The sequence below is a fragment of the Zea mays genome, chromosome 2 (assembly GCF_902167145.1).
Source record: "Zea mays cultivar B73 chromosome 2, Zm-B73-REFERENCE-NAM-5.0, whole genome shotgun sequence".
NCBI classification, from domain to species: domain Eukaryota; kingdom Viridiplantae; phylum Streptophyta; class Magnoliopsida; order Poales; family Poaceae; genus Zea; species Zea mays.
This window is the reverse complement of record NC_050097.1, coordinates 237,332,677-237,404,765: the sequence shown is the minus strand read 5'-3', so window position 1 is coordinate 237,404,765 and position 72,089 is coordinate 237,332,677. Positions and strand designations below refer to the sequence as shown.

Below are 72,089 nucleotides of genomic sequence, written 5' to 3'. Positions count from 1 at the left end.
CAGAAGGGTTTCCGGGGGAAGGCAGGTTTCGACCCCGTAGACCGGGGAGCACGGGGTTCCTCTAGGGGCCCGTCTAGTTGTCCCCACCGGAGTAGGAGCCTCCGGCGAAGACATCCTTCAGGTCCCCCTCGGGTGACTGATACCCGAGGCCCCGTTCAGTTGCGGCCACCTCGTCGTCGTCGACCTTTTCTTTGCCAGGTCGGCGACGAGGTGGGGAGCCGTCCTTGGAGGACTGCTCGCGTCGTTCGCTGACACGTTTCGCGAGATCAATGATCTCACGACACTCCACGGCGCTGTGGCGACCGTTGGGGTGCATAGGGCATGAGCCGCTGTTACCCCTCTGCAGTCGTGGGCGTTTGTTGCGGTCGCCCTGGCCCCCGGTGGCGGCTGCAACGACTAGAGCGGTGGACCGCGATCTCTGGAAGTCGCAGTCTTTCTTCTTTTTCTTCTTACCATCCCGGGGGACGGCACCCGAGCCTCCTGACTGGGCAGCCCCGGTTTGTGGAGCCGAGTGCCATGCACGGCCCTCAGCGGCCCTGGCGCATTTGTCGACCAGAGCAAAGAGCGTGTGGACAGTCTCCACATCATGTGTGGCCAACTTCTCCAACATTTTCTCATCACGTACTCCCTGACGGAAGGCCGTGATGATGGAAGCATCGGAAATGCGAGGTATAGTACCTCGCACCTTGGTGAAGCGGGAGATGAACGTCCGGAGGGTCTCTCCGGGCTCCTACCTCACCGCATGGAGGTGGGCCTCCACACCGTGCTGCTGGTAAGCACTAGCGAAGTTCGCAACGAACTGTGCGCAGAGCTCTTCCCAGGAGTAGATTGACCCTGGGGCGAGGTTCATGAGCCAGGTCCGGGCAGGACCAGACAAGGTGACATGGAAATATGTCGCCATCACAGCGGTGTTTCCACCTGCTGCTGTGATGGCGATGACGTACACCTGCAGGAACTCCGACGGGTTTGATGTTCTGTCGTACTTTTCCGGCAGGTGCGGCCGGAACTTGGGTGGCCATGATGCCGCGTGGAGATGATCCGCGAGAGCGGCGCAGCCCACGCCGGCCAAGGGGACACCCACTTGGGACCGGGTGCCCATTGGTGTCTGCGGTGCTACCGCAGCAAAGTCTCGATCGAGGTTGCGGCCCTCGATGTTTTGGCGGCGCTCGCACGCCCTTTCTAAAGAGATCCGGGTGTCCTCTCCCGCGCGCCTGCGGTTGAGTTCGGCCCGGAGGTCGTTGGTCTGTGCGCCCCTTACTGAGGGTGAGCGCACAGACGCCGACGCCGACGCCTCATGTTGGCGCCGAGATGGTCGTGACCTCGACCTGGTCGAGGTAGAATGCGCCATGCCGAGAAGTCGGTCGACGTCATCCCGCCACTGCTTCATGGCCCCTGGTGTGGCCGTGGAACTTGGAGGGTGACGCAGCAACTCCCTTGCTGCTGACAATGCTCCCGGGGCCGTTCTTGACGGAGTCCGGGATGTCTGCGCTGTTGTATGCTGTCGTGCAGCGTGCACAACAGCAATGCTCGACACTGGGTGGTCAGAGACCTGTGGCGTGGAAGAAACAACTTCTTCCTCCACCAGGAAGTTTGTCGATGTCTCGGCGCGGTGCTCAACGATTTGCACCATCATGCTGAGCAAGGATGCAAGCAAAAACCTAATGCCTAGCCCCCCTACCTGGCGCGCCAAATGTCGGAGAGGGAATTCTCCGGCCGGGTGGCGGAGTGCACCCGCCCTAAATCCTAAGATGAGGAAGGGGCTTAAGCGTTTTGCCTGTCCTGCTATGCAAACATGAGACACATGAACACGCGAGAGTTTAGAGTGGTTCGGGCCGCCGGAGCGTAATACCCTACTCCACTGTGTGTTGGATTGCTGTGGAAACTTGAGAGTCTAAGCCTCCCGATTGAGCTTGTCTTGTAACGTCGCATGCCTCCCCTTTTATAGCTGAAGGGGGGCATGCACAAAGGTACTGAGCCCCAACATGTGGGCCCAGGGACACAATGGATATAGCACTTGGAGCTACAAATGTTCGTCGCTGGAGCAATCTTCTCGCGCCCTGACATCTGAAATCTGCGTATCCTTGGCGTGCAAGGGAAGCTTCTTGTATAAGGGATGGTGAGTACAGTGCGCCGCATGGCACGGGCGCACTGTTTGACAACAGACTGGACAGGCGCGCCGTCTGCAGGATGACCCCTGACGCCGTCTGCCAGCGGAATGGACAGGACGCATTAAATGCTGAGAGGGCACATCGTCTGTCAGCATGGTGGCAGGCGACGCGTCCTCTCCGCAATAAATGCAGAGACCGCGCGGCTTTAGAGGCCTCACGTCAGGCCCCGCCCGTTGGCTTATGTCACGGGCCACAAGCCACGTGGCAGCAGCAGGTCTCCGCCTGCGCGGGGAGCGCAGGACAAGGCCTGGACATGTGCCAGCACCGGACCTTCACTCATGCCGGGGTTCCCCCCGTCCCGGGACCTTGTTGTGGTCCGGACCTTACTCGGAGGGACCTGAGGCCCATCCGAGGGACCCAGCATGCCTTCTTGGGAGTTCCGGACTGTATTCTAGGGTCCGGGTTGTGCGTACAGGGGTCCAGTGTTCCTCTGTGGAGGTCCGGACCCAATGATGCATCCTAGGGTGTATTATCTTTGCTTGCCACGTGGTGCCCCTAGATCTGCCCATGTGGTGGGGTCGGGTACCGTTCTCCGTGTGGCCAGGAGACGTCGTACGTGTTCAGCGTCTTTATACTGTAGTAGAGGGTACCCCTGATTTAGGGTACCGACAATATTCGATTAATTACTAGAGTAGTGTATTGATAGGTAGATTATTTCTTATGGTTATGTATAAATTATGATTATTATCTACAGATTTAGGCATAAGATTAGGATTTGTGATTGTTGACTAGGTTCACAGTTTTCACGTACAGATTAGGGTTTATAATTTAAATAGGTATATTAGAGTTTTAATGCATAGATTACGGCATAAGTCTGATAGATCGTTTTGCACGACCAGTTGAATTCAAGGTTCCTAACTAGATAGTCGCAGTGACCTATCGCTTGAGAGAGCCTGTGGTAATCACTATTTGATAATCGCAAGAGCATTTCAGTCCGACGCTTTATTAGCAACTAACCAACTGGTCCCTTCAAGCAAGTGGTGGCTCCCGCCCGAGGTTGGCCTCGAGCAACTGGTGATTGCGTGTCCCATCCGATGTTGGCTCGTACGAGTTGTGACTGCGTCTCCCGGCCTTAGGTGACTCGTGACTGTGTCTCCCGCCTGGGTTGGCATCGGGCGAGTCGTGATTGCGTCTCCCGGCCTCAGGCGAGTCGTGACTGCGTCTCCCGACCGTGTTTGGCCTCAAGCGAGTACTGACTATGTCTTTCGCCCGAGGTTGGCCTCGGGCGAGTCGTGACTGTGTCTCCTGCTCGGGGTTTGCCTCGGGCAAGTGGTGACTACGTCTCCCGCCCAGTGGCGGAGCCAGGATTTCTATAAGTGTAGGGCCAGATATTACACTAAAAAAGATTTATACCAGCTAAAAAATTTAAATCACATAAATGCATAGATAAATATCACATATAAACTTTGGTTGGACATAATAATTGTAATTTAACACAAAATTGACTTAAAAGCAGTAAAAAAGAGAGTAAGCTGGAAAGAGCCACTTGTTCATAGAGTATATTGACAAGAACTTCTCCAGCTCCAAATACTGAGGCCTGACCACCTGCACACTTGACTGGTTACCTAGTTGATACAGCTCGAAGCTGCGCCTGGCCTGCTGCCACTAGCCGCCTACATGCCGCGTTTGTATGGCTGCTTTGTCGCTTGCCCGCCTGCATGTCGTGCCGCCGCTCGTGCTTTGTCTTGTCTAAGCCTAGTTGGCAGGTCCAAGAGTAGGGCCTAGGCCCTAGTGGCCATAGGCCCGCCTCCGCCACTGCTCCCGCCCAAGGTTGGCCTCGGGCAAGTTGTGACTACGTCTCCCGCTCTCGGGTGAGTCATGAATGCGTTTTCCGGTCGAGGTAAGTCGCGGTATTTTTCGTGCAAAATTCGCATGCTACGCAGCTAGTGGGAATCAAACCCGCAACATAGCCCTCATGCGAAGCCTTCTCTACCACTCCACCTATGTTGTGCCTTCTATCTAGATTACAGTTGTGTTGTCCATATATTATAACCAACTTAGTTTAAATTGACTATTTTATGCCGTAAATGAATTCAAACTCCAAAGTTGAATAACTTTTGAAGTTCTACAACTTATATTTTGATACCTTTTTCCTCCAAGGCCATTTGCAAAATTTGCATTTAACAACTGAGTGTAAATAGGAGTTCTACAACTTCTATTTTGTATGAATTGGAGGCATTGGGGGTTGACAGCCAGGTACCATGGGTGCCAAGTTTATATAGCCTCAGGTGGGCGAATCCCACGCCGCGAGAGGCGGAGCGACCGGCGCGCGATTCTGCTCCGAGCGCGAGACTTGGTTCCACAGGCATGTGGGCCTCGCCCATCATCCAGCGATCGCGCGTGCGGTGATGCAGCGGGGCCGGGCAGCGCGCGAGCGGCATTGGCCCGGTTGACCAAGTCGGACCGCAGGCAAAGCAGACTGGTAAGGTGGGTCAGCTATAGGATTGGGCCCAAGGTGATGTTTTCTATCCTTTCTGTGTTTTTCTTTTCCTTTCTTAATCCAAAGTTTAGATTCCTATTTCAAATTTAAATTCAAATTTGGATTTAGAGTTTAACCTCAAAAATGCCCAACTCAAGATTCTAGAATGAATGCAAAAAAAATGTATTTTATTTATTTGTCTTTATTTTAGTTCTTTTATATATGCTTCCAATCATATAATAGAGAATAGTTCGCATCTTATTAATTTTAGAGAAGTATAATCTCTATTGTAGAAAAAAGTTTAATCATAATTTTTCTGTATATAATCCAATCCAAGGATAATTTAGTTTCTAAGTATCTTTTATTTTAGTCTTTTATTTAGAAAATATATTCACTTTGGGACATTTTTAATTATTGATGTTATAAATTCTAAAGTAGAATTTTGGGTGTTACAAACCGCCACGTATTGCTCTCCCGTTAAGTAGTCATTGGTGTTCGGAGCTAGCCGTTACTGTGCGGTCTAGTGCACCACCAGGCCGTGCATAGTACTGGCTTGGAGAATTATTAAAAGTAATTCCGGGACCATAAAGTTCGCCATACAAGTGGTTCAGGGCACACAGACCCGGTCCAGTTCGCCAGGGCGCCGACCGACCCAAATATGGGCTATTTGGTAAACAAGTCTCTAGTGAGATTTAGACCAACACACTTATTTGACTTGAACTTTTTTGTGAGCTATCATATGACTTAGACAAACATGGTTAGCACGTTATCAAATTAACTAAGTCTAGTAAACTCACCTTTTTTCGCATCATTTCTTCAGGATTTGAGTTATGGCCCAAAGTAAGTCCAAAAAGCACACACAAGTGCTTGAAACACTGTAATGGGCATATGCAACATATCTAAGAGTTCAAACCTCATAGTTTTACCATTTTACACATTATTGCATTTCTAGGCCCGTTTTAGCTCATTTGGACTTGGATTCTTTAAATTGCATTCTAGTGAACCTGCACTCATACGCTTAGCAAATAAGTTAGCCCAAGGCATTATGTTGGACATCCAATCACCAAAATAGGTAGAAATGGCTAACTTGCCCATTTCCCTTTCACATTTTATTTGTGGTATTGACTTTATGATTATTTATTTAATTGGGATGGTATATACTAATTGCTAAAATTTTGTGAACATTAAAATTAAAGTTAAATGCTGAACCTCTAGCATATACCTTGGTAAGTATTACACTACACTTTTTCCTACATATTTGTTGAGTACCCATCATAAGTCTCCTCACCCTTGCATGATTTGTTGCTCAGAATCAGGTTAACAGGAGGAAGACTACTATGATGAGTTCGAGAAGTTCTTGGCTTGTCGTCACTCCGATAAACCTGCATATGTGAAAGTCGCCTAGAGGGGGGGTGAATAGGCAAATCTGAAATTTATAAACTCAATGCACACTACAAGCCGGGGTTAGCGTTAGAAATATAAACGAGTCCGAAAGAGAGGGCGAAAACAAATCACAAGCGAATAAGAGCGAATGACACGATGATTTGTTTTACCGAGGTTCGGTTCTTGCAAACCTACTCCCCGTTGAGGTGGTCACAAAGACCGGGTCTCTTTCAACCCTTTCCCTCTCTCAAACGATTACCTAGACCGAGTGAGCCTTTCTCTTCAATCAAATGGGACACTAAGTCCACTACAAGGACCACCACAACTTGGTGTCTCTTGTTTTGATTACAAGCGAGTTGAACACAAGAATAGAGGAAGAAGAAAAGCAATCCAAGCGCAAGAGCTCAAATGAACACAAGTCTCTCTCTCACTAGTCACTATTTGATTGAAATGATCTTTGGACTTGGGAGAGGATTTGATCTCTTTGTATGTGTCTTGAAATGAAGTCTATAGCTCTTGTATGAGGTGTGAAGGTTGAAAACTTGGATGCAATGAATGGTGGGTGGTTGGGGGTATTTATAGCCCCAACCACCAAAGGAGCCATCGGTGGAGGCTGCTGTTGCATGGTGCACCGGACAGTCCGGTGTGCCACCGGACACTGTCCGGTGCGCCAGCCACGTCACCCGGCCGTTGCGTTTTGACCGTTGGACCTTCTGACAGCTGGGCCACCGGACAGTCCGGTGGTGCACCGGACAGTCCCTGTTCACTGTCCGGTGCGCCTTCTGGCGCTGCTCTGACTTCTGCGCGTGCAGGCACGCACTGTAGCGCATTAACTGCTCGTTGCAGACGGCCGTTGGCGCTGTGTAGCCGTTACTCCGCTGGCGCACCGGACAGTCCGGTGAATTATAGCGGAGCGGCTCCCAGAATTCCCGAAGGTGGCAAGTTCAGACTGGAATTCCCTGGTGCACCGGGCACTGTCCGGTGGTGCACCAAACACTGTCCGGTGGCACACCGGACAGTCCGGTGTGCCAGACGAGGGCACACTTCGGTTTGTCTTTTGCTCTCTTTGTTTGAACCCTTTCTTGGTATTTTTATTGGTTTATTGTGAACCTTTTGGCACCTGTAAAACTTATAGTCTAGAGCAAACTAGTTAGTCCAATTATTTGTGTTGGGCAATTCAACCACCAAAATCAATTAGGAAAAGGTGTGAGCTTATTTCCCTTTCAATATGGCATGTGATCGGGATCATCGTCATCGTCGTTTAGTTTCTATTCTTTTAGTTTTTTTTGTAGAGACCTTATATGTATGTAATAAAGTTTGTGACACTGGTTTATATTGAGAGCACCTAGAGGGGGTGAATAGGTGATCCTGTAAAAACCAAATACTTGTAGCCACAAAACTTGGTTAAGAGTTAGTGCAATAGGACCAAGTGGCTAAGGACCGAGCTTTTGTGAAACACAATAATCACAGAGAAAAACAACACAAAAGACACGGATGTTTATCCCGTGGTCCGGCCAAGTATAACACTTGCCTACTCCACGTTGTGGCGTCCCAATGGACGAGGGTTGCACTCAACCCCTTTCAAGTGATCCAATGATCAGCTTGAATACCACGATATTTTCCTTTCTTATACTTTCTCCCGTTTGCGAGGAATCTCCACAGCTTGGAGCCTCTCGCCCTTACAATTGATGATCACAAAGAAGCACAGAAGTAAGGGAGGGGAGAGCAACACACACAAGACTCAAAACAAGAGCGCAATCACGCACACAAAGCCACAACTTGAGCTCACAACACAACTCGAGGAGTTCTCTACTCAAATGGGGCTCAAGTCACTATCTCAAAGAATCAAATGCGCGAGAATGGAGTCTTGGTGCTTAGGAATGATCAAGGAATGCTTGGGTGTCTCCTCCATGCGCCTAGGGGCCTCTTTTATAGCCCCAAGGCAGCTAGGAGTCGTTGGAGGCAATCTGGGAAGGCAATTCTTGCCTTCTGTCGGATGGCGCACCGGACATGCAATGTTCATGGTCCGGTGCAGATCGCCTTCCTAAAATGGCACAGCCGACCGTTGCAGAGTTGTAGTCGTTGGCGCACCGGACACTGTCTGGTGCACACCGGACAGTCCGGTGCCTCCTACCGACTGTTGGAGCGAGCCACGCGTCGCCTGCGGATTTGGCGGCCGACCGTTGCGCTGGCGGCCGTTGGCTCACCGGATAGTCCGGTGTGCCAGACTGCGCTAAGTCTTGGCTGCTCCAGCCAAGTCTTTTCCTTTTTCTCTTTTCTCTGATTCTAGCACTTAGACAAATATATTAGTACACAAAAACCAATGTACTAAGTCTAGAATCATACATTCCTGTTGATTTGCACTTCATTCATCATTTGGCACATAATTACTCACTCAATTTGTGTTGAGCTCTTAATCACCAAAATATACTAGATATGGCCCAAGGGCACATTTCCCTTTCAATCTCCCCCTTTTTGGTGATTTATGGCAACACATCAAAAAGCAACCAATAGAAGTGCAACATCCATATACTTGAGAACAAAAATTGTTTTTGATTCAAATTTGGCATATTTGGATCATTCTTTGCCACCACTTGGTTTGTTTTTGCAAATTAAATTCAATTTCCTATCTCTAAGTCAAACACACTTGTTGAGGCATAAAGAGAGGTATTCCAAGAGAAATTGATCAAAGATGCAAAAACTCCCCCTTTTTCCATAATCAAACATTCTCCCCACAAGAGACCAACTTTTGACAATGAGAGACAATAAGAGTATTTTGACAAATCAAAAGTTCTAACTCTACTATTTTCAAAATTCTCAAGTGGTAGCTGATCCATTTGCTTGCTTTGGCCTTAATTTCTCCCCCTTTGGCATCAAACACCAAAACGGGATCATTTTTGGCCCTTTAACCCCATTGCCTCACCAAGTTGTCAATTAAGAGCAAAAAGGCAATAAGAGCATAGAGATGAACTTGGAGTTAGTTACCCTCACATCGGAGTGCAGTTGAAGTCTTTCATGGTCCAAGTCCACCTTTCCCTTTCAATCCACTTTTGAGACTAAATCAAGAAAACTCAAACACACGGTTAGTCTCAAAGGGTCAAGTTGTAGCATGCCTCCCCCTAAATATGTGCATCACTCACACATTGACTTGTGAGGTCCGGGGATCATGTGTACAACTTGATCACCACAAATGAACAAAATAGATTGAAATGCATAAATTACATGATCAAAGGCATAAAACACATGTATGCTATAGATCAATCCAAGTTACGTGAATCTAAGACATTTAGCTCACTACGCAGCCTGCAAAAGGTCTTCTCATCTAAAGGCTTGGTAAATATATCGGCTAGCTGGTTCTCGGTGCTAACATAAAACACTTCAATATCTCCCTTCTGTTGGTGGTCTCTCAAAAAGTGATGCCGGATGTCTACGTGCTTTGTGCGGCTGTGTTCAACAGGATTGTCCGCCATGCGGATTGCACTCTCAATATCACATAGGAGTGGGACTTTGCTCAGATTGTAGCCAAAGTCCCGGAGGGTTTGCCTCATCCAAAGTAGTTGCACGCAACACTGTCCTGCAACAACATACTCGGCCTCGACGGTGGATAGGGCAACAGAAGTTTGTTTCTTAGAACTCCAAGACATCAGGGACCTTCCTAGCAATTGGCACGTCCCTGATGTACTCTTCCTATCAACCTTGCATCCAGCATAATCGGAGTCTGAGTATCCAATCAAGTCAAAGGTTGACCCCTTTGGATACCAGATCCCGAAGCAAGGCGTAGCAACTAAATATCTAAGAATTCGCTTAACGGCCACTAGGTGGCACTCCCTTGGATTGGATTGAAATCTAGCACAAATGCATACGCTAAGCATGATATCCGGTCTACTAGCACATAAGTAAAGCAAGGAACCTATCATAGACCGGTATGCCTTTTGATCAACGGACTTACCTCCTTTGTTGAGGTCGACGTGTCCGTCAGTTCCCATTGGTGTCTTTGCGGGCTTGGCGTCCTTCATCCCAAACCGCTTGGGCAAGTCTTGTGTGTACTTTGTTTGGGATATAAAGGTGTCGTCCTTGAGTTGCTTCACTTGGAACCCAAGGAAGTAGTTCAACTCGCCCATCATCGACATCTCAAATTTCTGAGTCATCACCCTGCTAAACTCCTCACACGACTTTTGGTTAGTAGAACCAAATATTATGTCATCGACATAAATTTGGCACACAAATAAGTCACGATCACAAGTCTTAGTGAATAGAGTTGGATCGGCTTTCCCAACCTTGAAAGCATTAGCAATAAGAAAATCTCTAAGGAATTCATACCATGCTCTTGGGGCTTGCTTAAGTCCATAGAGCGCCTTAGAGAGCTTACACACATGGCCGGGGTACCGTTCATCCTCAAATCCAGGGGGTTGCTCTACATACACCTCCTCCTTGATTGGCCCGTTGAGGAAAGCACTCTTCATATCCATTTGGAACAACCTGAAGGAATGGTGAGCGGCATAGGCTAATAGAATGCGAATAGACTCTAGCCTAGCCACAGGAGCAAAAGTCTCATCGAAATCCAAACTTGCGACTTGGGCATAACCTTTTGCCACAAGTCGAGCCTTGTTCCTTGTCACCACTCCGTGCTCGTCTTGCTTGTTGCGGAACACCCACTTGGTTCCCACAACGTTTTGCTTTGGACGTGGCACCAGGGTCCAAACTTCATTTCGCTTGAAGTTATTGAGCTCTTCCTGCATGGCCAACACCTAGTCCGGATCTAGCAAGGCCTCTTCTACCCTGAAAGGCTCAATAGAAGAGACAAATGAGTAATGCTCACAAAAATTAGCTAATCTAGAGCGAGTAGTTACCCCCTTGATTATATCACCCAAAATCTGGTCGACGGGATGATTCCTTTGAATCGTCGCTCGAACTTGAGTGGGAGGGGCCCGTGGTGCTTCTTCTTCCACAACTTGGTCTTCGTGTGCTCCCCCTTGATCACACGTCTCATCTTGAGGAACCTGTTCATCATCTTGAGTTGGGGGTGCACCGTTGTTGAGGAAGAAGGTTGATCTTGCTCTTTGTGTTCCTGTGGTCGCACATTTCCAATCACCATGGTGCGAATTGTGTCCGTTGGAACATCATCTTCATCTACATCATCAAGATCAACTTGCTCTCTTGGAGAGCCATTAGTTTCATCAAATACAACGTCGCTAGAGACTTCAACCAAACCCGATGATTTGTTGAAGACTCTATACGCCTTTGTATTTGAGTCATAACCTAACAAAAACCCTTCTACAGCTTTGGGAGCAAATTTGGAATTCCTACCTTTCTTCACAAGAATGTAACATTTGCTCCCAAATACACGAAAATATAAAACGTTGGGTTTGTTACCGGTTAGAAGTTCATACGACGTCTTCTTGAGGAGGCGATGAAGGTAGATCTGATTTATGGCGTGGCAAGCTGTGTTCACAGCTTCCGACCAATACTGCTCGGGTGTCTTGAATTCTCCAAGCATCGTCCTTGCCATGTCTATAAGCGTCATGTTCTTCCTCTCTACCACACCGTTTTGTTGTGGTGTGTAGGGAGCGGAGAACTCGTGCTTGATTCCTTCCTCCTCAAGGTACTTCTCCACTTGAAGGTTCTTGAACTCGGACCCGTTGTCGCTCCTTATCTTTTTCACCTTGAGCTCAAATTCATTTTGAGCTCTCCTTAAAAAGCGCTTTAGGGTCCCTTGGGTTTTTGTTTTATCCTGTAAAAAGAATACCCAAGTGAAGCGGGAAAAATCATCAACAATAACAAGACCATACTTACTTCCCCCGATGCTAAGGTAGGCGACGGGTCCGAAGAGGTCCATATGAAGTAGCTCTAGAGGTCTTGTCGTGGTCATCACGTTCTTGCTGTGATGAGTACTTCCCACCTGTTTACCTGCTTGACAAGCTGCACAAGGTCTATCTTTTTCGAAAGATACATTGGTTAGACCTAATACGTGCTCTCCCTTTAGAAGTTTTTGAAGGTTCTTCATCCCAACATGTGCTAAACGGCGATGCCACAGACAGCCCATGCTAGTCTTAGCAATTAAGCATGCATCTAGATCGGCCTCCTCCTTCGAAAAATCAACTAAATAGAGTTTGTCGTCTAGTACACCCTTAAAAGCTAGTGAACCATCACTCCTTCTAAAGACAGACACATCTATATTGGTAAACAGACAATTATATCCCATATTACATAGTTGACTAACAGACAATAAGTTGTATCCTAGTGATTCAACTAAGAACACGTTAGATATGGAATGCTCAGATGAAATAGCTATCTTTCCTAGACCTTTAACCTTGCCTTGGTTCCCATCTCCAAAGATGATCGAATCTTGGGAATCTTTGCTCTTGACGTAGGAGGAGAACATCTTCTTCTCCCCCGTCATGTGGTTTGTGCATCCGTTGTCGATAATCCAGCTTGAGCCCCCGGATGCATAAACCTGCAAGGCAAATTAGGCTTGGGTCTTAGGTACCCAACTCTTGTTGGGTCCTACAAGGTTGGTTACAATATCCTTTGGGACCCAAATGCATGTCTTGTCTCCCTTGTATTTGGCCCCCAAATACAAGCAACCACTTTCTTATTTTTACATGAAAGTACAAAATCAGTGTTGCAGGCATGAAAAAACAGTAGCAGATTCATTATGCATTTTCTTAGGCACATGATGAATAACATTTCCCTTCCTAGGCCTACTTCTACTATACACAAAAGTAGAACTTGAAGCAATCATAGCATGTGAATCATAAGCACCATAACTCCTATTATAATGAGCATTCCTAGAAACTTTTCTATCATAAATGAACGCATGATTCTTTTGAATGCAACTAGCCATAGGGGCCTTCCCTTTCTCCTTGTTGAGAATGGGAGCCCTTTGGCTTATTAAGTTCTTGGCTTCCTTCTGAAAGCCAAGCCCATCCTTAATTGAGGGGTGTCTACCAACAGTGTAGGCATCCCTAGCAAATTTTAATTTATCAAAGTCACTTTTGCAAGTCTTAAGCTGATCATTAAGACTTGCTACTTCATCATTTAATTTAGAAATGAAAATTAAATGTTTATCACAAGCATCAACATTAAAATCCTTGCATCTATTGCAAATTACAACATTCTCTACACAAGAACTAGATTTATTAACTACTTCTAGCTTGGCATTTAAATCATCATTAATACTCTTCAAGCTAGACACAGTTTCATTGCAAGTAGATAACTCAGAAGATAGTAATTCATTTCTCTTTATTTCTAAGGCAAGAGACTTTTGAACACTAATAAACTTGTCATGTTTCTCATACAGAATGTCTTCTTGCCTCTCTAGTAATCTATCTTTCTCATTTAAGGCATCAATCAATTCATTAATTTTTCTACTTTTGATCTATCTAAACCCTTAAATAATTCAGTATAATCTACTTCATCATCACTAGATTCATCATCGCTTGAAGTAGTATACTTAGGAGTTTCACAAACGCTTACCTTTTTCTCCTTTGCCATGAGGCAGGTGTGGCGTTCGTTGGGGAAGAGAGAGGACTTGTTGAAGGCTGAGGCAGCGAGTCCTTCGTCGTCAGAATCAGAAGATGAGCAGTCCGAGTCCCATTCCTTTCCGATGTGTGCCTCGCCCTTTGCCTTTCTATAACTCTTTTTCTTCTCTTTCTTCTCGCCCTTTCCTTGTTCCTGGTCACTAGAGTTATCGGGACAATTTGCTATAAAATGACCAGTCTTACCGCACTTGAAGCAGGAGCGCTTTCCCTTTGCCTTGTTCTTGTTTGAGTACTCCTTGCGTCTTTTCAATGCGGTCTTGAAGCGCTTTATGATTAGGGCCATCTCATCCTCGTTTAGCCCAGCCGCCTGAACTTGTGCCACCTTGCTAGGTAGCGCCTCCCTACTGCTTGTTGCTTTGAGAGCAACGGTTTGAGGCTCGTAGATGGGCATTGGGCCATTCAATGCCTCATCAACGTATCTTGCTTCCTTGATCATCATACGCCCGCTTACAAACTTTCCGAGTATTTCCTCTGGCGTCATCTTTGTGTACCTAGGATTCTCACGGATTGAGTTCACAAGATGAGGATCAAGAACAGTGAAGGATCTGAGCATAAGTCGGACGACGTCGTGGTCCGTCCATCTCGTGCTCCCATAGCTCCAGATCTTGTTGACCAGGGTCTTGAGTCTGTTGTATGTTTGCGTTGGCTCCTCTCCCCTGATCATTGCGAACCTTCCCAGTTCGCCTTCCACCAACTCCATCTTGGTGATCATGGTGACGTTGTTCCCCTCATGAGAAATCTTGAGGGTATCCCAAATTTGCTTGGTGTTATCCAAGCCGCTCACCTTGTTGTACTCGTCCTTGCACAAGGATGCTAGCAAAACAGTGGTAGCTTGTGCATTTTTATGGATTTGCTCATTAATGAAAACGGGGTTGTCAGTACTATCAAAAAGCATTCCATTTTCAACAATCTCCCAAATACTTGGATGGAGAGAGAATAGGTGACTACGCATTTTGTGACTCCAAAATGAGTAGTCTTCTCCATCAAAGTGCAGAGGTTTCCCAAGTGGAATTGAAAGTAAATGAGCATTGGAGTTAAACGGAATACAAGAATAATCAAATGAAAAGTTTGAGTTAACCGATTTCTTTTTCTCGTCGTCGTCGTCTCTTGGGGAAGAAGAAGACTCGTCGCTGTCGTAGTAGACGATCTTCTTGATGCGCCTCTTCTTCTTCCTGTCTCTTTTCTTATGACTCGAGCCAGAGTCCGAGGGCTTATCATATCTTGGCTCGTTGACGATGGACTCCTTTGTCTTGTCGTTGACCATCATCCCCTTTCCCTTAGGATCCATCTCTTCGGGCGATTAGTCCCTTGTGTGAAGTGAACGGCTCCGATACCAATTGAGAGCACCTAGAGGGGGGTGAATAGGTGATCCTGTAAAAATCAAATACTTATAGCCACAAAACTTGGTTAATAGTTAGTGCAATAGGACCAAGTGGCTAAGGACAGAGCTTTTGTGAAACACAATGATCACAGAGAAAAACAACACAAAAGACACGGTGATTTATCCCGTGGTTCGGCCAAGTATAACACTTGCCTACTCCACGTTGTGGCGTCCCAATGGACAAGGGTTGCACTCAACCCCTTTCAAGTGATCCAATGATCAGCTTGAATACCATGGTGTTTTCCTTTCTTATACTTTCTCCCGTTTGCGAGGAATCTCCATAACTTGGAGCCTCTCGCCCTTACAATTGATGATCACAAAGAAGCACAGAAGTAAGGGAGGGGAGAGCAACACACACAAGACTCAAAACAAGAGCACAATCACGCACACAAAGCCACAACTTGAGCTCACAACACAACTCGAGGAGTTCTCTACTTAAATGGGGCTCAAGTCACTATCTCAAAGAATCGAATGCGCGAGAATGGAGTCTTGGTGCTTAGGAATGATCAAGGAATGCTTGGGTGTCTCCTCCATGCGCCTAGGCGCCTCTTTTATAGCCCCAAGGCAGCTAGGAGCCGTTGGAGGCAATCTGGGAAGGCAATTCTTGCCTTCTGTCGGGTGGCGCACCGGACAGTCCGGTGCACCACCGGGCAGGCACTGTTCATGGTCCGGTGCAGATCGCCTTCCTAAAATGGCACAACCGACCGTTGCAGAGTTGTATCCGTTGGCGCACCGGACACTGTCCGGTGCACACCGGACAGTCCGGTGCCTCCTGCCGACCGTTGGAGCGAGCCACGCGTCGCCCGCGGATTTGGCGGCCGACCGTTGTGCTGGCGACCGTTGGCTCACCGGACAGTCCGGTGAATTATAGCCGTACGCCGCCGACGAATTCCCGAGAGTGGCCAGTTCGCCAGAAACCAGCCTGGCACACCGGACACTGTCCGGTGTGCCAGACTGCGTTGAGTCTTGGCTGCTCCAGCCAAGTCTTTTCCTTTTTCTCTTTTCTCTAATTCTAGCACTTAGACAAATATATTAGTACACAAAAATCAATGTACTAAGTCTAGAATCATACCTTCTTGTTGATTTGCACTTCATTCATCATTTGGCACATAATTACTCACTCAATTTGTGTTGAGCACTTAATCACCAAAATATACTAGAAATGGCCCAAGGGCACATTTCCCTTTCATATATACACTGACTTATCATATATATATATATATATATATATATATATATATATGTGTGTGTGTGTGTGTGTGTGTGTGTGTGTGTGTGTAATTGGATCTCTTAGCACACATATGAGATGCATATGGATTTATCTTTAAATCCGGAATTTAGCTCTTTGCCGAGTTCCAAATATTTTGTCGAGTGTTTTTTTGGGCACTCGGCAAAGAAACTCTTTATCGAGTGCCACACAAAACCCCTCGGTAAAAGAAAACACTCGGCGAAAAGGCTCTTTGCCTAGTGTTTTATTTTTGACACTCGGCAAAGTGTTTCTTTGCCGAGTGTTTTATTTTTTGACACTCGGCAAAGAGCTCTTTGCCGAGTGCTTTTTTCCCAACACTAAGCAAAGACAATTTAAAAAACACATTTTAAAGCAGTAAATTAATTCAAATGAAAATGTTTTCAAATACAAATTTGTATAACTCATTATGATGTATAATTTATATTTTGAACATTTCTTCATATGACAAAATAAAAATAAATTTATTCATAAAACCTATATCTCTCTCGTAGTTTATGAAACTACGAGAGAGATGTATAGAATTTGTGCATATTGTTAGAACCATCATGTGAGATGAAAAAATGACCAAACAACCAAAATAAACTTTGTAGATCTTAAGAAGTTATAGAAGTTTGTAGTTGACAACTTTTTCATTTGAAGTTATATTGTCATCGATAACTACGTCTGAATTTTTTAAAAAAATTGAATTTTGAAAACGATCTCGGAAGAAAAAACCACCAACAAGAAAGTTGTAGGTATTGAAGAGTTATGAAACTTTGTAGTTGACAACGTTTTGGTTTGAAATTGTTGTATGCCTTCTTCTTCGCCGAAGGTCCTCTAAGCAAAAACACCTTCGGTAGGACGATATGCAAGAAGACATAACACGAACGTATATGCCGAAGCTACAATCCAGGGAGCTTCGGCATGACGACACGTCTCGAGACGAAGGGCAGCACCGACTTAAAGAGGGAAAGACTGTTTAGTCCATGATAACTTATGTCATGTTTATAATTAGTTATTAAGGACATAAATGTAATTTTGACCGGGTTGCATCCCGTGCCTATAAATAGGTGAACAATACCCCTGTACTGTTCACACTGACTTGTAATCACTTGCACGTCATTCTTGAATTCTTACCTTCTGTCAAGCCGAAGGTACAAATGTAATTTACTGCTATTAATGTTTGCCCATGATTAGATAATGAGAATATAAATAACCTAACGATTTAATGTGATTGTTCATGTTATTTTCCATGGTTAATGTGTTTCTACTTTCATTATTACATGCTGAGATGATGAAGGTATGTCTTTCATAACCTTCGTCTGAAGATCATTATATCCTAAGTGAGATAATGCTTCGAAGGACGAAGGTCTTTGACCATTAACATTTTGTGTTGCCTTGTTCTTAACTCGAAGCATTTGAGAACAAGTCCCCAACATTGGCGCCCACCTCCGGTGAACTCACTTCCACTGTTGAGCTGATGGCTTCTTTCAACAATCAAGTCGAAGCACCTTCGGTTACGAAGCTGGTGCTCCCAATCACGGGCGGTTCAAGTTCAGAGCCAGGCAACAAGAAGCAGAAGAAGGAAGCGCAGAGAAGAGTGCAACATGTTGGGGTGCAAGGACCCTTCGTCAGATCCAAGTGGTCCCACATCCCAATCACCTTCTCCTAGGAAGATCTTCATCTCAAAGATTATCCTCACAACGATGCTATGGTTATATCATGTGTCATCAAAGGATTTCTGGTCCACAATGTTCTGGTTGACACCGGCAGTGCAGTGGACATCATATTTGCAAAGGCTTTCAGGCAGATGCAAGAGCCAGAGGACAAAATTCATGATGCTACACACCCTCTTTGTGGCTTTGGAGGAAGATAGATTGTGGCACTTGGTAAAATCACAATGTCAGTTACCTTTGGTTATGTTCATAACACAAGGTCTGAGCAGGTTATCTTTGACATTGTTGACATGGATTACCCATACAATGCAATCATTGGTCGAGGGACGCTTAATGCCTTCGAAACCATACTTCATCCAGCATACTTATGCATGCCTTCGGAACAAGGGCCCATTGTTGTCCATGGAAGTCAAGAAGCTGCCAGAAGGGCTGAAGGGAGTTGGACATATTCAAAGACAATCCACAACATAGATGGAGCCGAAGCTTGTCAACAATATAAGCATAAGAGAGAGAAGGCTGCTTCGGCAGATCAGCCGAAGCCTATGCTCCTATGTGAAGATATAGCAGATTTAAGGGTACTGCTGGGCTCTCAGCGTTCCGATGAGCAAGAAAAGATTCTGCTGAGATTTTTGTTCAACAACAAAGATGTCTTTGCTTGGACAGCCAATGATCTTTGTGGTGTCAACAGAGATGTCATCGAGCATACACTTAATGTGGATCCATCTTTCAGGCCAAGGAAACAAAGACTTCAGAAGATGTCTGATGATAAAGCTGAAGGTGCTCGGAACGAAGTAAAGAGACTTCTCAGTGCTGGTGTTATCAGAGAAGTAACATATCCAGAATGGCTAGCCAACACTGTTATGGTGAAGAAGGCTAATGGAAAATGGAGAATGTGTATTGATTTCACAGATCTCAACAAAGCATGTCCAAAGGATGAGTTCCCATTACTAAGAATAGACACCCTTGTAGATGCAGCAGCTTCTTCGGAGCTCATGAGTTTACTGGACAGCTACTCAGGCTATCATCAAATTTGGATGAAGAAGGAATATGAGCCAAAGACTAGCTTCATAACTACTAGTGGCACTTATTGCTACCTTCGGATGCCTGAGGGGCTCAAGAATGCTGGAGAAAGCTTCAGCAGAATGACAACCAAGGTCCTTCATTCTCAAATAGGCAGGGATGTGCTGACTTATGTTGATGACATCATAGTAAAAAGCATGAAGCAAGAGAATCATATTGCTGACTTGCAAGAGACATTTGCCAATTTCAGGCAAGCTGGTCTTAAACTAAATTCAGAAAAGTGTGTTTTTGAAGTAAAGAACGGCAAGTTCCTTGGCTGTCTGGTGTCAACGAAGGAAATCGAAGCTAACCCAAATAAGATCGAAGCTATCCTTCGGATGGAGCCACCAAATTCAAAGAAGGGGGCTCAACGGTTGGCAGGAAGGCTAGCATCGTTAAATAGATTTATATCAAGATCAGCAGAAAGGAATCTACCATTCTTTGAAATACTAAAGTCAGCCGAAGTTTTCCAATGGGGTCAGTCTCAACAAAGGGCTTTCGAAGAGTTAAAGCAATACTTGATAGACTTGATAACTCTAACTCCACCTTTGCGAGGGGCTCCGTTACTCTTATATGTAGCAGCCTCTCACTCTGTAGTTAGTGCGACGCTTGTACAGGAGAAGCAAGATGGTCAAGTTAAAAGACAAGATCTAGTATATTTCGTCTCCGAAGTTCTAAGCTTATCAAAGAAAAATTATACAAAATTGGAGAAGGTGTTATATGTTGTGTTGATGGCCTCAAGGAAGCTTCGACATTATTTTCAAGCATATCATATAATTGTTCCTTCATCACAACCTCTGAAGGACATAATGAGGAATAGAGAAGCCACTGGGAGGATCAGAAAATGGGTTGTCGAGCTCAATGAATTCTCTATTGATTATGTACACAAATCCTCAATTCAGTCCCAGGCGTTAGCGGATTTCATTGCTGATTGGACGCCAGGGGCTCATGGAGAAGAAGTAACAAAAGATGTCGAAGCTTGGATAGTCTTCTGTGATGGTTCTTGGGGAACCTTCGGCGCAGGAGCGGCTGCTGTTCTACTAGCACCCTCCAAAGTCAGAACATGCTATGCAGCAAGACTAGACTTTAGTTGTACAAATAACATTGCTGAGTACGAAGCCCTTCTGTTGGGGCTTCGGAAGCTAAAAGGAATGGGAATAAGAAGAGCAGTCCTTAGAACTGATTCTCAGGTCATTGCTGGCCATGTAGATAAAAGCAACAAGGCAAGGGATCCGAAGCTTGAAAAATATTTGGACACGGTCCGAAGGTTGGAGGCTTCCTTCGAAGGTTTTTCTGTAAAAAATATTCCAAGAGGGGAAAATGAACATGCAAATCTACTAGCTAAGTCAGCAACACATGGGCTCCCTTTACCTTCGGAAGTATTCTTTGAAACAATAAAAGCACCTTCGGTCGAACTTCTAGAGAGAGCAGTGTTTGCAATATCACCTGTACATAGTAAAGATTGGAGGACTGAAATCATATCTTTTCTCCAGGGTAACTGCCTTTCAAACGACGAAATTTATAACAAAAGAATGGAAGTAAGGACAAGACCATATGTCATAATAGAAGGGGATTTATACAAACATGGAGTCTGCTCTCCACTTCTCAAGTGTTTATCCAGAACCGAAGGTATAGAGCTAATGAAGAAAATACATGAAGGTTTGTGTGGATCTCACATTGGGTCTAGGCCTTTGATGGGAAAGGTTTTTAGACAAGGATTTTATTGGCCGAATGCAGCTTCGGATGCAACAGATCTGGTTCAAAGGTGCGAAAATTGACAAAAATGTGCAAGAGACCAGAAACAACCTTCGTTGCTAACTCAGTTAATACAACCAACCTGGCCATTGCAAAGATGGGGCCTAGATTTGTTGGGTCCACTCCCACTAGCACAAGGCAACTTGAAGTATGTTGTAGTGGCAATAGAATATTTTTCCAAGTGAATTGAGGCGAAGCCCTTAGCTACAATAACTTCGGTTACGGTGCAAAAATTCTTCTGGCAAAATATTGTTTGTCGCTTCGGTGTGCCGAAGGCAATAACTGTGGACAACGGTACACAATTTGATGCCGAAGCATTCAAAGATTTTTGTGACCGAATTGGTATGAAGATTCATTTTGCATCAGTTAGGCATCCAGAATCAAATGGGCTGGTAGAAAGAGCAAGTGACATTATAATAACAGGAATAATGAAGCTAATCTTCAACCAGCCCAGAGGAAAGTGGCCAGACGAGCTGATTAAAGTGGTTTGGAGCCACAACACAACTGCGTCAAGGTCAACAGGATTTACACCCTTCAAGCTCTTATTTGGTGACGAAGCAATAACTCCAGAAGAAGCAAAGACAGGGTCAATAAGAACAGTAGCTTCGACAGAAGACGAAGCTGATTATCAAGTAACAAAAGATACTATAGAAGGGACCAGACTTCAGGCTATAGAGCACATCAATAAATATCAGGCTGAAACAATAAAGTGGCATGATAGAAAAGTTCGATTGAAAAACATCAAGCCAGAGCATCTGGTGCTTCGGAGAGTGGCCAACCCAGATATAGTGGGCAAGTTACAACTGAAGTGGGAAGGTCCTTTTCTGGTAGTATCTTCGTCAAGACCCGGTTCTTATAGATTGAAGGATATGGACGGCAACGACATACCCAGATCTTGTAATGCGGATGAGCTTCGGTGATACTATGTGTAATCTGATGTAATCTTTTTTTCATTTTTTCTATGGCACCCTTTTCCTTTCAAGTGGGGAGAAAGTTTTTAATGGGGCCATAGCTTGTAATTTTTCATTCTTATTTAGCCCTACGAGGGCCAAATCCCCCAAAGATGTAATATGTAAAATCTAAGCCTACACCATCGTGTGCAAAAGAAGAAAAACAGGGAGAAGCTCAAAAGACGTCCCCAAGGGGATGCAGAGCATGACGAAGCTGCAAAAAAGTCATTCCTAAAGGAGCGCGACGTAAGTTTTCTGCTCAAAAGTCGTTCCTAAAGGAATGCAGAGCCAAAAATTTGATGAAGATGCAAAAGTCGTTCCTAACGGAGCGCGGAGTAAGTTTTCTGCTCAAAAGTCGTTCCAAAGGGAATGCAGAGCCAAATACCACTGAAATATAAGGTGAAGAAGTTTAAAAGTCGTTTCTAAGGGGATGCAGAACTTAAATGCTACCAAAATAGAAGGTGAAGAAGCTCAAAAGTCGTTCCTAAGGGGATGCAGAGCTTAAAAGACTCATAAGTCGTTACTAAGGGGATGCAGAGTCTGGGTGTGGTTTCGTGTGTGTGTTCGGGACATTCATTTGCACATTACATTACATCATTCATTGCATTCATATACATTCATGTAGACATTCGTAAGATCATCATCATAACATGAAGCACAAATAGAAATACTTTAGCTTTGATAACAATGCTTCGATGAGCATGAAGAAGCAAGAATATGCTTCGTTGTGTACGAAAAGAAGGGAAGGTGTTTTCGCCTTCGGCTCAAAAGATACAAGTTTTGTCTACAGCAAAGCAATTTATACATGGTTGGAAAGGTAAAAATATATTACAAGGTATGGACAAATATACAAAGAAATGTTCAATTCTTGTTTACAATATTTTTTACAAAGATAATACAAATGCCTTTAAGCTCTATGGAGGTAGGCCTAAAAAATAGATTCAACAACCTTTAGAATGTGCTTCATACTATCAATCTTCGGCACCATTATCCTATGCACAACAAAGCATTATAAGGTAAAAAGTAATTACAAGAGAAGGTAAGCAACATGTATAAGTTTCATACTGGCTTAAGCAAGCTTCGGACCTCGTCACCAGCCAAATCCCGACCACCCTTCGCCCAAATCTGTGTTATAAATTTGCTCTCTATGCTCCGGGCTTCAATGGGGATGTCAATCAAATCTATTGGAGATAGGTTGAAGGTCGGTCTTTTCACAATCTTTGCGTGCGTACAGCCAGCCTTCAGAAATGTTGCAGCTGTGCCGCGAGAAGCTAGCAGGGCACAGAAGTCGTTGTGCCCGGCTATCACTTCATCAAGCGCCTCGACTTCGCCTTCAATGTGTTCGAAGGTGCTTGATATGTTTTCAGCTGAAGGGGTAAATTTTTCAGCGCTGGCCCCAACTGAGTTAAAAACTTTTTTCAATCGCTGTACGCAACGGCTGCCAAAACCCAAACACATGTCCCGAAGCTCTTTCAAAGATTGCTGCAGTTTTGTATTTTTTCAGCTTCAGCTTCGTATTTTGTCTGCAAATCTTTTCTCTCTTGTTCGAAACTCTCTGATTTTTGGAAAAGTTCCTCGTTTAATCTAGCGTTTTCGACTTGGGCTTCTGCAAGTGAACCCTCCATTGCCTGAAGCAGGAAATCCTTCTTCTCAAGAGAAGCTTCATAATCTTTAATTTTGTTTTCTAGACCCTCGATTATAATTTCGTTCTTTTTGTATTCGAGGCCATGCTGCATTTGCAGTGCTTTGCTTAGCAACATACTCTGTAGAAATAAACCTTCATCAGCAAATTTGCTTCATCGCAAAAAGAAAAAAGAAAAATTTTGCTTCATCACAAGAATTTTACCTTGAAGTTGGAATAAAACAATCTACCGACGATATGTTGTCGCCGGTAGCTGCTAATATCAGCTTCGAGCTTCGGAAAACCGACACTCTTTGAGAGAGTGTCGATTATCTTTGCCCCGGTGCGGTCGTGTCACACTCGAGTTTCGGGGCACCAAGACCCGGGCGCGAACATAATCACCAGGTGTGCTGGGACCAAGTCTCACGCATATGATGAATCATGGCACATGATCGAATGTCACATCTTTTCTATATAATAGGAGTTCTATACAAAATAAATAATTAATTACATTATAAGGAGACAACGGTCTAGCAACCCAAAGTTGACTGGGAGACGACGGCCTAGACCTCTCACGAACACATCGCATCAACCTCCATGCGCCTCATCCTGTGGTACCTGTTCTTGACCTGTGGGGGGGTGTGAGACAGCAAGAGTGAGCTCACATACGTTCATCGCTCAACAAGTTGTGGGGAATAATGTGCATGAACTCGCCAAAGATGGGAGCTCACGTGAAGTGTAGGGCTTACCAAAGAGGATGGTTAGACCTGAGCATTGCTTTTAAAGTTGGTCAAAATTTTATTAGCAGTTACTAAGTACAAGTAAATACCAACCCAATTAAATAGTAGAACAAAAGTAACAACCTCACCTGCGATGCAATGCATATGACAAATTGAATTTAGTTCCATAATTTAATCATGTGAGGGTTCGAGCTGCTCATGACCCTGAGCACGGCTAGTATACCGGTTTTACACTCTGCAGAGGTTGCACATCTTTACCCACAAGTCATGTTACCCATCTGCCAAGGGATCACGACTTCCCATACACCTCTACCTAGGAGGCGAGGCAGGATAACACTACGAGGCCTTTACAAAGTTCCACTAGCTTCAGAAAACCCGCTACAGTTTATAGGAAGCTCCAATGCAGGGACCCCTCGCATGACCGCCATCGCAGCAAAATCATCCCAAGGACCTCCCTACACTGACCACTCCCCTACTGCCCTTGCCCCTTTCGGGTAAGGTAGTCTTCCACTAGCTTTCCTAATTAATCAGCCAAGGGCGTCCCATTAAACCCTTGTGGTAGCACTGTTTTCCCGGGTGGTTGCTCCATGTTCCAATTAACATAATGATCTTATCATAAATAGTAATAATAAATAGATAATAAAAGTGTGATCATGAATAATGTATCTTCATACCCAAAACCACATAAAGCACTAGCAAGTACTACCCAAAAAGTTCAGTGGTAAACAAGGTATAAAGATAATAAAACTAGGGTAACTTATTGGGTCCCATCAAAATTAACCTATGCAGATCATTATGATTAATTAGAACATGAGTGGGTAAAAATAAGTGATCAAGGGCACAACTTGCCTGTCACTTGAGATTCCAGGTACCAACTTGCTCTTCAGATGACATGTGTCCTCACGCTAGTCGTAGCATTACAAACAAAGAGTGTATATGCAAAATTAACATTACACCAAACATAAGGATAAACTGTATAATTATGATCTACGCGTTGCTACAAGATCATAGAAACAAGAACCCCTAAATTCGGAGCTACGGATATTGAGTTATGAATTTCTGAAACCATTTAGCACCTAGAATAGATTAATTCAATTGAGCAATTTTAATTGAAGTTTCATGGTTAAACAAAGGTACTAGGTGATAAACAATATTCATACAAAATTATTGCAACTAGAATGACTCAATTTGGAGTTAAAATGAATTTAATATGAATTATACAAGTTTGTAGAATTATTTTTGTATTAAAAATCAATTCCCAGAATTAATTCTCTAATTTTACTACTCTCTAGACTGCGAGCAGAATAGACAGACGCCCAGGGGCTAACCCGTAATTGTTTCCTAGACTCATTATAACCCACAAGTGGACAGCGGGTTGATTGTTTAAGAAACTGAGGACTCTTAAGCAAAAAGACGCGGTCGAAGGGGTATCGGTGATCGTGAGTCGCCCGATCATCAACGGACGGTCCAGATTAAAACCAAACCTAACTGAACCAGTATGGAGCCCTAACCGTTGGATCCCACCCTAACGCTCCGGATTCAAATAAGCTCATCCCATCCCGCGATCGCTCGATCAAAATCGAACGACACCAGATACACTGGTCAAAACGGTACTCAACAACTAATCCGGACCGTTGGATTAGGACCACACGGCCACGACATCATCTTCACCCTCCAGTCGAACTCGCGGTCAGGAACGGCACTACGGCGGCGCCATGGCCGCAGCCCCCAGACCCGAGCAGGGGACCGCCAACAATGCTTCTCGTTGAGCTACACGCGAGGAAGACAAAGGCTAGACAGATACGAGGGCTCTTACCACTGTCTGTTGTGCAGGCGACCTCCGACTATGAAGAGCGGCGGATCCAGGGCGAGGGAAAACTCCAATGAGAAATTCCCGTCCACCCACGGCATCATGAGCTCCGATTCGACTTCAATTATCATCCTCACATGCTGGTGATGCTACTTGACCGGAATCTCGGCCCCGAACGCCATCCACCACTGGATTCGCCCATGGCGGCTAATACCTCTCCACACATGGCGATACTGCTATGGAAAAAGGGGAGCGCAAACCCGATTTTATATTCCGAGATGGGTGCGATGGTCGGGGGAATCAGGTACAACAGCGTCGGCGAATTGGTCGGGGAAAATCCCCAGAATCGCGGCGACCTGCAGGCTGACTCCGCGCGGGCGGTTGCCGGGCAGCTCGGATTCGTTGCGAGGTTCACGACGTGGGAGATGAACCTAACAAGTGGGCCCACACGGCAGCCAGTTCAGTGCGCAAGTCCGCGAGGAAGAAGCCCCCGCAGGAGTGGCTCCACATGGCGGAGAAACGTCCGAGTCCGAGTCGCAGCTAGGAGGTAGGAGACGCCCGCGGTTGTTGCAGCGCTGAGCCGAGTTCTTCGGGTGATTTCCGTTGTTCTGTTGGTGTTCCATGCCGAGAAGGGATAGGGAGAGGAAGAGGATAGCCCTGACAGGTGGGGACCACCTCGAAGCCACTGCCCACGCGCTCGGCCAAGCCGCTGTGAGGCTGACTAGAGGGACCCACGCGTCAGCGCCATTTGCAGGAACTGGGCTGTGCAGATGAGAAGTAAATGGGCCGGCGCGGGGATTGGGCCCAACACAGATTTGTTTTCTTTCTTTTTTCTGCTTTCTATTTTCCAAATTCATTTGAAATTACCATTTCGAATTTGAATTCTTCAAATTTATTTAAAATGCACAATACACAATCCAGCATGGATGCAAAATTTAAGTTTTATTCTTTATTATTTATTTCTTTACTTACATAAACAAGTGCTCAAAATTATAAAGAGTAAGAAAATGATTCACACATCCAAATAGTTAAAAATCCAATCATATCATATTTAAAAATCTAATGTTTTCTATTTATGTGAAACATAACTTTAATTGTTATTATTATATTTTTTATTAAATATAAACTTCAACCAAAGAGTTGTTTTTTTCTAAAGGGAATCTTGTTTCTAATCTATTGTTAGATAATAGGTTTGTCTAAAACATAGGAGAATTCCCCATATTCTTAAAGTTAGTATTTTGGGTATTACAGGTCGCGAACGCATCCTAAGGCCTCTTCATCGATCCCACCAAAGAGCATGGCTCCTGGCTGGTAGCCACAGGAAATGCCATGTTCCTATAGCTCCTTCTTTTCGGCCTCAGATAGTTCTTACCCGACCAAGTTCCCAAGGTCGAAGTTTTTTTCCTCCAAAGCAACATCGGCAATTTTCTTTCCTTTGTCAGGCACGGGGGCCATGACCTTTTCTGCAGCCGCAACTGTTTCTTCTGTAGGCATACCCAATAGCAATTTATCAATTCCATATAGTGTGCTCTCCAAGTTGGCAGCTTCGGTGGCAACTGCAGGTTCGACAGAAATGTTTGCTTCGGTAGTGGCCGAGGTCGATGGTGGCGTCCGTTCAATGGATTCCATTACAGTACTGATCCTTCGCTTTTTCTGCCCATCCACCTTTTTTGTAGTCGAAGGCTCTTCCTTCTTCTGTAAAAGCTTCATCAGTTTCGATCCCAGAGGACTTAGCAACTTGATAGATAGAGATTCAGTCATTACCTTTAAAATTTCTGCCACTTCGGCAGCAGGAGGTGTCGAAGGAGTCTCCTCTTATACCTCGGTCTCCTTCGGCTCTGGAGTTGCAGCTTTTCTTTTCTTCAAAGCTTCCACCTTCGGCTCAGGAGTAGATTTTCTCATCTTTAAAATCTTCTCATCCTCATTCACCATTCTGGCAGCTTGTCTGTTCAGAACGCTAACAACCTTTTTCCTTTTGCCCCTTCGGCACCCTTGCTAAGCTGCTCATAATCAAGGTATTCAAATTTTAGAGCATCCATTACCCGGTTTAACCTTCGTTTTGGCCGGGTGCCAAAGGCTGCTGTCATCAATTGGTCTTCCTTTTTGGTAGAGTTTCCCAGTATTTCATTACACATAGTTTCAATCATTTTTAGCCATTCTTGGCAAGGTTGCTTGAACTGTTTTTCAAATTTGAAGCGATAAGGTAATTAAACAAGTTCATATTTCTTCTTTGTTCCCTTCATCTTCGGCATCCCCCATTCACTTGACGTTGGATACGTCCGGTTGGCTAGGTATTCCTGCACCAAGTCCCTGGTGCCAATTTGTTCAGCCACTACCCTGAATTCTATCTCGGCCAGCTGGCATGCTGATCCTAGCTGCATGTTGCATAGGGGCCTGGTCATTCCGAAGTTTAAGGACAGCGGACATATGACCATCGTCATCAGTTTCCCCCCTTCTTCTCATCAGCCTTGATGTAAAACCATTCACCTTTCCAGCCGGTTAGCCATTTGGTGCGATAACTGAGAACTGGAGCCTTCGTATCCTTGCGATACGCAAAATTGTAGCAACCAAAATTTTCATGAAGACCGACTGCCCTAGCCTTCGTCTGGTAGTGCAACTCGTGCACTCGGCAGAATGCTTCAGCATCTGGGCTCATCCTTTGGCTTCGGAGGGCCCAGATAAAGACACTAAGCCTAATAATGGCGTTAGAGGTCAACTGATGAAGATATATTTCGAAAATTTTCAAGACTTTCCCTATCATCTCATTCAGAGGAAGTCGCAGTCCTGCTTTGAAAAAGCTCTTGAAAACCACTACTTCATCATTCTTCGGTGCTGGGGTGGTCTCTTCTCCGGCAAATCGGACAAGTTTCCTTTTAGCTTCCCCAAAGTAGCCCAGCTTTATCATCATGGGCATGTCAGCTTCAGACACATTAGATTTCTCAAAATCTAGATGACTGAGTTTTGATGGGATCAAAATACTATAATCTTCTTCATCCTCTTCAATATCTTCTTCTTCAGCAACAGTCTGTTCAGCTTCGGTAACATGGGTACCTTCGTCAGTCACAACTAGACCTGATTGTTTCATGACTTCAGAAATTGGTGTTGTCTCGGTGACCTCGGTCTCTTCTCCTTCACGAGTCACCCTTGCAGCCGAACGCACTCTCGCCATATGATAGATTTTTTTGCGATTTTTACGAAGTTGATGTTTCTTTTTTGCAGTTTTGACGAAGCTCACTCTTTTGACGAAGTTAACTCTAAATGATGAAGTGCTCGCTTGAGAGCGCAATGAAAAAGCTTTGGCTATGGCTAAATTTTTTAACAGCACAACGGTGCAACGACAATGAATGTTGTGGTAACTCTGCACCAACCCGTCTATTTATATAGTGCTGCAGGTTGGAAGGTGAACCGCCAAATCGCCCACACCCGCTGAACGGTGGACCACTCGGTGCTTGGAAGGTGAACCGCCAGATCGCTTGTATCTGCTGAACGGTGGACCACCCTACGCTTGGAGTATTTTAATCGTTTCTCGGCAACAAGCTCAGGGAAGGTGTTTTTCGGACCTTCGGTTTTCCAAAGCCTTTGAGATTTTTCACGGATCGAGCTCGTTACGAAAAATGATCTAGCACCACGAAGGGGCTACTGTTGGGGGCCTTCTTCTTCGCCGAAGGTCCTCTAAGAAAAAACATCTTCGGTAGGACGATATGCAAGAAGACATAACGCGAAGGTATATGTCGAAGCTACAATCCAGGGAGCTTCGGCATAACAACACGCCACGAAACGAAGGGCAGCACCGACTTAAAGAGGGAAAGACCATTTAGTCCATGATAACTTATGTCATGTTTATAATTAGTTAGTAAGGACATAAATGTAATTTTAACCGGGTTGCATCCCGTGCCTATAAATAGGTGAACAGTACCCCTGTACTATTCACGCTGACTTGTAATCACTTGCACGTCGTTCTTGAATTCTTACCTTCTGTCAAGCTAAAGGTACAAATGTAATTTACTGTTATTAATGTTTGCCCATGATTAGATAATGAGAATATAAATAATCTGACTATTTAATGTGATTTTTCATGTTATTTTCCATGTTTCATATGTTTCTACATTCATTATTACATACTGAGATGATGAAAGTATGTCTTTCATAACATTCGTCTGAAGATCATTATATCCTAAGGGAGATAATGATTCGAAGGACGAAGGTCTTTGACCATTAACATTTTGTGTTGTCTTGTTCTTAACTCGAAGCATTTGAGAATAAGTCCCCAACAGAAATCATCTTGTCATGCAAAACTATGTTTAAATTTTGAAATTCGAATTTTTCAAACTACCTCGGATGGAAAAACCACCAAAATAAAAATTGTAGGCCTCGAAATGTAATGAGACTTTATAATTGACAACCTTTTGATTTGAAATCATCTTATCATTGAAAAATTCGTGTAAAGTTTTGAAATTTAAAATTCAAATTTTGTAAACGGTCTCGGATGTACAAACTATTAAAATAAAACTTGTAGATCTCAAAAAGTTATGCAACTTTATAGTTGATCACATTTTCAAATAAATTCATTTAGTGCCTTAAATAATCAAATTACTCTCTGCTTGTTATAATACATGAGGAATGAAAACGTAATATAGTCATAATTGATGTAGTAGTGTAGTGGTATAGGGCGATGTGTAAGGTAATAAGTGGTAGGTTGGAGAGAGTTGTTATTATAATAAAAAAATGTTTTGCTGTTTTTTTTAAAAAAATCGATTCTTAATTTGACGAGTGTTTTTTTTGGCGAGTGCTTTTCGACACTAGACAAAGTCTTTGCCGAGTGTCGAAAAAAGTACTCGGTAAAGAATCTTTTGCCGATAAAATATTTGACGAGTGTTACACTCGGCGAAGCCTTTGCCTGAGTGTCTTAGACACTCGGCAAAAAACACGATTCCGGTAGTGACTGAATTAATCATCGACCTCAACAGCATTTGCATGCCGTTAAATAAAAAGTTAAGACCGTCGTCCGTCCGTCACTACCGGAATCGCGTTCTTTGCCGAGTGTCTAAGACACTCGGCAAAGACTATTTTACACTCGGCAAAGGCTTTGCCGAGTGTAACACTCGGCAAAGATTTCATCGGCAAAGGGTTCTTTGCCGAGTGCTTTTTTTCGGACACTCGGCAAAGACTTTGCCGAGTGTCAAAAAGCACTCGGCAAAGAAAAACACTCGGCAAATTAAGAATCGAAAAAATTTAAAAAAAACAACAAAACATTTTTTAAATTCTAGGAACAACTCTCCAACCCTACCCTATTACAACCCTACCCTATTACCTTACCTGTTGCCTATCATTTTTCACTATTATTTTGAATCAAACTTATATGTTTTGTAAATGGTGAGATTCGAACTCGCAACCTCTCTCTCGCGCATACCCTCCTATACCACTACACTACTACACCAATTATGTTTATATTACGATTTCCATTCCCCATGTACTATAACAAATCGAGAGTAATTTGATTATTTAAGGCACTAAATGAGTTCATTTGAAAATGTGACCAACTATAAAGTTGCATAACTTTTTGAGATCTAAAAGTTTTATTTTAATAGTTTCTACATCCGAGACCGTTTATAAAATTTGAATTTTAAATTTAAAAACTTCACACGAAATTTTCAATGATAAGATGATTTCAAATCAAAAAATTGTCAACTACAAAGTTTCATTACATTTCAAGACCTACAACTTTTATTTTGGTGGTTTTTCCATCCGAGACAGTTTGAAAAATTCAAATTTCAAAATTCGAACATAGTTTTGCATAATAAGATGATTTCAAACTAAAACATTGTCAACTACAAAGTTTCATAACTCTTCAATACCTACAACTTTCATGTTGGTGGTTTTTCCTTTCGAAGTCGTTTTCAAAATTCAAATTTTAAATTTTTTAAATTCAGACGTAGTTTTCGTTGACAATATGACTTCAAATGAAAAAGTTGTCAACTATAAACTTCTATAACTTCTCAAGATCTACAAAGTTTATTTTGGTTGTTTAGTAATTTGTTTATCTCAGATGATGGTTCTAACAATATGCACAAATTCTATACGTCTCTCTCGTAGTTTCATAAACTACGAGAGAGATATAGGTTTTATGAACAAATTTATTTTTATTTTGTCATATGAAGAAATATTCAATATATAAATTGTACATCATGATGAGTTATACAAATTTGTAGTTGAAAACTTTTTCATTTGAATTAATTTACTACTTTAAAATGTGATTTTTAAATTGTCTTTGCCTAGTGTTGAAGAAAAAACACTCGGCAAAGAGCTCTTTGCCGAGTGTTGTATTTGTGACACTCGGCAAAGAGCCCTTTGCCGAGTGTCAAAAAAAGACACTCGGCAAAGAAACTCTTTGCCGAGTGTCAAAAATAAAACACTCGGCAAAGAGCTTCTTCGCCGAGTGTTTTATTTTACCGAGGGTTTTTTGCGTGGCACTCGGCAAAGAGCCAAATTCCGGTAGTGCGTCCCAGTCCCAGCTAAGCTAACATTAGAGCAATGCTGGCGGTTAACCAGGCAATATGCGTGCAAGCACCGTCAATTCATTCCGTATGCATGCATGTAGGGCTATCTATAGTTATGCGTAGTACTAGTATGGATTGGCAGATGCGGCTAGCTAGCCATGCATGTCTAGCTGTGCCCCCCATACGAAACGATCCATCCAGCCATCCATCATGTGTCTTGCATGCAATGGCATGGCTGACAAGTGACATCTACTAGCAAGCGTGATTACTGCATGCTGCTGCCGCGCCAGAGCGAAGGTGTTGTACTACCTGATTTGCATCAGTGCCGGTTACTTAGGCTTCGGTCAAGTTCATTACGACTATCGACCCTTCTACTGTATTAAAGGAATGGGTCGCCCTTCCCCGTTTAATACAAAACTAAAGTAAAATTGTGCATAAATAGAGGTTTGGACCTCTTGATTATTGGCTCCACATCCACGGCCACCGAACCAATAACCAATAGAATACTTTTGTTTACTTTTATTTTTTTTACTCACAAGTTTGAATCATGACAAGAGCACAAAATGGCAAGTTTAATATTTAATTCACATTGTAGTGTCTTTTTTTTTTCTACAGTACAAGTACTACAAGCACCGCAGAGATACAATAAAGCTTGTTGCTTCTTTACATACACATACACATACCTAAATAAAAATCTCAAGAAAAATACCTAACCTGTTTAAACATGAATAAATAAATAAATAGAAACTATTTAAGAGAAGGAAACAAACATTAGAAAAATAAATGATCAACCAATCAACAACGTGATGTACCAAACTTTCTTCTCTAAAACCAAAAGTCAAGGACAAAAAATCCCTACCTTTTTTTTCCATAACGTACAATTGGTTGTTGTTGTTGTTGTTTTTTTTTGTTTCTAATCAATCAACAATAAGCTAGTTTGACTTATTAGTTGTTCTTTTTTTATGTACTCTTTGTTCTTCCTCCCTGCTGCGCGCGCGCGTATGCAGGGGCCGCCGCCGACAGTTTATCGGACGATGCCGTCGTTGCCGGCTAGCATGAGGTACTTGTCCTTCCGGGTGAGCATGGTGCAGCCGTAGCCGAGCGCGTCCCCCATCTTCCTCTGCACGAGGTTGGCCATCTGGGTGCTGGGCGCGGCCCTGCTCCGGACGGCGCTGGTGTCCACCTTATCGAGGAACTGCACGGTGTAGCACATCCTGGGGTTGGCCATGTAGTAGAGCGGGTCGAAGCACTTGAGCCCGCCGGCGGTGGTGGCGTAGAACATGGACGTCTCGACGGCGATGCCGACGGGGACGACGTCGTCGCTGAGCTCGGCGAAGAGCGGGCTGAAGCGCAGCAGGTAGGGCTCCCGGCAGGTGGTGCCCTCGGGGCAGACGACGACGAGGTTGCCCCGGTCCAGGAGGCGCGCCATGACGGCGCCGTCGCTGTCCCGGTCCCGCGTCAGGCGCACGGTGCGGCCGATGGGGGAGATGAGCTCCGACAGCCGGCTCAGGCTGTAGGACACGGCGCGCACCTGCCGGTCCAGCGCCACGGACACGTACACCGGGTCGATCAGCGTCCGGTGGTTGCACACGAACAGCTGCCCGCGCCCGCCGGAGCACGGCGGCGCCAGCGCCGGGCGCGACCCCTTGAGCCGCCACGACATGCCCGTCGCCGCCAGGATCGGCGTCGAGTACCTGTACGGCAGGACCAGCGCCACGGCCAGCCGCGCCGCGCCCAGGGTCACGCCCAGGGGCAGCCACGCGAACATGGCGGCCGTGCCGGCGCCCGTCGGCCGGAACGCCAGGCGCCCGTCGTGGAACACCATCGGCTTTGGGTACTTGTCCCTTGCCAGCGGCCGCCACCGGCTCTTCTCGTCGGAGCTCACCACGAAGATCTCCTGCACGTACGTACGTACGTACGTTCACAGAATTAATATACATAGATGATGCCAATTAATTAACTTGCTTTTGCTTGTAATAATAAAAGCACGCTATTTTTTCATGCATATTCTCTATAGTCTATATATACCTTGCAGCAACGTGAGAGAGGATGGTTAAGAAACTCCATTGACGCAGAGTACCCGACGACGACCGTCTGTTCCTCCGCCGCCTTCTTCACCATCTCTGCACCCTCGGCCGGCCGCGCGTCCTCCATGATCCCGGTGTAGAACCCCCAGACCACCTTCATCTCCCTGGCAACCACGGCGTGCACGCCGAGGTACTCCCGGAGGAAGCCGTCCACCATGACCCTGGGCATGGCAGTGACGCAGACGGCCCTGCTCCCCGCCGCGCGCACCGCCTGGAACCCTTCCGCCGCCACGTCCTCCATGAGCCACTTGGGCAGCACGGCGCGGCCGGCGCGGAACCGGGCGGCGCGCAGGCCGCAGAAGGACACCGCCGCCATAGCCCTGACGGCGGCGGCGCGCGGCATGAGGCGGACGAGCGGGCACAGCAGGAGCAGGAGCAGCCCGCGCAGGAAGCCGCCGGCCTCGAGCGCCACGAGCATGAAGTACGGGAACAGGTCGCCGGACCGCAGCAGCGCGGTGTCGACGTCGACCACGAGGGCCCCGGCGGCGGCGGCGGTCGTCGGAGGAGGAGGAGCGCCGCGGTGCACCGCGGGGGAGGAAGAGTCCGTCGTGGTGGTGGATGGCCTGCTCCGGCGGCCGTGGAGGAGGAGGGAGAGCATGGCGGAGAAGATCTTGTGCGCTAGTAGGAGGAGCCTCTTCTTGGCCATGGCGGTGGCGGGTGCGTAGATGTAGCGGCGTGGAGAGGCACAGCTGGTAGAAGTTATTATTGTGTAGTCACAAGTTGGTGAGATGGAATAGGGTGCCAATGCCATGGTCCCGACGCGGCCGGATTATATAGGCGGAGAGATTGGGCGGTGTCTACTAGTAGCTAGCAGTTCATTCTCATTCATAAATCATGCAGTCGTCTAGCTACATGACATGCATGCATGCATATTATTTGCATTTGTGGGTCCTAAATAATCTTTCTTTTTTTTTGTCTAAATATAAAAAACAAATTAAATGTTGACTATGTTTGTGACGACAACAGAGATCTATGGGAGTTTTGGCCGAAAGATTTCTGTGTAGAGCAACAGTAGAGTAGAAGAACGCGTTACGCGTGTGGGCAGGGCAGGCCGAGCGAACGAGAGTTCCTCCGCGATTCGCGTTGTTGCCTGGTGCCACGCACGCACGCACGCATGCTGCCAAAGTGGCAGGTTCCCCCTGGCTGGCCGGTTTGGAGAGAAACGACTGGTCGCATTGCATTTCGTCGTCAGGTAGTTCGGTTTAGGCCATGTTTGTCTGTTTGTAACCTTTTAAAGCTAATAGTTAGCTGATAAAATGAGTTAGAATTTCAAACACCACTAGCTAATATTTTAGTCAATTGTTAGCTATCTCACATCTAACAATTAATTTATTGTTTGATTCAACCCAGCTAATAATTTATTAGCTGGCTAACCATTAGCTTTAGAGGTTCCAAACAGGAGCCTGATTAAACCGGACATCAATTTCCATAGCTAGGTCGGGGCATAACAACTTTATAATTAGACAGTGTCCAACAGTTCACTCGTATGGTTATCCAAAACACAGTTTTTTGCATTATAGGTATGTGGCCGTATGGGTGGGGATGAGAAAGCTATTGGAGATAGCCTTAGAGCTCAAATGCATCAACGGTCCTAGAAGCGCTGGAGGGCCGCTTATGTCATATCCAACGGACTCTCTATCTCTCACTTCCTATCAAATATTTTATTTCAAACTCTACTCTGTGAACATTGCGGTCTATATTATAAAATAGTGTTGTTCGCGACCATATCAGCAGACAACCTACCTGCTGGCTCCCTATCACGCTCACTGTTTTAAACTCCACTGTGCATGTAAATAATGCAGTCTATAGAGCCTTGCTTTAGGTTATCCCTCCCCGTCGCAAACTACGCACCATCCGACTTTTCTATCACACTCTCTATTTTAAACATTCACCCTATAAACAGACTGTATAACCTGTATATGCACCATATATCTGCTGGAGATCGACAACAGCGTTAGGATCACGGATGCCCCCAAACTTTTTGTGCCTGCTTTCTTCTCCTGTTTTGACAAACCATCCAGTCACGTGCGTGGTACTTGAACGTAGCGTGTACGTAGGCAGCAGGCACACAGTATAGTAGCTGCATGCGCCTGCATGCCATCTGGTATATACGTACGGGCCATACCCGAGCGGCAGGCGGCTGGTCGGCGTTTTCCTTGCGGGTGAATGGGACGTGCTTGTTGCCATTATTCGTTCCCGAGCCCGGCCGACCCAACTTTCTTTTTTTTTTGGTTGTCTTCTCCGGCCGGTCAATGCAACTCAAAGCGTGCTTGCATTGGGCTCATCCATTAATTGTCATTTGGCCATTATTAATCGGAACACGTACGCTGGCTGCATGCACACCGCCATGAGTATGACAGACACGTATACTGTTGATATATATGATGCAGATCAGCTTATTGTAGAGCAAGCAATCAAGCATTTGGTAGAATAGAACAGTACGACGAATATGACATGGGAAACGTGTTTTAATTTCTTGTTCTCGGTCAGTTGTCCAATGCAAGTTTTGCATGAGTAGTACACGTCTGCACACCCGAACGGAACCGTACCTATGGCGCGCTCTGTATTTGCTCCTAGATACTGTTTGGCCTTAGGAACGACCAGACCAGTGTGTTGGCTCCTAGCAGTATACACACATGCATATATCATGTTACGTACCCCTGCTCTGGTCAGTCAAATCCAGGAGCGTTTTTTCATGCATGCATGGCTACGGATCGATGACAAGTCTTGTTGCATTGGTGCTTGTGGCTGGCTGCCAGTGCCAGCACGTCTGCACGTATGCTTTGGCTAGCTGCAAGAGAATAGATGCGGGTTTTGTCGGAACCCAGCTGCATGCAACGGCCTGCGCAAAACGTGCGTTCTTTGCTTCCGTGGGACATGTGTAGAACGAAAGGAAGGTGTGATGTAGTTGCCGCACGCACGTTGAGATTTTCATGAAACGGGAGGGGAAAGTGAAGAACATATGATCTGCATAATAAATATCTTCAGTCACTATGCAGCCTTCCATTTTTTTTGTAGGATTCAAGAAGTTGCCGGAGGTTTCCCGACCCTTCTTATTATAGCATATACTAGCTAGTTAGTTGTTCGTGCGTCACTAGGTTTCTATATATTATATACTCCCTCCGTTTCGTTTTAATTGTCGCTGGATAGTACAAAATTGAACTATCCAGCGACAAATAAAAAGAAACGGAGGGAGTACTGTTTTTTACAACATAAACTAACATTAGCTGCAGTTGTTAGATGTGAAAGTATCTCTTCCTATAGACCACAGTTTGAATCCCAGCAGATGTATTTTTTTGATATTTTGTTGGCGACGCCCGTATGGTTGGGTGTGGGGGGAGGGGGGGGGGGTGGGCACGACAAAACTCCTACGCTATATTAGTACTAGTTAGTTGTCGTGCATCGCTACGATTTCTATATATCATACAGACAGACATTGCTTAATGAGGTATATGGTCTGGGGTCAGACAAGATGAAGTTTTTCTCTTGTTTTTTTTTTCACGCTCGCGGGGATCAGGGACGGTGAAGGGAGGAGGTATTGGACTATAGATGATCGAATGAGTCCGAATTTTTTGTTTTTTAGCCCCTTCTGTGACTCAAATTTACGTTTGGACCCCAGAAATTTTATTTGCACGTTTGTACCCGATGCTCGGCGCCATAGGCTGTGGCGTCGAGGTAACACAGCTCGGCGCCACAGCCTATGGCGCCGAGCTATGTGACGTGGAAGTCCGCGTGGCACCTAGCTCGGCGCCACAGGTCTTGGCGCCAAGCTAGGAATTAACCGCAAGCCCTTTTCTCTGTGTTTCTTCTCTGTTACTTTTCACGTTTAGCCGCCGCCGCCGTTCCCGAGCTCCGCCCACCCCGCCCGCCGAGCTCCGGCGACCGCGCTCGGTGTCCGCCCGGCCGCCGAGCTCGCCCGCCCCGCCCGCCGACCTCGCCAGCGCCGGCCGCCGAGCTCGCCAGGTCCCGCCCCGGCCCAGCGACCGCGCCACCGCGCCCGCTCGCCACCGCGCCTGCTCCCGCCCCGGCAGCTCCCGCCCCGGCCGCCGCGTGCCCCCGGCCCGTCCACTGCCGCCAGGTATTTTTTTAATTACTTAGTTAGTAAACTGTTAGCTATTGTTAGTGTTTAGTAATTAGTTAGCTATCCACTTATTTATTGTTTAGTAAATAGTTAGATATTTTCTTGTTAGTGTTTATTAAAATAGTTAGCTAGTTTCTTGCTTAGCATATTGTTAGTGTTTAGTAAATTCTTAGTGATTATATAGTTAGCATTTTGTTTAGCGCATTGATATTACATGTTTTCTTTGTTGGCAACCATCGTGTTGTCATTTATTCGCAGGTTCTATAAACATCACTTTACAGGGGAGGTGCTGCCAAATTTTTTATTGACAATAGTTTTTTTTTTGTACGTAGGTGTTCGTCCGACTTGACCTTCTCCACCGTTAGCTGGACTCGTACGTGATCTCAGGTATACATTGTTTTCGTACATTATTCATAGATTATGTAATTTTGTTTGATGTGTTCATTTAATATTTACTATATAGTTATTAGTTAATATATATTTATTATTTAGTAAGTTTGTAGGTTTAAGTATATAGCCATTATTGAGTTAGTAATCCATTTTTGCAATAGATGGACAGGCTAGTAACACTATACCATGGAGGAAGGGTGGAGATAGATGCTTATGAGAATGTTACTTTTGATGGTATGAAGATCGTGACCATGTTGTTCGATGAAAGACCATCTTTTGACAAGCTTTTCGCTCGAGCTTGTGAGGAGATTAGTTGCGACATAAACGACCCTAGAATATCAATTCAGGGTTTGTTGTCCCATATTACATATGGAACAATTGTCCGACATAAACGACCCTAGAATATCAATTCGAGCTTGTGAGCAGACTACGCCGAGCAAGAATCGTCAGACGACGAAGACACAGCTTTCGACATAGCTGCTCGGCACGGGTCCCAAATTGAGGCTGCTCCAATCCTTGACAGAGTGGTAACTATTTCTTTACTAAAATTAGAGATTTCAATTCAATGCTTTATGTCTAGTTTTGAGCATCCTAATGTTTTAACTTGTGATAGGGAAACTCTATGCTCGTATCTGTTGTTGAACTTGAGCGTATCTCACAGAGAACTTCAGATAGTACTACGCTATCGTTACTATCAGTGAGTATCAATGTTTAAAAGAAAAGTTGTTTATTTGTATGTTGTAACATATGTCTGTAACTAATATTTCGATTACAGAGGGTGTCACGTCGTCTTCGTCGTGCAGCGGCTCGGTGTGGATGCCAGTCTCTAGCGGGCGTTGACGTGCAGCTGCCTGTGCCTCATATGCAGCAGAACGTTCAGCCTCCCATTTGTGCAGTTGGACCATCTACAGCAAGACTGAGCTCCTCGCGATCAACGCGGGACACATTTGAGGACGTGGCCCACGAGGAGGAGGAGGAGGACGACGACGACACTGGCGCTGGTGCCACAGGTCAGGAGGAGATTGGACCATCTCAGTTGCAGGATGCTCCTACAACTCAGCCATCACAGCTGACACCACGTAGAAGGCGTCCACAAGACCCTTACACTCCAGGCACCGACGCTCTTGGGGCCAAGGGCAAGGGTAAGACTAGGAGGAAATGAATACTTTTGTGATGTTGGTCTTATGCCGAAAACTGTGTGATTTGGACTCATGCTGGAGACGTTGTAATATGAACTATGTTTGGACTCATGCTGGAGACGCTGAAAACATTGTATTTTGGACTTTGTTTGTGGACATTGTATGAAGAACTATGTTCTGTGGATGTTTTTATATTCGATGTTATTTTGTGATGTTTTATATGTTGAAATGTGGTCATGTCTTATAATATGTGATTATTTGAACTGTGGTTGTTAATAAAACAAGGGGAACTCTTGCAAATTTTTTTTGTGAATTGTAAAAAACATAACAAGCAATAAGTAACGCATCTTTAAAGTTCTAAATTATTTTTGATATGAAAATACTACATAACAGGCTACAAGTTTCTTCAGTCTGAATCACAATCTATGAGTAACTCATCTTCGGAGTCGTCCGTCGCGCAATCCTCAACGACAACCTCATTCCACTTGCTGCATTGTCCTGCATCACACTTGTCACCAGTTCTCTTATAATAATTGGCTTCTGCTTCATCTGCAGCTTGGGAGAATAGCTCATCCTCAGCCTCATTAGACTTCTTCTTGTAATAAGCCGCCTCTACCTCTTCGGCCGCCTGAGACATAAACTCATCCTCTTCCTCTTGAGCACGTAATCCTGCCTCAGCTAGTGCGATGAGCTCACTCAATCTTGATGTGTCGTCCTCCTCTTCTTCATGTAATCCTGCCTCTACGAGAGCGATAAGCTCACTCAATCTAGATGTGTCGTCCTTCTCCTCCTCCATCAGCTCAACCGTCGCCATTTTATCCTAAACATATCTCGCATGCGCCTCATCGGCCAAATAGTTTACGCCACTTCCAATCTCTGCAAATATAATGAGCAAAATAAGTTAGCAAAGTCAAGATAAATAAATTGTACTAACATAATTATAATATCATTTATCTCACTCACTTCCCTTGAGGCGATCAGCAAGATTATCCAACATCTGTTTCTCGGCTTGAGCCGCTTCCCATTCCCTTGCATCCTGTGCTCTCTTCTCATATGCCGCCTTCAACCTCCTATACTCTGCACGCTTCGGGCTATCATAAAAGGCAGATTTTGCTTACCTACGCATGTCGCGTATGCGATCGTTAATGTACGAATCGACGAGCCGAGATCCACAACGCATCTTCTGTCCCATTATTCTCTTGGACTCTATTGTGCGCATCACCTCTCCTTTGTCGTCGTAACTCTCCCAACTGCATTTCCTCGTCTCCTACAAAAAAATAGTAAGTACCGCTATAACATTACAGCTGGTGCAAAAACAAAAATACCAACCTCATCGTAATCGACCATATGTCCACAAAAATATCCAACACCAAGCTCGGAAGGAACTAATCCATACTTAGCTTCAATACCACATTTGCAGAGTACTGGTGTGGGGGATAGATATCCCCTGGGTCCACTAAAGAAGTAAAAGGCCTCACGAAAGGCCCAAGGGCCCAATAATTCGTAAAGCCATTCTTTCGTGGGCCTAGGGAAAGACAACCCACAAAGAAGAGAAGACGTGAGACCCGGACGGCCCACAACGTCGAACGAATGAATCACAACAGAGACCCGACTTTCCCGCGCTGAAGCCCCCATGCAGCGGAGCCATGCGAGGATAGGTCGGCGAGGGTTACGAAGGGATAAACTCAAGAGGTTCACTATCTTTTAGCTACTTATTGTTATCATATCACATGTACTGCCCCACGGTCGAGTATATAAGACCTAGGGGGCACCCCTTCAGATCGATCGACCCTGTTCTACTTAGCCACCCACAAAAACTCTCTGCGCCTTCTATCCAGAGAATCCTCTTGTAACCACGCTCATATACTCACCAGGACGTAGGGTGTTACGCACTTCTAAGCGGCCCGAACCTGCAAATCTTGTCCATTGTCCCTCGTGCGATCGGCACGAACCATTTTGCTACAGTCGTCGACACCGTCCTACTCCTAAAAACACCTTGAGGGGCAACCCCGGGTGTGCGGTCGGACCCAAAACACCGACAGCTGGCGCGCCAGGTAGGGGGTGTGTCGACGATCCAAGCTAGCTCAATGGCCGTCACCTTCCACAGCAAGATCACCATGCATCCCGGATCCACATTCTGCTTCGGGACAATCTCATCCGTGGCGGACGAAGAAGGAATTCTACATCGCCTCGCGGATCTGCCGGAACAGAAGTCTCCTCCAACAAACTCCGAAAACGCTGGAAAGACGCTACCTCCGGCTCTTCGGAAAGAAATCGTCTCCGGGGAGGCTGGAGCTAGAAGCTCGCTGGCCCGGAAGACTCCGCTGTCTACTTCCCCGACGAGAGAATGGACACGGGTCGTAAGAAAGAAGGAGACCAGGGAGAGGCAAGTCGTTCTTCCCGTTCCTCCGACCTCAAAGGAGAACAGAAAGAAAGTCGCCGCGGCAGCAATACCGTTCTACCCCGACGTCCTCTTCATCGGGAGGGCAGAGTCGCCCGCCGTCTCCGACGATGAACCGACCGCGCCCGGAGAAGAACTGCCTCAGCGGGAATCCCGCCGACGAAGAAACCGACGCAGGAACATTCGACGACATCACGCAGCTGGAGAACGGGATCCGGAGCAGCCTGTCTCGCGAGACGAGGTCTCAGAGATAGGAGAAACTCCGGAAGAACGCGTCTTCAGGGAACGAAGGAACTCCCGACGACGTGATCGCCGTCGGACTCAGGAGCAAGCCGAGCAAGATGCAAGGCATCGACGCGAGAATCCGCTCTTCGGGCGCATCTTGAACCCCGACTTCGCCCGAGCTATGAACACGCCGAGCGAAGTCGGAGGCGTTCTGGCCCGGATAGCTGACGGACTTCCTCGGACCCCCGACGCCGAGGGATACCGGCGCCTGTTCACTCAGGCAGCCAACCATCTTCTACCGCTCGCTCACCCACCGAACGATCTGCGACACGCCATCAACAGTCGCCGAGACGCGCGGAGCTCTATCAATGCTTCGCGCGAACGGCGGCACGAGAACGAAATTCGCCGTCGGGAGGAGTATGATCGAGATCATGGCTTCCCGACTCAAAGCCAGGCTACCCGAACTGAGTCGGCAACAGCTTCAACTGGTGGAACCACCCAGGGACGGTCGAGGAACCACCACCGCCACTCCCCTCCCCGGGACAGACGACATCCTCGACGACAGGAGGACACATGCGGAGTATCCGCCCTTACTCCGCGCCTTAGGGCCATCCAGTGGCCTCCCAACTTCAAGGTATCCAATGTCGACAAATATGAACCTAAGCAGGATCCAGGGGGCTGGTTGGCCGTCTACACCACCGCTGCTCGGGCTGCCGGGGCATCCGAGGACGTCATGACTGCGTATCTGCCCATTGTCCTCGGGCAAGACGCGCTGCAGTGGCTACGACATCTACCCCGACACTGCATCGACGACTGGGGAGACTTCAGTCGACGTTTCACCGCCAACTTCCAGTCTCTCTCCGACAAGCCAGCGCAACCATGGGACCTCAAATCCATCAAGCGCCGGGGGGATGAGACTCTCAGGTCATACCTTAAAAGGTTCCAGACCATGAGAAACCGCATCCCCGAGGTCACGGAGGCGGCCGTAATCGAGGACTTCTACAGAGGATCTAACGACTCGGCTTTCGTCCGAGCCATACTGCAAAAGGCGCCGACTACCTCCGAGGAGTTGTTCCGGGAAGCCGACCTCTACATCACCGCTGACGAGCGAGCCCAGGACCTCATCGGAGGAGCAAAGCCCGCGCCAGCAGCACCACGACGCGACGCGAACCAGCCGCCCGACAAGCGCTGGGAGAAGAGGCCTCGCGAAGAAGTACACGCCGCTGGACCACCCGCCTCTCGCGCCCGAGGAGGACCTCGTGGAGGCGAACGCACGCTGGACGACATCCTCGACGCCCAGTGCCCGTACCACAAGGACATGCGCCACACTCTCCGCAACTGCCGGGATTTCAAGCACTCCGTCGGGCATGGCCGACCCTTCCAACCTCTACCACCTCCTCCGCCGAGGGGAGGACCAGATGAACCACGACAGCCCCATCAGCCGGAGGAGGGGGGAGGAGGAGCATTCCCGCGCGTTGACAGGGAGGTCAACGTCATCTTCGGTGGACATGGGTCGCAGGAGAACAAGAGACAACAAAAGCTCAACGATCGCCAGATACTGGTGGCGACCACCGGCCCTCCCGCCCCGTACCGGTGGTCGGAGCACCCAATCACGTTCACTCGGGAGGATCAATGGCTCAACTTCGACCACCCGGGCAAATATCCGCTCCTCGTCGATCTGGTGATCCGAGAGAGACGGGTGAAGAAGGTGCTAGTGGACGGGGGGAGCAGCATCAACGTCACCTTCCCCCGTACGCTCCAAGGCTTGGGAGTTCACCTCAAAGAGCTCCACGAGTCAGACACTCCTTTCTTCAGCATCGTGCCGATGGAAGGGGAATACCCGCTGGGCCACATCTACATGCCGGTCACCTTCGGGACTCCGGATAATTACAGAACCGAGTTCCTGAGGTTCGAGGTGGCGAACTTTGACTGCGGGTACAACACCATCATCGGGAGGCCAGGGCTGGCCAAGTTCATGGCCATCCCACACTATACGTACATGATACTGAAGATGCCAGGACCACGAGGAATCATAACCGTGCGCGCCGACTTCCAAGGCGCCGCAGAATGTTTCCGAGTGGCCATCCAAGCAGCCCTCACCACCAAGCCGTCAACGGTTCCTTCTACACCGGCGAACTCTAAGCCTGAAGAAGACCTCGCCGTGCCGGCAAACGAAGCTCAGGCCGCGACCTCTATGCGGCCGACTGAGGACACCAAGCGGATCAACCTGGGGTTCGCTGATGAGCGCAAGACGGCCATCATCAGCTCCAGTTTGAGTGACAAATAGGAAAGCGCGCTCGTCCAGTTCCTACAAGATAACCGAGACGTATTCGCATGGCAACCTGCGGATATGCCGGGAGTCCCGAGGGAACTGGCCGAGCACAAATTGAAAGTCTATCCTCAGGCGAGGCCGATCCGGCAAAAGCTGCGTCGTTTCACGCCCGACAAGAGGGAGGCCATTCGTGCCGAGTTAGCTCGCTTGGTCACGGCTGGATTTATTAGAGAAGTATTACACCCCGAGTGGTTAGCCAACCCTGTTCTTGTACTCAAAAAGAATAAAGTGGATTGGCGCATGTGCGTCGACTATACTGATCTCAACAAACACTGTCCGAAGGATCCCTTCGGGCTCCCAAGGATAGATCAGGTGGTGGATTCCACCGCTGGATGTTCGATGTTGTCTTTCTTAGATTGCTATTCCGGGTATCATCAGATTAGTTTGGCAAAAGAAGACGAGGAAAAAACGGCGTTCATCACCCCGTTTGGTGCTTTCTGTTATACCTCCATGCCGTTCGGCCTCAAAAACGCTGGAGCAACTTATCAGAGAGCTATTCAAACATGCTTAGCCGATCACTGGGGCAAGCGTGTGGAGGCTTACGTAGACGACGTGGTGATTAAGACAGAGAATCCGGAAAACTTCATCGAAGACTTACAGCTGGTTTTCAACAGCCTGAGAAGATATAGATGGAAGCTCAATCCTGAGAAATGCGTCTTTGGGGTACCAGCAGGAAAGTTACTCGGATTTATTGTCAGCCACCGGGGAATTGAAGCTAATCCAGATAAGATTGAAGCTATCATGAAGATGGAAGCTCCTCGATCGCAAAAGAAGGTTCAGCGACTCACCGGATGTATGGCAGCCCTGAGCAGATTCATATCCAGACTGGGAGAAAAAGGTCTGCCATTTTATAAACTGTTGAAAAAGGTGGATAAGTTTCAATGGACTTCAGAGGCACAAGAAGCTCTAGACGCATTGAAGAAATTCCTGACAACACCGCCAGTATTGAAACCGCCCCGGCGAGCCACGCCGACTCAGCCAGCTGAAGATTTGCTGCTATATATCTCTTGCACGACTCACGTGGTAAGCACTGCGTTGGTAGTCGAGCGAGTAGAAGAAGGGCATGCCCACCCAGTACAACATCCTGTCTACTTCATCAGTGAAGTTCTAGGCCCATCGAAGAAAAAATATCCTCAAGTTCAGAAGCTATTATATGCAGTACTTCTAACTGCCCGCAAGCTGCGTCACTACTTTGACGACCACAAAGTCATAGTAGTCACTGGTTTTCCAATAGGGGACATTCTTCACAACAAGGAAGCCATTGGCCGAATAGCCAAGTGGGCTTGCGAGTTGGGATCCCATGATATCGAGTTCCGACCTCGCACTGCCATCAAAACTCAAGCACTGGTTGATTTCGTATCAGAGTGGACAGAGCAGCAAGTACCGGATAATCCAGAAACCGCAGAAGTATGGCGAATGTATTTTGATGGCTCGCTGAAACTGCAAGGAGCAGGAGCAGGAATTCTCTTCACTGCACCTGGAGGCGAGCACCTCAAGTATGCTCTCCAGCTACTATTCCCAGCCTCTAACAACGCAGCTGAGTATGAAGCCTTGATACACGGATTAAACATCGCCATATCACTGGGCGTCAAGAGATTGATGGTATATGGAGACTCTCTGGTAGTCATTAGCCAGATAAACAAAGAATGGGATTGTTCAAGTGATTCAATGGGAAAATATTGCGCTGCCGTTCGAAAGCTGGAAGATAAGTTCGAGGGTCTGGAATTTCATCATGTGGAAAGGGATCGAAACACAGCAGCTGATACACTATCCAAGCTCGGATCCGGTCGAACTCAGGTTCCACCCGGAGTTTTCGTACAGGAAATTACACGGCCGAGTATCTCGATAGACCAAACAGAAGAGTGCAACATCGTAGATCAACCCGAGTCAGACTCTGATGACTGGAGGAGGCCGATCATTAAGTACATAAAGAACGAAGAAGAGCCAGACGACAAGAACTCAGCAGAGCGCATTGCCAGACAGTCGGCTCACTACACACTCATTGGGGAGATATTATACAGAAGGGGTGCATCAGGGGTTCTCATGAAGTGTATTCTCCCATCCACTGGGAAGCAACTTTTGGAGGAAGTCCATGCAGGGCAATGTGGAATACATGCAGCCTCCAGAACACTAGTAGGGAAGGTCTTCAGGTCAGGGTTCTATTGGCCGACAGCAAAGAGCGACGCAGCCGAGTTAGTTCAGAGATGCGAAGCTTGTCAATACCTGTCGAAGCAACAGCACATGCCAGCACAGCAGCTACAAACCATACCAGTAACTTGGCCTTTCGCATGCTGGGGATTGGATATGATTGGACCTTTCAAGAAGGCTCAAGGAGGATACACCCATGTATTGGTGGCAATTGACAAATTCACTAAGTGGATAGAGTTCCAACCCATTGCCTCTTTGACCTCTGCTAAAGCCGTGGAATTCATACAAAGCATAATATTCAGATTTGGGATACCGAACAGTATCATCACTGACTTAGGATCCAACTTCACCAGCTCAGAATTCTTTGACTTCTGCGAGCAAAAGAGCATTCAGATCAAATATGCATCTGTGGCGCATCCAAGAGCCAACGGGCAGGTTGAGCGAGCCAACGGAATGATATTGGAGGCACTCAGGAAAAGGGTCTTCGATAAAAATGAAAAATTCGCAGGAAAATGGATAAGAGAACTACCTTATGTCGTTTGGAGCCTGAGAACCCAACCTAGCCGAGCCCTGCATGGAAACACTCCTTTCTTCATGGTCTATGGGTCGGAGGCAGTGATACCTGCTGACCTCAAGTTTGGGGCACCAAGATTGATCTTCGAAAGCATAGCGGAAGCTGAGGCCACCAGGCTGGAGGATATTGATATACTTGAGGAAGAACGACTGAATGCAGTAATCCAATCAGCACGGTACCAGCAGACTCTAAGGCGCTATCACGACAAGGCTGTGCGGCAAAGGTCCTTTTCAGTAGGAGACCTCGTCCTCCGCCGAATTCTAACGGGGGGGACGGCACAAGCTATCACCCTTATGGGAAGGACCCTTCATAATAGCAGAGGTCACTCGGCCCGGATCGTATCGCCTCACCCAGACGGATGGTACAGAAGTCGGGAACTCTTGGAACATAGAGCACCTCAGAAAGTTTTACCCCTAGCTGTATTTCAAAACAGCCGGGGCGACCATGTACTCTGTAAAAGTGGAAATATGTCATCAATAAAGATAGATTTCAAAGATACTCGTTTCGTTTATGATTGACTTGCATTCTTACTCGGGGTGACCACTATGCCCTACAAACGGAGCAATCGACTTAAGTCGGCAACGACTTAAGGCGGCGCAACATGCTCACGCTTACTTAACTCGGGGTGACCACTATGCCCTACAAACGGAGCAATCGACTTAAGTCGGCAACGACTTAAGGCGGTGCAACATGCTCACGCTTACTTAACTCGGGGTGACCACTATGCCCTACAAACGGAGCAATCGACTTAAGTCGGCAACGACTTAAGGCGGTGCAACATGCTCACGCTTACTTAACTCGGGGTGACCACTATGCCCTACAAACGGAGCAATCGACTTAAGTCGGCAACGACTTAAGGCGGTGCAACATGCTCACGCTTACTTAACTCGGGGTGACCACTATGCCCTACAAACGGAGCAATCGACTTAAGTCGGCAACGACTTAAGGCGGTGCAACATGCTCACGCTTACTTAACTCGGGGTGACCACTATGCCCTACAAACGGAGCAATCGACTTAAGTCAGCAACGACTTAAGGCGGTGCAACATGCTCACGCTTACTTTACCTAGGGTGACCACTATACCCTACTAACGGAAGTTACCGGCTAAAAGTCATTGACGGCTCAAACCAGAATAGCATACTCGCGCTTATACAGTTCAAGGGATGATCTCCATATCCTACAAGCAAACTTCATAATCATCATGCAGCGTTACCGCAAACTTGCAAACTAATAAATTCTGATACAATAAGGGAGTAATCACGTCATTCGAATGATAAGCCGATAAACCTCTAAACGAATACTTGATCATGCTAACTGCGCGCTCAGAGCACGCGAACTGTTTCTTTATTTTCTAATGTCTTTCTCAGGAACGACTGACGAAGAAGGGCGATTCGAGGAATCAGGGGCAGCATTCACGTCGGCTCTTATATCTTCAGGGACAGCCACGCCGGGTCTTCTCATCAAGATTCGCCCCGCTCGAATAGCCTTGTCCATGGCTTTATCGCGCTGAGTTTTGAAAGTAGCAGCAGTCTCTTCAGCGGTTTTAGCGGCCAGCTGAGCAGTTTCTAACTCCCGAGCAGTGGTTTTCTTGGAAGCTCGGAGTTCCTTGATGGTGGCATCCTTTGCTGATAGCAACTGTGTAAGGCGGGCCACTTCGTCCGAGGATTCTTGCAGTCGACGGCGCTGATTGTCAAGCTCCTCCATCGTAAAACGGTGGCTCCTCTCCAAGATGGTCAGCGAGTTGCTGGAATCTCGGTACAATCTGTCCAAGTTATCGCGAGAAGCAGCAAGGATGCGTTTTTCTTCCTACAAGCAAAAATCAACTCATTCAGAATCCAAGAGCATCATAAGGCGAAGCACATGTTCGTAAGCTACCTTCTCAGAGTCAAGCTGGACATGAAGAGAAGAACTCAGAGCGTTAGCATCATCCAAAGCCGCAGAGACCTGACTCAACTCGATCTGACTTTGAGAATACTTCTCCTCGAAGTCAGCGCATCGTCGAGCCATTTCAGCTTGATCTTGAAAATGTTTTTCTTCAAGAACTGTGATCTGCCGAGTCATCCCTATCAAGAAGTATTCAAACAAAATGAGGTCAGGAGGTAAAACAACCCACGGGCAAGAACAAAGAAGAAGAGGAAAGGACACTGACCAGCATTGGTGGCCTCCAACTCAGATACGCGACCCCGAAGCAACACCGGATTCCAACACTCAAGAGATGAAGCCACCTCCGGGATGGAAGCACCCTGCGATTTCAGCTGACTGGCCAATCCATTCACCAAAGCCTAAACGAGAAGAACAGATGAGCATAATGACAGCAGTTCATGCAACATAAAAGATCAAACTAAAGCACAGCACCTGGAGGTTGGAAAAGAACGAAGGGATCCCCAAGTCAGGAGAAATCAGCTGATAATCAGGTGTCAGACCACCACCCGAAGCAGTTTGCAGTAGACCAGCAGGAACGAGTTCAGTACATTCAGCAGAGCCTAACGCCAGACCAGTGGGGATGCTGCCCTCCAAAGCGACCCCCTGATCCGGAGTTTGAGCCACCATCATGCCGCCAGAGTGTGGAGGAGAACCCACATGAACATCCATGGAAGTGCAGGAGGGAGACCTCGCTCGGACACCCTCGGGGGCTGGGTCAAGGTTGGCACTGCCCACTTGAGCCGGGTCACCCCCGGCAACACCCTCGGGGGCTGGGTAGTGTCCTACGCTCCTCACTTGAGCTGAGTCCTCCCCGGCGACACCCTCGGGGGCTGGGCACATGTCAGCACCGTTCAAAGGATCCAAGCTCTCTGCCGTGACCACCTCTAAGGTCGACGGGCCTTCAGCTACCTCCACAGGATCAGGACGATCCAAGTCATCATTCCGGCCCTCGAGATCGTGCTCTAAGGTCGACGAGGCACGGGATGACCTCAACCCAGCATCTGGCACGGCCGCATAAGTTTTTGTTGCATCAACGTCTGCAGGTTCCAACAACAAGTTCTCAGGGACCATATCCTCTAGAGCTTGATCAAAGTTAGCCATGGATAGTTCTTGCAGACCAATAAGAGCAGACAAGGCAGGAGAAGGAACCCCACTACTACCGCCGCTAACGACGAACTGCCGACTGTTTTTCCGAGTCAATGGAGTTTCATTCTCTTCCTCCTCATCTTCCACAGCAACAGCACAAACAGCACCCTCATTGGGGTCAGCAGCAGGCGGAGCACACCCATTGGGATCAATGTCAGCTAGGCCAGTTGCAGACATTTCTTTGATAGCAGGAGCTAAGGTGCTGGTATCCTCGTCAAAGCTGGACACTCGCCGGAGGCGTCTCCTTTTCTTCTTCTGCTCATCAGCAGAAGGCTCGGGATGACTGGTTCGGCTAGGGCGCCTCGGGCGAGTACTGACAGGTTTCGAGACGTCCAAGGCCGCATTAACCCCTGGAAGGGGCACCACTGCCAATGTACCATCAGGAGCAGTATCAGATGAATCCTCAGCTAGCAGATCGAGCATGTCATTTATGTCTGCATCACTAGGGTTCAGGGGCACTTCAAAATAAATCTGCCGTTCATCATCAGGTATCTCCCCGAGCGAAGCAACTAAGGAACGGACCTCTTCAGCAGAAGGTCGCACTCTAGGACCCAAATTGCTATCTGTCACGGGTGGATTGGACACAAAAAGAGTGAAGGCTTGGGAAGAAGGTAGGTTCCAAGCCGAGTATGCCACTGGAGCTCCAACGTTCGAAACTTTACCCCTGAGGATCATTTCAAGTCGGCTCACCAAATCCACAGAAGGAATTCTCCTATTGGTAACTCGGGTTGAGTCGGCCAGCCCTCGGTAAAGATATGCCGGATAGGCCCTGTCTTTCAGCGGCTGAATGTTTTTGAACACAAAATCTGTGACCACGGCTTCGACAGTCAGACCTCTCTCTTTCAGTAATCCAACTTCAGTAAGCAACACGCCCGCTTCGGCTACTTCTTGGTCCGTGGGAGATTCAGTCCAACTCGGAGTACGAACGTCTGCCTGTCTTCCCGAGCGGGAAGGGAGAGAATTTCCACAATTATCCATTATAAACCACTCCAGACGCCAACCTTTAATGCTGTCTTTAAGGGGTATCTCGAGATACTCGGTCTTCCGCCCCCGACGCATCTCTAAGCTGGCACCTCCGACCAATTGATGTTGCCCCCCGGCCATCCCAGGACGGCAGTGATACAGATACTTCCATAAGCCAAAATGCGGCAGCACGCCAAGATAAGCTTCGCAAAGGTGAACGAAAATAGAGATTTGGAGAATGGAGTTAGGGTTCAAGTGAGTCAGGTTGATGTGATAAAAATCAAGGATGCCACGGAAAAAAAGAGATATGGGAAGGCCAAGGCCGCGAAGAAGGAAAGGAGTGTAAACCACTGACTCGTGGGTATCTTCGGTTGGGACAGTAGTCCCATGGCAAGAACGCCAAGAGCAGAGTTCCCGTGGAGGGAGAACCCCGATGGAGACAAGGCGGAGAAGTTCAACTTCAGAAATCACAGACATGTGGTTACCTGCGAAGGGTAACTGACTGTTGGGATCGATGGCGGGGATCACTGCAGCAGACGAGTTCGCGGTCTTCCTCTTGGGCGCCATCTTGCTTCTAGCCGGCGAAACAGAGCAGGAGGCGAGTGGCAGAGAAGACTCAGATGCAGAAATGCAAGAACTAGGGCACGGAAAGCAAAGGCGGCTAAAAAGCGCGACTCTTAAGGGATATTCTTGAGCCAGATACCCTTTCAAAAAGTGCCCAGTCATCACACGGCGGTCATCTCCGAAATCCCAGCATGCCACGTGGATACCCAACAGTTATTTCCAAGAAAGCAAATGTGCCACCTCATCACTCGGTCATTTTCCTCAAAGTAACTCGAGAAGCTGGCTATCACTCGGCGCTGCCTCTAAAACGCCGACCACGTGTTCAATCGCTCGGCATTACTTCTAAAATGCCGACGCCGACCTTCAATCACTCGGCGCTGCCTCTAAAACGCCGACCACGTGTTCAATCGCTCGGCATTACTTCTAAAATGCCGACGCCGGCCTTCAATCACTCGGCGCTGCCTCTGAAACGCCGACCACGTGTTCAATCGCTCGGCATTACTTCTAAGATGCCGATGCCGACCTTCAATCACTCGGTGTTACCTCTAAAACGCCGACCACGTGTTCAAACGCTCAGCATTACTTCTAAAATGCTGACGCCGACATTCAATCACTCGGCGTTATTTCTAAAATGCCGGCCCCGTATTTTGTCGCTTGGCATTATTTCTAAAATGCCGATGCCGACCTTCTATCATTCGGCATTGCCTCTAAAACGCTGGTCCTGTGTTCGATTGCTCAGTGTTACTTCTAAAACGCTGATGTCAATCTTCACATCGCTCGGCGTTGTCTCCACTATATCAAAAGAATCAGTTCAACATTCGGCAAAAGCAAGGACAAGTCATCAAAAAGAGGGGATAAACGACAGTCTTCATTTAAAAGGAAGTTAACGAGTTTACAAACCAACTCTTCACGAGTTGGTACTTCCCTAATTCTACTCTACATTACTACTACTACTAAACTACAATATACTACTCTACATTACTACTACTACTAAATTACACTAATTACTACTACATTATTCTAGCTATACTAAACTATACTAATATCTAAAAAGACCAGTGGCGTCTAGCCACTGGCCCTGCCCCTGCTGCCGCCGCCGCCCTTGGTGCTGCCCCTGCTGCTGCCCTTGGTGCTGCCCCTGCTGCTGTCGCCCTTGGTGCTATCCCTGCTGCCGTCGCCGCCGCCCCTGCCACTGCCACTGCCGCCACCGCCGCCGCCGTCGTCGTCGTCGTCGTCGTCGTCTTCACCCTCGTCGCCGCCGTCCGAGTCCTCCTCATCCGAGGAGCACTCCGACTCATCCGAGCCTTCGAGCCCGGCGCGCTCGACGGCCCGGATGTACGTCCAGACCTCCGCGGCTATCCCCTGGGAGTCGTCCGAGTCATCGGACGACGCCGGGGGAGAGACGGGAGCCGGAGACCCCTCGGACTCGGAGGAGAACTCCTCCTCCGAGTATTCCGAGTCACCAAACTCCTCCGATGGAGGAGTCGGCTCACGCTTGCGCTTGTTGTTCTTGCCCATGGTTGAAGCTTTGGGAGAGAAGAAAGGGAAAAGGCAGTAAGGAGCAGCGAAGAGATGTGAAGAAACCAGAGAAGCAAAGGGGTTATTTATAGAAGGGAAAGGCAACCGCTCACTTCTAACCGCGGCCACTGAACAGTCGCAAGGCATTCAATAAGCACTTCCACCCATCTGAAGACACGTCAGACGGCGGACGCCGTTTCATGCAACACTACACCCATTGGGACTCCAGTCAACAGTGCAAAGGATATGATTACACTAGCCGTCCCATCGCATTACTACTCAGAGGCAACCGGCTAAAACACTCAGCGTACCAAGCCGTCCCTTGCCCACACCCATTGGGGGGGGGGGACGCCCAGGAATTATCAGTATATTTTTCAAACGGTCACATCCGTGCAGGGCATGCAGTGAATACCTCAAGACAAAAATGAGATATCAGTAAGGATCAGAGGAAAGCCAAATATAACCAGCAAAGTACAAGATATGGCCGACAGAAGCGACGGGAAGACTAGACAGAGAACGTCCGTCAAACGTCCAATCAATCGCAGAAGCAAATAAATTGCACTACCTAGCAAGATATGGATGGATTGCAAACTCGGCTGCTAAAGACAAAATATACGCTGACCTTGGCAGCAAAATATTGATGACATAATGCTGACCTCAAAAGCATAATGCAAAATAGCTTCATGCTAGTTTCCACAAGCGGAAGGAAGACCTTCGAATGGATTGTCTTTTAAAAATCCATTTGAAGGTCGGGGGCTACACCCATTGGGTGCACCTCCGGTGCACCCCATGGAATATTATTCTAAACCAGTATAGCGCCAACTTCTAAGGCGTAGAGCAAGATTGAAAAGACTAATCCTCAACCGAGATGCAGGAGCGCGAATGGAGATAACCTTTGGAAGAAGACCTTCGAGTAGATTATCTTCTAAAATCTACTCAAAGGTCGGGGGCTACACCCATTGGGTGCACCTCTGGTGCACCCAATAAAGTCCATAGTCTTACAATCCAAAATGCCGACCTCTAAGGCACAAGCACAAAACCAAACTTTGGTCGGACGAGCGATCGGAGTCAGAGAAGACAGCAGGAAGTCATTTTTTGGACCTTGGATCTTTAGGTTGATTACCTCTAAATCAACCCAAAGATCGGGGGCTTGTGGGGGATAGATATCCCCTGGGTCCACTAAAGAAGTAAAAGGCCTCACGAAAGGCCCAAGGGCCCAATAATTCGTAAAGCCATTCTTTCGTGGGCCTAGGGAAAGACAACCCACAAAGAAGAGAAGACGTGAGACCCGGACGGCCCACAACGTCGAACGAATGAATCACAACAGAGACCCGACTTTCCCGCGCTGAAGCCCCCATGCAGCGGAGCCATGCGAGGATAGGTCGGCGAGGGTTACGAAGGGATAAACTCAAGAGGTTCACTATCTTTTAGCTACTTATTGTTATCATATCACATGTACTGCCCCACGGTCGAGTATATAAGGCCTAGGGGGCACCCCTTCAGATCGATCGACCCTGTTCTACTTAGCCACCCACAAAAACTCTCTGCGCCCTCTATCCAGAGAATCCTCTTGTAACCACGCTCATATACTCACCAGGACGTAGGGTGTTACGCACTTCTAAGCGGCCCGAACCTGCAAATCTTGTCTATTGTCCCTCGTGCGATCGGCACAAACCATTTTGCTACAGTCGTCGACACCGTCCTACTCCTAAAAACACCTTGAGGGGCAACCCCGGGTGTGCGGTCGGACCCAAAACACCGACAACTGGATCAAATTTCACCTCTTCTTCCGGCCACTGATTGTATCTCTTTTCCTTTACCTCTGGCTCTGGCCAATGGGACAAAGGACCATACAACCACTCTCTGAAACGACACTTACGCCACCCGTATGGCTGCAGGAGACAAAATTAGTAATTTATTGTAAATAATAACTAGTTCATAAATTTAGCGTATCGATGGGCTCACATAATCAATGTTCGGACAACAGAACTGCTTCTCATAGTCTTCATCGATGACAGCACGGTCTCCACAATCGCATCGAGACGGTGAGTCCATCCGTCTTTCTGTTGCTACCTCCTTCTCCGCATCCGTCATTGGTGGAGGATTCGGGGGAGGAGGTACCCAACGCTTAAAACGCTCATGACTAGTCCTTCCACTCAACCAATTAACGAAAAGAAGATATCGATGGTCAAATTTATCAGGACCGTCGATCCACTGGAAAAAGAAACACCTCTGATGCCCCTAAAATAATGGAAAGGAAGCACTATTACACATCTACAAAATAATGAATGCGAAAAAAATTAAGTGACAAGTCATAAGCTACGTACGTCCAAACCGCCACAAAGGTAGTAGCAGCGAGCAGCCGTGTCTGGATGTTGTGATTGATGTACCCAAGCCAGTCTGCCACAGTCACAGTTAGGCACGGGGAATTCAGGAGGAACAGGATCATCCTTACTAGATACGTCCGGATATAACTCCCGAGGACAACCTCTCTTCTACCACAACTCCTCTCGGTACATGTCTTTCATCTAATAAACGATTATAATTATCACTTGTATCTAATATGCTTTATAATAAGTTTACACAAACTAATAATAGAAATGATAATATAATAGGTTTATACAAACTATTAAACTATGAGTAACTATGAAACTAACAACCCAATATACAAAACGAATTAGTTGGGCACCATACCTTGGTCTACAAAGTGAACCAACTCAAATCTTTGAATCCAACAAATTTTGACGAAGTTTGGAAATGAGAGGAAATGTGCTGCTCTTGGCCAGCCGCGCGGCCGTTTTTATAGGCATTCGTAGCTCGGCGGCAAGATCTGTGGCGCCGAGCTACGAGGCCGCGTCGCCACCACGTCGACGCCAGGTCAGCCCTAGGCGCAGGCAGCCGTTGCTGCCACGTCATAGCTCGGCGCCATAGGCTGTGGCGCCGAGCTGTGTTACCTCGGCGCCACAGCCTATGGCGCCGAGCATCGGGTCCAAACGTGCAAATAAAATTTCTGGGGGTCCAAACGTAAATTTGAGTCACAAAAGGGGCTAAAAAACAAAAAATTCGGCGAATGAGTTGTGTCAGGCCGATCTAAGGTACGACCCATTTAATAGTGACACGACCCGACCCGATACGATTTAGAATGGACCCATGCCGTGTGACTGGACCGTCTTCTAGGCCTACAGTCCTAGCACGACCCGGTACGATTTTTATTTTATTTTAAAATTATTAGTATACTCCCTCCGGTTCTGAATTACAAGTCGTAGTTTTAGAATCTAATAGTCGTATGACCACTTTATCTTAAAAAGTACTTTTATAAATGTATTAAGAGTTCATGTGTATTTTAATAAGAAAAAACATTAGTCCAAACTATATTTTGGAGACCGTGTCGCTGTTCTAAACGGCTTGCAATTTGGATCTGAAAGGAGTTGTAGTACTTATCCTTTATATATATATATATATAATAATAATAATAATAATAATAATAATAATAGTAATAGTAATGATGATAGTTTTGGAAGATAGTATGCAACCCATGTGTTACGAAATTTAGCTAGACCTTTTGCTCAAGAACTTTGTGTAGCTAAAAGTTGCGCCACCCGGTGAGTTCGGATAGGTTTTGTCTCCAGTTGCACGCACTTCTCTCGTCTCTGCCGTGTGTACGTGTATACTCTTGCTGTTGCTTAGCTGCTGACTTCCTGAAACTTGGGGTTGCATTGGCTTTCCCGGTGGTTTAGCAAGGCACGTACGTACGTACGTAGCGCGTGGTCATCCAATGAACGGCACGCGATAGGTAGACAACGGATTGGACTACCGAAAGGAAGAAGCAGGACGACAGGGCCGGCCGGGGCAGTTCGTTACTGCATGCGTACGGGAAGTTGGAACGACGACGACTACGGCGACAGTGACGACGATATGCTCCCATCGATCCGGCGGACGGTCCGCTGTTCAGATGAGGCTGCCGTCGTCGATCGTCCCACGAGCTCTTGCCGCGTTTTCCTCTGAAACGACACTCCGGTCCGGTCCTCCACGATCGGCGGCGGCGGGCTCCATTTCTTGCTCGCGTCGTCACGGGTTGGCAAGCTTATTTGGAAGCTTGTAGCCGGCCGGCCGGTTGATAATAAAGCATCCATGTCTCTCTCTCTCTCGATCGATCGGTGACATGACAGGTGTACATCCATCCATCCATCCATCCGTCCGTCCGTCGTTCACATTGACAAGAGGGTACGGTCTCAGGGGACACGACAGATCCTGAGCTCAAGCTGCTACAACATACTAGCTGCAGCCAAATACAGTAACAAAGCATGCGAACAGCTGAGGATTTTTTGTACATAATATGTGATGTGCACAAAATTAAGCAACAATGCGGGTCCTAGGAAACTGCATGCCAAATTTGTGACCCAACTTGTGACTTAAGTTGGAAATACTATGAACATTTTGTTTAACCAAATCTAGATGATGCCAAATTTGGAAGAGAAAAAAAAATCATGAGTGTTTGGTGAAATAGAAGTGAATGCTTGGTCAATTGTAAGAAGTTGACTTGAGGACCCAAAATGGCCAGGATTGGATTAATATATATATATATATATATATATATATATATATATATATATATATATATATATATATATATATATATATATATATATGGGTATTTTGCAGCGATCTTTGGATACGCTCATATCCAGTACTTGTCACAATAAATTGATAAATATAGCAGCTAAAGGTATATAGATGACAGTCTATATACTAGTTGATAGTCTGAATTTAACAGAAACTCTTGAACCTCATCCATTCCCATTCCCATCTATCAGGGCAGAAAGCTTGTCTAAAAACTAAGAAAGGCAGAATGCTCACAGATTAATTCCCGTCAGCTCGTGCAAAAGCCGACGGAAATTAAGTAACTCCCGTCGGTCGTCTACTAGCTGACGGGAATTAATTTAATTACCATCGGTCCAGCCAGAGACCGACGAGGATTAATTAATTCCCATCGGCCACGTCACCAAGCCGACAGGGGTTATTTAATTCCCGTCGGCCAAGTCACAAGCCGACGGGGATTAATGGTTTTAGATCCACCAGCGGCCGCGCGCGGACTCATTCTTCCTCCTCTCTCCACTCAAACCGTCGAGCCGCCGCCGCCCGCCCGAGCCGCCGCGCTGCCACGCTCCCGCGCCGCCGGGCCGTCGCGCCCCCGTGCCACCACGCCGCCGCGCCCCCGTGCCCCCGCGCCATCCGAGGCCCGCCACCCGAGGCCGGAACGCCGCCGAGGCCGCCAACGCCCTCTGCTCGTCCCGGAGCGCCGCCGCCCGCCCGAACGCCGCCTCTAGCCCCCGAGCGTCGCTGTCTCCAACCCGCCGTCGTTCATCGTCCGTCCGTGTACCGTCGTCCATCGTCCGCCCGTGTACCGACATAGGCTCGTCGAGGTATAATCCTACCTATATGTAAATACATGTGATTATTTTCGTCGGTTTTTTATGGCCGACGAGAGTTAGCTTTCATGTGATTAGAGTTAGTGTAATATAACATGTGATTAGAGTTAGTTTATGCGGCTTGATTAGAGTGTGATTATTGTTTATTTTCGTCGGTTTTTACGGCCGACGGGAGTTAGCTTTCATGTGATTAGAGTTAGTGTAATATAACATGTGATTAGAGTTAGTTTATGTGGCTTGATTAGAGTGTGATTATTGTTTATTTTCGTCGGTTTTTACGGCCGACGGGAGTTAGCTTTCATGTGATTAGAGTTAGTTTAATATAATATGTGATTAGAGTTAGTTTTATGTGGCTTGATTAGAGTGTGATTATTGTTTATGTTAATGTGATGAAGGTGATGTTATGTGTGTGTGTGTATATATATATATATAGTTTTACTACTTACCTATAGATGTATGTGTGACGTGTAGAAACATGAATGTCTCACACGCACTCTTTACTCGTACACACAGCTAGTTACTCCCGTCGGTTGACCTGGCCGACGAGAATTAACTATTAACTCCCGTCGGCTAGTTAGTGGTCGACGAGGATTAATTATTAACTCACGTCGGCTAGTTAGTGGTCGACGAGGATTAATTATTCCCGTCAGCCGCCGACAGGAATAACCTTATCCCCGACATCTGACGCCTGTCGGCCTTCCCGTCGGTTCCTGGCTGACGGGAATTAAGTGTTTTCCTGTAGTGAACTATGTGGTATGGTGTGCAGTCATAGGCACCAGTCAGCTCACCAAAATAAAATAAATCAAAATATATACCATGAACGCAGTATATGGCAAGAACCATATCCGAACTTGCCCTCGATCGATCATTTAACCAAGACTCTTTCTCCGTGTTGACAGTTTCTCTGAACGGCCGGAGGCCTTGACTGAGGGGCCTTTGATCCATCGGGCGGTCACACGGCAGAACGGCGAAGGCTTCAAGACAGCATTGGAGACCTCGCCTCCACAACACACTGTCAGCACACCGACACCAAGGTTTAAAATGGCGAGCTATGCAAAATAGCGGCATCATTTTTTTCTAGGCTAAGCTATAGCGCGGCTATATCAATAGGGGGTTTATAAAAAACATAAAAAAACATGCATAATTTATGCAAAAAATATATGAAAGTCAAGATATTTTACTAAGACCAAAATGTTTCTAAGGCTCTTGGAGACTAGAGACAGTACACAATACTTGATTCATGGAATTCATGTGTTTAGCACTTCAAATAACATAGTTAGCCACTAGCTAGCTAGCTGCACAATATGATAATTAATACGTTTACTTAGTTCTAAATACTAGAGTAGTAAAAAAATTTACCATCTCACTAACATGGTAGCAACACAATACCATGATTTAGTACATACCAAAAACTTACTAGTGCAATCTATTGATCAAGCGTAAAGTCATCTGAATAAGAAAAATGAGCATAATAAAATCAGGACATCGAGGCGAACCCTAATAAAATCAGGGCCATAACAGAAATGCACCCGTTGCAAACAGTGAAAGAGGTCCAGAAGCTGACAAGCCGCATCGCAGCCTTGAACAGGTTCATTTCCAAGTCAGCTGAGCGCAGTCTACCATTCCTAAAAGTGTTGTGAGGGACCAAAAACTTTGCATGGGGTCCAGAGCAAGCAATATCATTCAAAGACCTCAATCATACCTGACAGACCTCACCACCCTGTCTAGCCCAACTCTAGGAGCCGACCTACTGCTCTATTTAGCGGTCTCCCATCATAGAGTGAGTGCATTCCTGATATAAGGAAAGTTAGCCAAAGGCAGGCTAGTCTAGTCCCTGGTGTATTTCGCCAGCGATGTCCTCACTGAGTCCAAATCCACATGACCGAAATGGAGAAAATCACGTATGTCGTGGTCATTGCATCAAGAAAGCTAAGACATTATTTTGAAGCTCACAAAATCAGGGTGCTAACAGAGTGAAGCCTAGTAGACATCTACAACAACCCATAAGCCTCCGCCCGGATAGGAAAATGGGCCATGAAATTGTCAAAGTATCACCTAACTTTCGAATCCCGAAGTGCCATCAAGTCACAAGTCCTAGCCGACTTCGTCGTTGACTGGACTGGGCCCCCTACCCTTTCGCCACTAACCAATGAAATAGCTTGAACCGTCCGTTGCGACGGAGCCTAGGGCCATGTAGGGGCCAGAGTCGCTGCAATATTAACAGCCCCCTCAGGATCGAAGTACAGATATGCCGCACGACTAAGCTTCACAAATGACTCCGGCAAATGTACAAACAACATCGCGAAGTATGAGGAAATCGTCCTAGGTCTGCGCAAACTGAGAGCCCTCGACATTCGAACATGCATAATCAAAACATACTCAAAGATAGTCGCAGGGTAAATCGAGAAAGATTGTGCGGCATGAGAACCGGTTCTGCTGCAATACCTATCTAGAATGCAAAATCTAGAAAAGCTGTTTCAAGGCTTCACCGTCCAGCACGTTGACTACTCCATAAATGACGAAGCAGATACCTTAGCGAAGGCTGGTGCAAGAGGAGTCCCCCTACCCTACTACATGTTTTACCAAGTCTTTAAAACACCCTTCATCAGGCATCCAGACTTAGAAGCAATGTCGGTCAGCATGATCTATCAAGAGGACTGGAGGGCTCAGATAACATCCTACCTCCACGAGCATTACAAGACAGCAGACCCATCGGAAGAATCTAGGATCACATACATGTGCCTGCAGTATTCGCTCATTGAAGACACCTTGTACAGGAAAGGAGTTGTCCAACCACTACACAAGTGCATCACCAGGCGTGAAGGCAGAGAGCTAATTGCTGAGGTCGCCAAGGTTTCTTCGAACACCACATCGGCCCAAGGGCCCTCGCTTCCAAAACCTTGCGTCTTAGTTTCTTCTGGGCCGGCATTGTTAGGGACGCGCAAAATATTGCCCAAAGTTGCGAGGCATGCTAGGCCTTCGCCCTAGGCAAGGGGGGCCTCATAGAAATCAAAGTTGATCGCACCTACATGGCCGTTGCAACGTTAGGGCATTGACATCGTTGGCCCCCTCCCAACAATTCAAGGGAATATGAAATATGTCTTAATCGTTGTTGAATATTTCACCAGATGGATAGAAGCGAGGGCACTCTTAGTTATAATTTCAAACACAGCCCAGAAAATTATTTTGGTAGAACATCATCTGTAGATTCGGGGTCCCCTCCGAGATAACCATGGACAACGGCAAGCAGATCGACAGTCAGCAATTTCGCGACTTTTGTGCATCAGTTGGACCAAAGTTAACTTCACATCTGTATACCATCCCCAGTCAAACGACGCAGTGGAAAGAGCAAATGGAAATAAATTTCACAGCGGTCAAGAAAAGACTATATGACAAGACGAACGGCTGATGGCCCAACCAACTCCTTGAAGTCATCTGGGGTTTAAACACGACCGAGACCAGGTGCACATGTTTTACACCTTTCAAGCTCATGTATGGCGTAGAGGCCATGATGCCACAAGAGCTCAAATTTAAGTCCCCAAGAGTGGAAAACAATCCAGCAATGGAGGCCGACAAACAAGTATACTAGGACCTACTCAAAGTCTACATAGTCGAGGCCCTCGGCACAATCACCAAGTATCAAGAGAAAACCAAGACTTGGAGAGACAAGTCAGTCAAAACTAAAGAGTTTGATGAAGCTGACCTGTTCCTTATTCGGACACCCCGAACACAGGCAAGAGGAAAGCTCAAGCCAAAATGGGAGGGGCCCTACATCGTCTCAAAGAAGACTTCGTCGTATGCCTATAGGCTAACCAGCCAAATAGGTGTACAGTTCGTCGAGATTTATTTGCCGAGAGTCACACTCGGCAAAGGACTTTGCAAAGTGCTTTTTCAGGATTTATCGAGTGCCTGAAGCATTCGGCAAAGCAGCTCTGTGCGTCGGATAGTGCCCGTCGTCATCGTCAATTGCAAGGAGAAGCGTACCTTGTGTTGACACCTTTTTGGAGGCGTCAATTACTCAAGAGAACCAGCGGCAGTGCTCTCTGGTCAGGCGCGAACGGTCCGCGGCTCAGGGTCGGACGGTCCGCGACTTGGCGCGAGGCGGCAGTGCTCTCTGGTCAGGCGCGGACGGTCCGCGGCACAGGACCGGACGGTCCGCGACCTGGTGCAGGAGCTCGGGTTCCCTGCCTGACGACCGGACGGTCCGCGCGTGCGCAGGGGCGGCGGAAGATCGCCGGCGGCGCCTGGATCTCGCTCCTAGGAGGGACCCCGTCAGGGAGGAGAGATCCTAGGAGTTGTCCAGGCTCGGGTAGACCGACCTGGACTCCTCTAATCGACGTAGAGTCGAGGAGAGGCGGAGAATTTGGGGATTGGAAGGCTAAACTAGGTCTAAACTCGAACTACTCCTAAGATAAAATGCGAAATAGAAGTTGTATTGATTCGATTGTTGATGATTACAAATCGGCCGTAGACCTCTCTATTTATAGAGGAGGGGGGTTGGACCCTTTACCATCAAAACTTCGAGCAAATCCCGGGATTTTCGCCAACAAACGCAGCGAAAAACTCGGAACCCTAATCTGTTCTGCGTGTGCGCGGACCGTCCGGCCCACAGGCGCGGACCGTCCGGATCGCGGACCGTCCGGCCTCAGGGTCGGACTGTCCGCACCTCAATTTGGTGCTCAACATATGCCCCCCTGCCTTTTGGTGGAGCTGAGCAAACCAAAAGCAAATAACTCGATGAGATTATATCGGTTCTCTTAGGCATCTTGCCACATACTAGGATGGTACTGCTTAAGGAAACGCCCATTCAAGGCTTTGGGCAGATCTTTACCTTGTAATGTTTGAAATAAATAGGCGTTACCAGACATCACTTGTTTTACTTTATAAGGACCCTCCCAGCTTGGCGACCATTTCTCGAACTTCCGATCTTTATTCCTTAGAGGCAGAATGGTCTTCCACACCAGGTCCCCTACTTGAAATGATTTTGTTTTGACCTTCTTGTTGTAGGCCCTGGCTACCATGATCTTGTCCTTTTCTATTGCTCCCAAAGCTATCATCCTCTTGTCGGTCACCTCATCAATATTATCCATCATTGAATTATAATAATCAGTAACAGTTAGATCATTTTGTCTGGCGAACCTGACAGCATTCAAACTTATTTCCACAGGCAACACTGCTTCCTGCCCATAGACAAGCTCAAAAGGAGATACTTTAGTAGCACGATGTTTAGATATTCTACGAGCCCATAAAGCTTCAGACAAAATCTTATGCCAATGCTTAGGATTATCAGATATCTTCTTTTTTATCAAGTTGATCAATGTCCTATTACTAGACTCGGCCTGTCCATTGGCCTGAGCATAGTATGGAGATGAATTAAGCAACTTAATTCTATATAATTCAGCAAATTCACGTACCTCCTTTGACATAAAAGAAGTCCCTTGATCTGTAGTCAAGGTCTGGGGAATGCCGAATCTATGAATAATATGCTCAGTTATGAACTCAATTACCTCCTTGTGTGTCATGTTCTTCAGAGCAACGGCTTCAGTCCATTTGGTAAAGTAGTCAGTGGCAACTAATACGAACCGATGCCCCTTTGATGATGAAGGATGAATTTCTCCAATAAAGTCTAATCCCCATCCTCTGAACGGCCAAGGCTTGATAGGATGTAATTCAGCTGCAGGGACCAACTGTAGGTCGCCGAATTTTTGACACACTTGGCAACCCTTGTAGTACTTGAAACAATCAGCTATCATATTAGGCCAATAAAAACCAGACCTTCGCAACAACCACTTCATCTTTGGAGCTGATTGATGGGTACCACAAATTCCTTCATGTACTTCAGCCATGGCTAATATAGCATCATCTGGGCCCAAGCACTTAAGCAGGACGTCATTGATTGTTCGGCGGTAAAGTTCATCACTCATCAAAACATACTTGAAAGTTGTTCGCCGAATGTTCTTATCTGTCCTGATATTGGGATTTCGTAAATAATTAAGTATAGGTGTCCTCCAATCACTTGCATCGGCTTCATTGTCAGCCGAATCGATTAAGAGAACATTTCTGGTAACCCCGGACGGTCCGGCGTCATCACGCGGACGGTCCGCGACCTGGGAATTTGGCTCTGCACCGGTTATCAGATTTTCAGTTTTGTGAAATTTCCCTCTCTTTATCCGATAACCTGATGCATCTTGTGCCAAATCGTTAGCTCTATGATTCTCAACTCTAGAGATATGCCGAATACTGAATTCGTCAAAAGAACGGATTATGCTCCAACATTTCTCAAGGTAACTATTTAGAGTACCATCAAAACATTGATATTCTTCTAACACTTGTTGGACAACCAGCTGAGAATCACCAAATACCTTCACATGTTTTACTCTCATACCATTTAAAAGTTCTAAATCGAACAAAAGTGCTTCATATTCGGCTTGGTTGTTAGTGCAATAAGTTTTCAATCGGCTAGAGAAGTCAAAGGAGACATCACTTGGTGAAACAAGCACAATGCCAATTCCTTGCCCTTCATTGCAAACCGATCCATCAAAATATAAAGTCCAAGGAGTAATAGTGAGGTATGACATGTCTAGTTCATGAATATCATTAACCCGATGTTCTACAATAAAATCTGCTACGACCTGGCCTTTCATAGATTTCAATGGTTCATAGGCCAAGTCATATTCTATGAGTGCATAAGCCCACTTACCAATTCTTCCACTCATAATTGGGTTATGCAACATGTATTTGATCACATCGGCTTGACCAGAAACAGTGCAATGACAAGATAGTAAATAGCATCTACATTTGGTGCATGCATAAAACAATCATAAGCATAACTTCTCAATAAAAGTATACCTTGTTTCAGCATCCACCAACCTCCGGCTCAGATATATCACCACATGCTCCTTCCCCTCAGTTTCTTGTGTCAGAACAGCCCCAATGACCTTATCTTCAGCTGCAATGTATAGTCGGAATGGTACTCCTGCTCGTGGTGCTTTTAATACGGGAGCCGAAGATAAGTATTTTTTGATAAGATCAAATGCTTCTTGCTGTTCTGCCCCCCAGGCGAATTCGGCATCATTCTTAAGCCGAAGAATAGGGGTGAACGCATCAATCTTCCCAGCTAGGTTAGAAATAAACCTTCGTAAATAATTCACCTTGCTGAGAAACCTCTGTACCTCAACCTTACAGGTCGGAGGTCCCACATTCCGAATAGACTTGATTCGGTCAGGGTCTATCTCTATACCATGTTCATGTATGACAAATCCTAAAAACTTACCAGCCGACACTCCAAAAGCACATTTACGTGGATTCATTTTTAAACCATACTGACGCATTTTATCAAAGGCTTTGCGCAAATCAGCTATATGAGAACTAAACTCAGCCGATTTGACTACAGTATCATCAATGTAAACTTCTACAGTGTTTCCTAACAATTCATGGAAGATCAAATTCATAGCCCTTTGATAAGTAGCACCAGCATTTTTCAAACCAAATGTCATGACAACCCACTCAAATAAACCAATGAAGCCTGGACATATAAAGGCTGTTTTAGACGCATCTTCTTCGGCCATGAAAATCTGATTATATCCGGCATTACCATCAAGGAAGCTAATAATTCTATTTCCTGATGCATTATTGATTAATGTGTCGGCTATGGGCATGTGATATTCGTCTTTAGGAGTTGCTCTATTTAAATTGCGAAAATCAATGCATACTCTAAGTTTACCTGACTCCTTCTTCTCTACCGGCACTATATTGGAGACCCACTCTGTGTATCTACAAGGTCTAATAAAATTAGCTTCTAATAACCGGTGGATTTCGTCCTTGATTCGTGGGAGAAGATCTGGACGAAATGTTCTAGCTTTCTGCTTGAAAGGTCTGAAACCAGACTTAATAGGCAGCCGATGTTCGACGATCTCTCGGCTTAGTCCAGGCATCTCAGTGTAATTCCAAGCAAAACAATCTGAATATTCCTTCAATAGACCGATCATTTCATCTCTAGGATCGGTCTCCAGGGTCTTGTTTACAAAAGTCGGTCTTGGAGTTTTACCATCTCCTATGTCAATCTCCTCCAAAGGATCGGCCGATGTAAACCCCTGTCCTAGTTTATCAAGATCTCTGAATTCCTCTATTATGTTCCCCACAGAAGAATTAGATGATCTTTGTGTGACGGCGGACTTTTCGGTCTCGGGGACCGGATCATCCGTAATACTATCCTTTTGCTGTGATATATGTTCGGTCTTAAAGTCCGAACCCTTTTGTGAAAGACCAGACCATCCGGCCTTGAAAGTCGAACTGTCCGTTACCAGAGACTCATGAACTTTGCATGTATCCATCATTTAAACTTTATTTAGGATTTAGCCGATTCTCCATCGGCTCTAACATTACGGGAATGAAACCTTTCTTATCTATACTTATGAATTGATAATCAGAAAAATCTACTCCTGTGAGACATGTAGCAGTCTCATAAGTCCAGAGTACAGGGGCATCGGCCACAGCGATGCAGGCCGATACATCAGCATGTACTTGTTCTATGTCATCGCCTACCCATTGTATTAGCATTTGATGTAATGTAGAAGGTATACATTGATTGGCGTGAATCCAATCTCTGCCTAGGATTAAACTGTAATTTCCTTCTACATCAGCGACGAAGAATGCAACAGCAAGGGTCTTAGTCCCGATGGTTAATTCAACGGACGTGACTCCCCTGGCTTTGATCGAACTATCTCCAACACCGCTGAGGGTCATGTTGGTTTTGGCAAGTTCGTCATCTTGCTTACCTAATTTTCTGTATAATGAATAAGGCATTAGGTTTACAGCCGCCCCTCCATCTACCAACATCTTAGCAATCGGTATTCCATCAATGTGACCGCGCACGAAGAGCGGCTTTAAATGATTTACCGATTCCTTTGGTTTAGTAAAGGCGGCTTCTTTAGGACCGAAATCAAACTGGGCAACAACAGGTTCATCATCGCCGATAATAGTACAATCGGCAGAAAATGTAATAATATTTACATCCATACCTGGGCGTTCTGGAGAAGCCTCGTAGTCGACCAGATCTTCTCCCAGCAGGTCGTCCTCTTCCATTGATGTTGTCGTGTCGTTGGAGGCTTCCTGGTGAACGGCGGACGGTCCGCGTGCGGGGGCCGGACGGTCCGCGCCTGGTGCAGGTTGTCCAGGGACTTCCTGGTGAACGGCGGATGGTCCGCACGCAGGGGCCGGACGGTTGAGAGCACCTAGAGGGGGGGGTGAATAGGTGATCCTGTAAAAACTTCAAACTTAAGCCACAAAAACTTGTTAAGTGTTAGCACGATTATTGCCAAGTGGCTAAGGTGAAGTCTCAACAAAACACAGTACCACAAGAGAATCAAGCACAGAGTGACACAGTGGTTTTATCCCGTGGTTCGGCCAAGACCAACGCTTGCCTACTCCACGTTGTGGCGTCCCAACGGACGAGGGTTGCAATCAACCCCTCTCAAGCGGTCCAAAGACCCACTTGAATACCACGGTGTTTTGTTTTCCTTTCACTATCCCGTTTGCAAGGAATCTCCACAAATTGGAGTCTCTTGCCCTTACAAGTATATGATCACAAATGAAACACAGAGTAAGGGAGGGAAGCAACACACACAAATCCACAGCAAAAGCGCACACACACGGCCAAGAATCGAGCTCACAAGACTATCTCAGAGTTCTCACTTAGAACAGAGCTCGAATCACTTAGAAACACAAACAAATGCGCAGAGACTTAGTGTGGATGATCAAGAATGCTCAAAGGTTGCTTGTGTTTCTCCTCCATGCGCCTAGGGGCTCCTTTTATAGCCCCAAGGCAGCTAGGAGCCGTTGAGAGCAAATCCGGAAGGCCATCCTTGCCTTCTGTCGTCGGGGGCACCGGACAGTCCGGTGCACACCGGACACTGTCCGGTGCCCGATTTGTTTCCTTAAACGGCGAAGACGACCGTTGCAGACCGTTGGCAGATCTGGCGCTGTTGGCGCACCGGACATGTCCGGTGCACACCGGACAGTCCGGTGCCGTCTTCCGACCGTTGGCTCGGCAACGTGTCCCGCGCGGATTGCGCGGCCGACCGTTGGCCCTGGCCGACCGTTGGCTCACCGGACAGTCCGGTGCACACCGGACAGTCCGGTGAATTTTAGCCGTACGCCGCCGGCCAATTTCCCGAGAGCGGCCAGTTCGAGTCGCGCCAGCCTGGCGCACCGGACACTGTCCGGTGCACACCGGACAGTCCGGTGCTCTAGACCGAGCTGGATCTTGGCAGCACACAGCCAAGTCCCTTCTCCTTTTCTCTATTCTTCTTCTTTCTGTTTCTAACACTTAGACAAATATATTAGTACTTAAAACCAATGTACTAAGGCTTAGAAACATACCTTTACTTCATGATTTTCACCTTGTTCATCCATGTACATAAATTCCCAATTAAGCACATGTGTTGGCACTCAATCACCAAAATACATAGAAATGGCCCAAGGGCACATTTCCCTTTCAATCTCCCCCTTTTTGGTGATTTATGCCAACACAACATAAAGCAACTAGAACAAGTGCAAAATCACTTTAAATAAAAACTCAAATTGGTTTTATTCAATTTTGGCATATATGGATCATCCTTTGCCACCACTTGGTTTGTTTTTGCAAATCAAACTCAAATCTCTATCTCTAAGTCAAACACACATGTTGAAGTATAAAGAGAGTCATTCCAAAAGAGATTGATCAAAGATTTCAAAAACTCCCCCTTTTTCCCATAATCAACACTTCTCCCCACAAGAAGCCAACTTTTGAAAATAGAGACAATAAGAGACAATAAAAGCTTTTGACAAAACAAAAACTCTATTCTACTATTTTCAAAATCTCTCAAGTGGTAGCTGATCCATTTATCACTTTGGCCTTTATTTTCTCCCCCTTTGGCATCAAGCACCAAAACGGGATCAATCTTGGCCCGTTAACCCCATTGCCTCACCAAAGTCTTCAATTAAGAGCAAATGGCAATAAGATTTCATGAGATGAACTTGGAATTAGTTACCCTCTCATCGGAGTGCAGTGGAAGTCTTTCATGGTCCAAGTCCACCTTTTCCCTTTCAATCCTCCTTCGAGACTAAATTATCAAACTCAAGCACATGGTTAGTCTCAAAGGGTCAAGTTGTAACACATCTCCCCCTACACATGTGCATCACTTTGCAACGGACTTGTGAGGTCCAGGGAGTGTTTGTACAACTTGAGCACCATAATAAGCAACATAATGCAAAAAGGAACATGATCAAAAGCATAACTACATGTATGCTACAATTCAATCCAGGTTCCGCGAATCTAAGACATTTAGCTCACTACGCAACCTGCAAAAGGTCTTCTCATCTAGAGGCTTAGTGAAGATATCGGCTAGCTGGTTCTCGGTGCTAACATGAAACACTTTGATATCTCCCTTTTGCTGGTGGTCTCTCAAAAAGTGATGCCGGATGTCTATGTGCTTTGTGCGGCTGTGTTCAACAGGATTTTCCGCCATGCGGATAGCACTCTCATTATCACATAGGAGTGGGACTTTGCTCAGATTGTAGCCAAAGTCCCTGAGGGTTTGCCTCATCCAAAGTAGTTGCGCGCAACACTGTCCTGCGGCAACATACTCGGCCTCAGCGGTGGATAGGGCAACGGAAGTTTGTTTCTTAGAGTTCCATGACACCAGGGACCTTCCTAAGAATTGGCACGTCCCCGATGTACTCTTCCTATCGACCTTACATCCAGCATAGTCGGAGTCTGAGTATCCAACTAAGTCAAAGGTAGACCCCTTTGGATACCAGAGCCCGAAGCAAGGCGTAGCAACCAAATATCTAAGAATTCGCTTCACCGCCACTAAGTGACACTCCTTAGGATCGGATTGAAATCTAGCACACATGCATACGCTAAGCATAATATCCGGTCTACTAGCACATAAGTAAAGCAAAGAACCTATCATTGACCGGTATGCTTTTTGATCAACGGACTTACCTCCTTTGTTGAGGTCGGTGTGTCCGTCGGTCCCCATCGGAGTCTTTGCGGGCTTGGCGTCCTTCATCCCAAACCGCTTTAGCAGATCTTGCGTGTACTTCGTTTGGGAGATGAAGGTGTCGTCCTTGAGTTGCTTCACTTGGAACCCAAGGAAGTAGTTCAACTCGCCCATCATCGACATCTCGAATTTCTGCGTCATCACCCTGCTAAACTCTTCACAAGACTTTTGGTTAGTAGAACCAAATATTATGTCATCGACATAAATTTGGCACACAAACAAATCACCATCACATGTCTTTGTAAAAAGAGTTGGATCGGCTTTCCCAACCTTGAAAGCATTAGCAATTAAAAAGTCTCTAAGGCATTCATACCATGCTCTTGGGGCTTGCTTAAGTCCATAGAGCGCCTTAGAGAGCTTACACACATGGTCGGGGTACCGTTCATCCTCGAAGCCAGGGGGTTGTTCCACGTACACCTCCTCCTTAATTGGCCCGTTGAGGAAAGCGCTCTTCACATCCATTTGGTACAACCTGAAAGAATGGTGAGCGGCATATGCTAGCAAGATTCGAATTGACTCTAGCCTAGCCACAGGAGCAAAGGTCTCCTCGAAATCCAAACCTGCGACTTGGGCATAACCTTTTGCCACAAGTCGAGCCTTGTTCCTCGTCACCACCCCGTGCTCGTCCTGTTTGTTGCGGAACACCCACTTGGTTCCCACAACATTTTGCTTCGGACGAGGCACCAGTGTCCAAACTTCATTGCGCTTGAAGTTGTTTAACTCCTCTTGCATGGCCAACACCCAGTCCGGATCTAGCAAGGCCTCTTCTACCCTGAAAGGCTCAATAGAAGAGACAAAGGAGTAATGCTCACAAAAATTAACTAATCGAGATCGAGTAGTTACTCCCTTGCTAATGTCACCCAGAATTTGGTCGACGGGATGATCCCTTTGAATCAT

At 46.6% G+C, this 72,089-nt stretch overlaps 1 protein-coding gene across 1 annotated transcript; it reads right to left on the bottom strand.

Moving 5' to 3' along the window:
• Nucleotides 1-32,776: 32,776 nt before the first annotated feature.
• On the bottom strand, nucleotides 32,777-35,152 carry LOC103648202 (glycerol-3-phosphate acyltransferase 3). The gene is made up of 2 exons (XM_008672689.4): nucleotides 34,257-35,152; nucleotides 32,777-34,125 (listed from the first exon to the last, which is right to left on the bottom strand). Exons 1-2 carry the CDS (start codon nucleotides 35,064-35,066, stop codon nucleotides 33,253-33,255), a joined length of 1,683 nt encoding a protein of 560 aa, XP_008670911.1. The 5' UTR covers nucleotides 35,067-35,152; the 3' UTR covers nucleotides 32,777-33,252.
• Between the last annotated feature and the right edge of the window lie 36,937 nt (nucleotides 35,153-72,089).

Coding starts and splice junctions, on each gene's coding strand:
- LOC103648202 (XM_008672689.4), bottom strand. CDS start 35,066: ATGGCATTGGCACCCTATTCCATCTCACCAACTTGTGACTACACAATA. Junction 34,126..34,256: donor CTCTCTCACGTTGCTGCAAG/GTATATATAGAC, acceptor ACGTACGTGCAG/GAGATCTTCGTGGTGAGCTC.